General features: G+C 35.9%; 1 protein-coding gene and 1 pseudogene across 2 annotated transcripts; one reads left to right on the top strand and one right to left on the bottom strand.

The window, feature by feature from the left end:
* The first annotated feature begins 39122 nt into the window (after positions 1-39122).
* Positions 39123-56574, top strand: LOC116126656 (DExH-box ATP-dependent RNA helicase DExH10). 2 transcript variants are annotated; one of them, XM_031412328.1, is made up of 17 exons: positions 39123-39201; positions 39502-40553; positions 41542-41856; positions 41973-42077; positions 42174-42242; positions 43001-43168; positions 43251-43322; positions 43399-43515; positions 49898-50107; positions 50198-50356; positions 50977-51066; positions 51206-51298; positions 51953-52106; positions 53507-53655; positions 53742-53837; positions 55351-55443; positions 56128-56574. In XM_031412328.1, exons 2-17 carry the CDS (start codon positions 39600-39602, stop codon positions 56236-56238), a joined length of 2955 nt encoding a protein of 984 aa, XP_031268188.1. In that variant the 5' UTR covers positions 39123-39201; positions 39502-39599; the 3' UTR covers positions 56239-56574. The 2 variants fall into 2 exon arrangements, with proteins under 2 accessions (XP_031268188.1, XP_031268189.1); XM_031412329.1 differs by lacking the exon at positions 39123-39201 and having other exon boundaries at positions 39215-40553.
* A 702-nt stretch (positions 56575-57276) lies between these two features.
* On the bottom strand, positions 57277-59077 carry LOC116126657 (annotated as a pseudogene).
* Between the last annotated feature and the right edge of the window lie 13012 nt (positions 59078-72089).

The following is a 72089-nucleotide window of genomic DNA, read 5'->3' as shown; positions in this document are numbered from 1 at the left end:
CGAACTAACTTATAAGTAGAGTGCTTATAAGCAAAAAAAAAAAAAAGTACCTCACCCCCAACTTATTTTTTTTTACTTATAAGCTCAACCCCCTAAGTCCTATTTTGGGAGATAATCCCTATCATGAAAGAGATATGATTTTTTGACCTTATTGGATCAAGTTTAATAGTTTGAGTAAGATTTGGAATCTTAGTAGAAGAGGAAATAGAATGGGATTCTGACTTCTTATTTATAGACTGTTGTAGGCTAATGGGCTAAAACCCAGTTTAGCTTAACTTATAGGATAGTCCAACTCATAGAGTGGGTAGTTCACAAGGTGATTTTAAGCGTAGGCCCCATCGGGATTGGGTTGAAGCCTCGGGCCGTGACATGTTTATTTCGTTATTAATCCTCGTCAAGCCCAAGACGATTTTTGGCCCTAACAATGTTTCAATTTCTTTTTGTTTTGGATCAATCCCTTCCATTGCTTGGTTTTGAATTGGTAGGTCATTTCCATGCGGTTAACATTTGTGTTTCCATTAGTATTTGGTTGTTGGGATATGACTTTGTTTAATAGTTGATTCCAAGAACAATGATGTTTACAACCGATTATTGATTGTTGTTTAATAGATGACTTTGTTCAAACTGCAAATTGCAATTTTGCAAACAGTTTGAAGTTTGCAGCAGTTTGCAATTTTGACTCATTGAATTAATCAATTAAAAGGGGATAGAAGATCATTGGGTGAATAAAGTATGTTTTTATTTTAAATTTATGTTATGGAAGCTAATGTCGGAATTGGGGTAGATTAAGTGAATATAGGAATTTGTGGTATGTTTTTATTTTAATTCGCTTGTTGGATTGTTTGCTCTCACCCACTGGAAAACTTCTCACTTTATGAACAATCAATCTCAAAATTTCATTTTTTTTTTGTTTTTTTTGTTTTTTTTGTTTTTTTGGTTTCAGCTATTGAGTGTTGACTTGGGCATCCTCTGATTGATTGGAATTTTATTTGATTGCAATTTTTGAGGTGGGTTTATGGTTAAGTTGTTATATGTTATTATGTTTCGTGTTTTAATATGGCTAAGTTTATGATTGATTGTTTTTTATTGCTGTAATTATAATGTTTCATGTTTTAATATGGTTAAGTTTATGATTGATTGTTTTTTTATTTCTGTAAAAGATTTTGTGGAGACTGGAGAGTGAAATGGGAGTTGATGCAATGAGAATTAGGGTTCAGAACTTCGAATCAGGAAAGTTATGGCTGATTGGGGTTCAAATCATACACTTTCTGCATCTCTTGTTTTGGACTTTTGGTTTGGTTGATTTTATGCTTTGATTAAAAAACGATCTATTTCTTCGTGAATTTTGATATTGAATTTGTAATCAGTTGTAAACTTTGATGTTGTGATTGTTATTGAAGGCTTGAAGCTTCCTATTGAATTTTTACAATATTGGGATTTTTTGTTGTCATGTTGATATTATCATGCTCGGGTCAGGTTTTAGAACATTAACCACACTACCACATGGGTATCAATCATATGTGAACATGTGCCAAATTTAATTTAAATCAGATTAAATATAAAACTAAGGACTAAATAAAAATACAACATAAAATTAAGGATTAAATTAAAATCAATTGTATTACTCAACTAAAATAAAACAAAAAAGACGGTGGCCAACCTTTTGGGATTGTTTTTCTGTTAAAAGCCAAAGAAATTTTGAAGGGGGGAAAGTAGGCTGGAAATTTTTATTGACAACCGAAGAGAATTAAACTAAGACCTTTTGAATAATACACTTAAAATCCTCAATCGTCTCAACAAACCACTCAAGAGTGGTTGTGATAGTGTATGTTTTCTCTTTTCTTTATGGCTCAACTTGACTTCCACCTACTATTCCTATCAATTTAAGATATTTAGGGTAAATTACTATCAAGAGTTGACTGACCTGTCTTTTGTTTATATTATTATAGAGCAATATGTAAACTTCTTCGCTTATTTTGTTAGCCAATAACGTTATATTTATTACTTTATCTTATAGATAGCAAAAGAGTAATATTAGCCTTACAAAGAGACATACAAAGAAGTATACAAAGAGACAATTCAAACCCTTAAAAGAAGGGAAAAAGAAAGAGAGAGAGAGAGGCAGTTATGAATTTTAAAGGCTAGATTTGTCTCTTTGTATGCCTCTTTGTAAGGCTAGTATTTCTCATATCAAAAATATAATTTTACACATAAGACTATTTTCTAGACATTGTTACTATATTGGCCTTAGCATTTGTTCGGTATTGTACTCGGCTATTGCTATAGCAGTCCTCCCTCTAAAATAATCTTGAGAAAGGTAATATAATCATTTGGTATATTTATTTTGCAGATATTGTATATTTGAAAAGATAGTATATAATTTTTTAATATACAAATATAAAGTTCAAAACTTTAGTAACAAAATGCAATAAAGTGAATTTATAGATGAATAGAGATAAAAGTACTTGAAAGGAGATTTTTGAAAACAGATTCAATTCAAAATATGAACTTAATAATCTTATTAATTTGCATATTCATTAGGGCTGTTCAAAATCCAATCAGATACAATTAATCCAGTCCAAACCGATCCAATTTTGATCAGTTTTGATGATTTAATTGGATTGGATAAATTTTTTGAAAATCTAATTGGATTGGATCTGTTGTTGGATTTGCTAAGTAAATCCAATCCAATTTTATAACTTTATAAATAAATTAATATAAAATAAAAAAGCCTAAGGTCAACTAAGTAAATATCTAAATTTAAATTAAAATATTTGACCTAAAAATATCAAGGTTGTATGCTAATCTTTGCCAAAGTAATTAAACCTTGAACTTGGAGGTAAGCATGATTAGTTTCCATTACGAGTTGCATCGTACCAAGAATTGAATCCTATTCTTTTACTTTCTTTAATCTAAGGTAAGTCTTTGAGGGTGTTTGTCTGAGCTTATGAAAATTAGCTTATAAGCAACAATTGCTTATAAGTTAATTTTAGCTTATAAGCATTTGAAATTTTAAGCAATTACGTGTTTGGTTAAAATACTTATAAGTAACTGATAAGTAGTTGACGTGTTTGGTAAAATATGGCTTATAAGTATATTTTATTATAAAATGACTAAAAAATGTGTTACATTAAATAAGGGTATACTAAGGAATTTTAAAATTAAACGAGAATAATGTGGTAATATGCTTGGTCAAACTAGCTTATAAGCAGAGTGCTTATAAACCCAAAAAAGAAAAGTACCTCTCCCCCAACTTATTTTTTTATTTTTTATTTTTTTTTTTTGGCTTATAAGTTCAACTTATAAGCTCAAAAAAGTTATAAACAAACAGGTCAGCTTAATTTTAGAGCTTATAAGCTAGTTTGACCAACTTATAAGCTTAGACAAACACCCCCTTTGTCTTGTCTTATATTTCCATGGCTTACAAAATAGATTTTTCTTTTCTTTACAATTATTTGGTTATTATATACTAGCGAGTTTGGGTTTTACAATTTTAATATTATATAGTTTTTTCAAGATAGCTTTTATCCTGGAAAGGTGCATGGTTAATTATTTTCACTGAAATTTTAGATTAAAATTACTTTAAACTATTTGACTATCGTTATAATCAACAATATTTCATTTTAATTTAGTCATGAAGGTGCATGAATGATGATTATTTTTGTTAAAAATTTCATATTAAAGCTTAAAAAATTATGAGATTAATTTTATACATTTTTTATTTTGTTCTATGAACTAACATTACATGTTTTAACTTGCAAAATAGATGAGCACTCCAAATCAAAACGGAACAAATACAGCTTCAGCAGATGTAAGGGAGCCGCTTGCAATTGAAGGTACTTCTACTGTTCCTAACCTTACGGTAAGTGAGAGAAAACCCGCTACACCTGCTTCTGTGGTTTGAGATCACTTTATAAAAGTAAAAGATGATGTTGAAAATCCAATTGCTGGCTATTGCATATTTGTAAAGACAGTGAATAATTGGAATAGGGCAATAATGAGAACTGATAATTTGCATGTAAGATGTTTTGCATACATTTTAAATCTCATTGATACAGATGGTTTAAAAGATTATCATGAATAAATAAGCAAAATCAGTAAAGTTATTAGATATGTTAAATCTTCTCCATTTAGGTTACAAAAGTTTAACGCATGTGTTGAACCAAAAAAGATTTCTTCAAGTAAATTTTTATGTTTAGATGTTTCAACTAAATGAAATTCCACTTATTTAATGTTAAAGGCAACCGGAAAGTTTTCAAAAAGTGTTTAATTGCTTAAAGGATGAAGATGCTCAATATGTCCGTGAGTTCTGTTTGAGAGAGAATAGGCGCTCCAAAATCTTGTCATAAATACTAGGGGAGCTATAAAAAATTCTATCCTTGTTTGTTTGTTTATGTGTTACTTGATACATGCCATAACGAGCGTCTATTGGTATTTGTTTTGCCTTGTTATGTGGTGAAAATAATGCAAGTGAGTTATCAAACAAAGTTAGAAGTACTTTGAATGACTTGTATTTTCTTAATACAAGTTTCTTTATTCTGATAGAGTAGAGATTCAAGATGAGATGGAAAATTTAATTCATATGGAGGTTGAATGTAGTGAAATTGATGCAGATATGTTGTTTAATTTTGGTTACAAGAGGCTTTTTGAAAGAAACAAAAGGTATTGAGTGTAAGACAGAGGTGGATCATTATTTAATAGAATCATCTGAGAATCCAAGAGATGATAGTTTTGATATCTTACTTTGGTGGAAGGTCAATTTTTCAAAGTATAAGATTTTTTCTTACATTGCACGAGATGTTTTAGCTGTACTTGTGAGCGATTTTGGATACCCTACATTTTTTTGGGGAATCAGAATTGGAACCGAACAGTGTAGGTTCCCAAAAAAAGGAACCAGAACCAGAACTTGTCAGTTTCAATTCTTAAATTTAGGAACCGAAATTTGAAATGCAGGTTTTGGTTCCTTACCCGGATACCCTGTAAAAAATTAGTACCCCCTATTAGTTTAAAAAATGACAAAAATATCTTAAAAGTTTACAAATACACCCCTACCAAATTAAGAAAACCTATATTTAATAGTTTTCAACTTTTGATTATTCATTCATGTGTGTCCAATGTGACTCATAAATCCTCTAATCTCTAGGCAACACTTTAGTTCAATCAATTCATCACAATTCACATAAAATTTCTCAATCACAACCAAAACACAAACTGGTTCCAAGCAGGTTCCAAGCCAAGTACCTGTTTTAGGTTCTTTTCCTAAGTTCCGATTCAAGTTCAGAAACCTGTAGGAACCGAAACCGTACAGTGTCGGTTCCAATAAAATGGAACCGGAACCTACCCACACAGTGTCAATTCTGGGTAGGTTCCAGTTCCGGTTCTATCTGCTACCCAAGCTCACCCCTAGTTTCTACTGTAGCTTATGAATCAATATTTAGTACTAGCATTTGCCATTTTGGAGTTCATCATCTCCAAGGACTATAAAGACACTTACTTGCACACATAATTAGTTACGTTCATCAATGAAAGATTTTTGTGAAATAACGATGAGATTAAAGCAATTAAGTCAATTAAATTAGTTTTCTACGAATGAAGTGGATTGGATTAGATTATAATTTCTAAAATCCAAGTTGGATTGGATTTAGCAAAACTGATTGATTTCATCCAATGAATGTAAGTAAATCAATGAACCATGGCAGCGGAAAAAAAAGAATTTTCATTGATTACTTTAATTCCCATGACCAGTGTCTAATGAATATATGTTTTACATATTTATAATCAAAATCAATAAAAAATCCATACAAGGATTTATAATATAATACCAACGTTTGGAAGCTCCTTCAAAGATTTTGATTTCACTATCGATTCAAGAATGAAATTGCATGAACATTGATCCATATGAAGATAATCCGAAGAACCAAAAAGGAGATTTGCTAGATCCACTTGATGGCTTTAAGAATCAAAAGGCAGAATTTTGGTTCACCAAAACTGATGAACAAGTTTAAGGGGTGGTTAGGGTTTTGCTTGATTGTTAATTTTAATATTATATATTATTAGTTTTAAGTTAGGTTGCACTTATATAGTGCAACTAATTAAAACCCTAATCCATATAGGAATAGCCATGAATTCTATTATTAATCCATTCTTGTAACCAAACAACCCATATTGGTATTTTAATTAATTAATTATTATTAAAATCCATTAATATATTAAAATATATTAGCATTAAATAATAATAATAATAATCCATTTAAATATATGCACACATATATTTAAATATAATCTCACTAATTTCAATTTCAACATTAAAATTGAAAAATTGAATACAGGCAACAACCTCAACAAATTTAATTGCACTGTGAGATTACTGAAATACTTTTTTTGTCTTAAAAGACGAAAATATCTCTTTCACATATTGATTCTTAAATTATCTTCTAAGTGTGTGACCTGTAGGCTCTTTATCAATTCGGCAGTGAGTAGTACTGCGATTAACACCAATTAATCATCTTATTGCACACAGACCAAGATTGGCCTCTAGTAAGACATCGGCATCATGGTCATCCGATAGATTCGAATTCAGCGAAATAGCTACCTATCAATGATATGGTTATCATTCAATCAAATTCCTTCATCATCCATTATCTCATCAAGGCTGAGGTATAGAAGTAGTGTTAACCTCATATATCCTTGATCCCTTTGTATTCAGTTATTGGGCCAACAACTAGAATAGATTGGATTGAGCAACAACTCAATCCCACTGTGGCCACAGGTTTAGTGTCGTTGCCATTTACCGAATTGATCAATGAGATAATTTCTCCCGTACCCAAGAGTGATGAATCCTTTATCAATCCACCATAATCTTGATACACTTCTCAATGTAGCCAATCACTACCGTTATGATAACTCTGAATAAATGGTAACCCCAATGTCTATGGAATAAATCCTCTAACAGATGGTGGTGCATGTGATCCTTAGACTTGAGATCACTAGAGTGCCTTATGCACCAATTGATGTTTGACACTAGTCCAACGTAATTCCATTAAGAACTATCAAAATGGTAATGATTGACTACATCGAGAAATGTATCAAGACTATGGTGGATTGACAAATGATTCATCGCTCCCGAGTAGGGGAGAAATTATCTCACTGATCAATTCGGCAAATGCCAACGTCACTAAACCCATGGCCAAAGTGGGATTGAGTTGTTGCTCAATCCAATCTATTCTTGTAGTTGGCCCAGTAATCGAATACAAAGAGATCAAGGATATCTGAGGTTGACACTACTTCCATACCTCAGCCTTAATGAGATAATGGATGATGAAGGGATTTGATTGCATGATAAACATATCATTGATAAGTAGCTATTTCGCTGAATCTGAATCTATCGAGTGACCATGATGTTAGTAACTGACCGATTCGTGCAGCGAAAAAACGTAATATTTAAAACGAATCGATTAATTACATGAACCAAAATTTGAGTACAGATTATAACGTTTTCATGCATAAATTGAAAACGTCAAATAAAACTGTATTAAAAACAAATCCATATAAGGATTTAGTTCATACCGACGTTTGGAGGCTCCTTCGAATATCTCTGACTTCAGACACAAACACTGTCCACCAGCTACTGCTCACATGTTACTGTTTACTGGGTACTGTTCACAAGCTACTGTTCACCAGCTACTATTCACCAGCTACTATTCACCAGCTACTGTTCACTAGATACTGTTCACCAACACTGTTTACGTGATTCTTCACTAATCGATCCAATGTAGGATCGCACTCACGGAAGTCTACACGAAGATAATCCGCAAAACCCTTGATTATTTTGCTAGAACAATTAAGGGCTTCAAGAATCAAGAAAGAAGAACAAGAAAAATTTTCTTCTTCACACAAGAGTGTAACGTGAGAGAGAGAGAGGGAGATAGGGTGGCTAGGGTTTTTGATGGAATGAATATCTCACTTGTTTTAATTTTAAGTTGCACTTATATAGTGCAACAATTAAAACCCTATTCCACTTAGGAATAGTCATAGGCTCCGACCCTAGTTCACCCTTGCAGCCAAACACACCATTTATGGTATTTTAACTAATTAATTATATTATAATTAAAATCAATTGATATATAATAATATATTAACATTTAATTAATAATAATAATTCATTTAAATATATATATACATAGATATATTTAAATATAATCTCACTAATTTAATTTTAATATTAAAATTAAATATAGACAACAATCTCAGCAAATTTGATTGTACTGTGAGATTACCTCTAACAAGGCATCATGGCCACCTAACATATAAGAATTCAACAAATAACTGTTACCTATCAACGGTATGTTTACCGTGCAATCCAAGCATTTCATCACATGTTATCTCATTAAGGTCGAGGTACAAAAATAGTGTCATTATCAAACAAATGATTGAACAAAAATTGGACTTGATGACAACTCAATTCCACTATGCCCACAAATTTGAGGTCATTGTTAATTAGTCAACTACACGGTGAGATAACTTCTCCCGTAATCAGGAGTGGTGAATCATTTATCAATCCACCATATCCATAGCATTAGGGGTGGCCGGGTCTGAGTACCCGCCCAAAATCAAAGAAACCAAAACCGGAGCCAATCGGTTCCTTTGATTTGGAATCGAAACCGGAACCAGAACCGTTGGTTCCGGTTCCTAAAAACTTGGAACAGGAACCTGTGTTATAGGTTCTAGTTCCGGGTACCCTAAAAATATCAATTACCTCCCTATTTTCTAAAAATGACAAATAAACCCTTATAAAATTACAATTACACCCCTAACAATTAAGTGCAAAACATTAAATAATATATTTGTTTATATTTACTTGATGCTTAATGCTTGATTATAAGTATTTAATAGTTTGTTTTCACCGATAATAAATATTTAAAAGCTATTATTTAACGTAAATGTTTTAATATATATTAATTTTTTAATCAAGTAATAAGTGAAACTTAAATATTAATAAGAATATTTTGAAAAACTGATCTTTTAATGAAAATTAATAAGATTTTTTATACTAAGATAAAAAAAAACCAAAATTTTCTTATATATTTATATGATATGTAAAATATCAAAAAAACCCCATATGCAAAATATCAAAAAACCCTTATTCTTTAATATTATATCAATTTAGTCCTAGAGCTACATAATATCGGTTCCAATTTTTTTGAACCAGAACCTATCCTGTTACGGCCAGTTTCGGGTAAGAATCGGAATCGACACCCAGGTAGCCGTCGGTTCCCGTTCTACTCTAAAATTTTGCACACCCCTACATAGCATACTTCATAATATAGCCAATCACTATCGTATTTATAATCCTAAAAATGACTACGTTAGACTAGTGTCAAACTACATCAATAGGTATATACGACGTTTTAGTAATCTCAAGTCTAAAGATCACATGCACCACCGTCCATAAGAGAATTTGTTCCATAGACATTAGGTTACCATTTGCATGGAATCCTCTAGTGGTACAGTCTAGTGAACTTGCAATCAACTAGCACCCATGCGTTGTACCAAGCCGTCACCAAATAACCTTAACATGTGAGATCTGCCACTACCTTTCAATAGGATCGTTCAACGCTATAATAGTCATACTATATTATCTGTGTCATAGGTCAGAATAATACTTAGGCTACGAACGATTCTAGAATGGCCACCATAAGTGCTCATAGGGTTCTCACAGTCAAGATTTAAAACACTTGATTTTCTCATCACGGTTCTACCATTATAAGGACATATATTATTACATATAAATTAAATATGAATTACATTGTATAATAAGAATTGCCTTTATTAATAAATGAACATGATACAAAAAGTCAATTACAATACATCAATTGGCATAAGGCACCTACTCTTACACTAATTCTTATTGACCAACAGTACTAGTAGAATGGATGACTGCCACTTTCTTACCCTTTCTAACTACTTTAGAGGTTTGCATTTCTCATTTTTGAGTTGGCAACAGTTGCTGTTGAGCTTGTTTTACCTTTTTTGAGTGTGACCCGTAGGCACTTTGTCATGTTGGCAGTGAATAGAATCGTGATTAATCCACAATTAATCATCTCTCTATTCATAGACCAAGATTCACCTCTATCAAGGCATCATGACCACCTAAATGATAGAGAGTCAATGGAAGACTTTTACATGTTAATGATATGATTACTGTGCATTCAAATCTTTTATATAAATATTGTTAACTTCAAATGTTTCCTTGATATGTTAGTATTCGGTTATTGGACCAACCAAACTAAAATTGGATTGAGCATCAACTCAATCCCACGATGGTCACAAATTTGTAATCTACCATTTAATCGAACTATGGGTGAGATAACCTTTCCTATACCCATGAGTGATGAATCCTTTGTTGGTCACCATAGCCATAGTGTACTTCTCAATGCAGTCAATAACCACCGTACTGATAGTCCTAAAAAAGGACTATAATAGGCTAGTGTCAAACTACACCAATAGGTGCACACGACACTTTGATGATCTCAAATCTAAAGAACACATGCACTACTATTCGTTAGAATATTTGTTCCATAGACACTAGGATTATCATCCATATGGAATCCTCTAGTTGATCAATCTAGTGAACTTGCATACAACAAGCACCCATGCATTGCACTAAGTTATCACTAAACAACTTTGACATGTGAGATATGTCACTATCTTTCGGTAGGATCGTTCAACGCTATGATGGCCTTACCGCATTATTTATGCCCTTAATAAGAATAATACCGGGGCCACAGAGTTTCTAGAATGGATATCATATGTACTCCTAGGGTTCTCACAATCAAGATTGAAAACATTTGATTCCCTTGTCACGGTTCTACCATTCTAATGACATATATCATAACATATTTCAAGATATGCAAACTGGATATAGAAAATGCCTTTTTTTATTAATAATAACATGGTTTTATATAAAGTCAATTACAAACTCGATTGGCTTTAGGATACCTACTCTGACATGAGAGAGGTACGTTATTTTCTTGATCATGTAGGATTCTATCGAAGATTTATTAAGGATTTCTATAAGATCACAAGGCCCCTATGTCGGTTGTTACAAAAACAAGCAGCATTCGAGTTCAATGATGAGTGCATGAAGATGTTTGAGAAGCTAAAAGAACTCCTAACCACTACCCCAATTATTTAACCACCCAATTGGAGTCTTCCATTTGAGTTGATGTACGATGCAAGCGAATATACCGTTGGAGCTGTTTTGGGACAACGAGTTGGGACGTTGCCACATGCCATCTATTATGCATCTAGGATGTTGAACGATGCTTAATTAAATTACTCTATAACCGAGAAAAAGCTATTGGTAGTAATTTTTACTTTAAAAAAGTTTAGATCTTATTTAATTAGCACTAAAATTATTGTATTTTTTATAAACGAACACCCATAAGCAAAGTTTATAAATTGAAAGGCAAGAATAGGAATAGGCGTTAAAAAGCAGTGAGTGTGGAGAGTGTGAGTGAGTTTGTTATAAGAATATACACATGGCTAATATTTAGAGGAGTGATTTGATGTCAATTAATATAGAATAATTAGTATTTAGTAAAGAAAGAGAGAAGGAGGTGATTATCAAGTAAATTCTTCATAAGTCATTAAGGGAGGCTCNCGTTTGAGAAGCTAAAAGAACTCCTAACCACTACCCCAATTATTCAACCACCCAATTGGAGTCTTCTATTTGAGTTGATGTATGATGCAAGCGAATCTATCATTGGAGCTGTTTTGGGACAACGAGTTGGGACGTTGCCACATGCCATCTATTATGCATCTAGGACATTGAACGATGCTCAGTTAAATTACTCTATAACCGAGAAAAAGCTATTGGCAGTAATTTTTACTTTAAAAAAGTTTAGATCTTATTTAATTAGCACTAAAGTTATTGTATTTTTGATAAACGATCACCCATAAGCAAGGTTTATAAATTGAAAGGCAAGAATAGGAATAGGCGTTAAAAAGCAGTGAGTGTGGAGAGTGTGAGTGAGTTTGTTATAAGAATATACACATGGCTAATATTTAGAGGAGTGATTTGATGTCAATTAATATAGAATAATTAGTATTTAGTAAAGAAAGAGAGAAGGAGGTGATTATCAAGTAAATTCTTCATAAGTCATTAAGGGAGGCTCCCCAACTCCTTGAATTGTTAGGAATCTATCTGTTGAGTGAATTGCTTATTCAAGTGTTATTTTAATCCTTTATTAATACTATTTCAGTTCTTATCAGAGTGTGTATTTTGTTTGCTACTGTTCTTGTGTATTGCGGTTGATGTTTGGAGTTGTTTTACAGGAGGTTCCATCAATTTTCTGACCATGCAACCCTTAGGTACTTGCTTTCTAAATAGGATGCTAAACCAAGGTTAATAAGGTGGATTTTGTTGTTACAAGAATTCGTCGTTACAATCAAAGACAAGAAAGGAAGCAAGAATGTGGTTGCGAATCATCTTAGTTGATTAATAAGTTAAGAGGAAATCCTTCCATTGAAAGAAGATTTTCTGGATGAGCAATTACTCGTGATAGCATTTTCGGGACCTTGGTATGGTGTGGACATTTCCTCAATAATTCAATTGCACCTTTTCCATGCCTCATACAAGGACTCACTAGCACTTTGTACAAAGAATGTTATATCAGTATGCAGATATCGTGAACTACTTGGTTACTAAGAAAATATGGCAAGACATGTCTTGTGCTAGCAAAGATAAATTGAGGAATATTGTCAAGCAATATGTGTGGGACGGTCCGTATCTTCGGAAACATTTCCCTAACCAGATAATAAGAAAATACATACCCAAAACTAAATTTATTTCAATTCTAAGATTTTGCCATTCTTATGCATGTAAGGGACATTTCGAAGCAAAAAGGACAACTATCAAAGTTCTTGAGAGTGATTTTTATTGGCCTATGCAATTCAAAGATGCTTATCTCTTTTGTAAAGCATGTGATAGATGTCAATGCTCAAGTAATTTAGGCCCTAGGAATCAAATACCCCAAAATCCAATTTTATTTGTTGAAACCTTTATGTGTTTGGGGTATTGATTTCATGGGACCCTTTCCTTCAAAATCCAATTTTATTTATTAAAACCTTTATATGTTTGGGGTATTGATTTCATGGGACCCTTTCCTTCTTCTTATGACTACTTTTACATCTTACTAGTCGTAGATTATGTTTTGAAATAGGTGGAAGCAAAGGCAGTCCGAACTAATGACTCTAAAGTGGTTGTAGATTTTGTAAAATCTAATATCTTTATAGGATTTGGAACACCAAGAGCCATTATTAGTGATGGGGGAACTCATTTCTGCAACCGTTCATTTTGGGCGCTCTTGAAGAAATACAATATCACACATAATATCTCTACTCCATATCATTCGCAAATCAGTGGACAAGCCCAAGTCTCCAATCAAGAAATCAAGTCAATCTTAGAGAAGACTATCAGTCTAAATCGGAAAGATTGGAGTTAGTGACTTGATGATGTTTTATGAGCGTATAGAACAACCTACAAGACACCAATTGGAATGTCTCCATTTCCAATGGTCTATGGAAAACCATGTCATCTCCTCTTTGAATTAGAACATAAGACTTTTGGGCAATTAAACAACGCAATATGGAGCTAGACGTAGCGAGAGAACAACGAAAATTACAATTGAATGAGATTGAGGAGATACGAAATGAAGCTTATGAGAGTTCACGGATCTACAAGGATAAAACGAAGGCTTTCCATAACAAGATGATCCAAAGAAAGCATTTTGTGGTTGGACAAAAAGTCATTTTGTTCCATTCATGGCTAAAATTATTTCTAGGTACGTTACATTCTTGTTGGGTTGGTCTTTTGTGGTTACTAACGTTTTTCCTAATGGTGCAGTGGAAATCAAGAGTATGAAGACCGGAAAGGAGTTTAAGGTTAACGGTCACCGCTTAAAGCCATACTATGAACCATTTGTGGAACAAGTGGATGAAATTCCTCTTCGTGAGCCAGTAGACATAAACGGTAAGGGTAGGTGGGTTTGAGTACCTGCTCGAAATCAAAAGAATCGAAACTAGAACCGGTCGGTTCCTTTGATTTGGAACCAGAATCAGAATCACCGGTTCTAGTTCCTAGAAACTTGGAACCAAAACCTAAAGCACAGGTTTCGAATCTGAGTACTCAGAAAAATAATAATTACCCCCTATGTTTTAAAAAATGCAAATAAACCCTAATAAAATTACACTTACACCATTAATAGATTTCAAAAATGACAAATACACCCCACAATCTTTACAGAAATTACAACTATTCCAACATCCAAGTACTGTTAAATAACATAACAACATAACATAATAACATGTCAAATTTCATCCTTCCAAAATTAAAATTACATAACATTTTAAATAACACAAGTACAACAACATAAATAACATATCAAGTTTCATTCTCTAAATTTGCAGTGGTACTAGTTCGTTCATCAATTGCATTCAGTACTACCAAAAAGAAAAAAAAAAGGGAAGTCAATTACTCAATTATTATGTTAAAAACATTGAATAAAACTACATTAATTAAATGAAAATATAAGACATTGATATTAATAAGTTACCTACCACTTACATTAAGTAATTTATTATGCACACAAACACAATTATTAAGCACAATTATTGAAAATATCTACCACTTACATTCAATAATATGTGAAAAGCATAATCAATTTTATTTATATGTGAGAAGCACTCATATGTATGTACTATGTAGCTCTATTGGGTTCAGTATGAATAGACTTATTTGAGTAAATAGATTATCTAGGAAAAGCCTAAAGAAGAGGTTTATTAAAGGAAGTTGCTGATGTATTAAAGAAGAGTTCCATTTAGGAATTTGCTTTTGTACTATACCAATTAGAAGAGGTCACAAAAGATTTAGTTTTAATTTTTAACACTTAATAATACAGCAGTAGCAAATAAACAGTAAACTTTAGTTTGCTTATGAGAAATTGAAGCATAATCAAATTAATTTATTGACCCTAAACAACAAGCATACAGTACCTAACCTTCTTGACACACAATCTAACAAAATATCTACCACTTACATTCAATCTCCACCATCCATTCCAAACCTTATCATCCCACATTTAACTCATTACTCTTTCAAAGTAATTTACTTGCTCTATTTAAAATACACCAACCTCATCCTCCGATACATAAACTTAATCTCCAGTTTTATGTCTTCTGGAGACTTCTTTGGCTTACCCTTTTTGACTGGGAGAGAAACAGAGAGAAAAAATAAAAGAAAAATTATGTATTTGGTCATTATTCAGCATGCTAAGCTCTGTTTTGGTACTAACCCAACAAAAAACCAGAATCGTAAAAACTAAAAGTCATCCTTGAAACAAATTTTCCCTCATGCAGAACCAAAAATGAGAATCCAAGCGGAAGTGCATAACCCATTCCTAAAAACCCTCTCTTGAGCAAGAATCCAAAGAAAAAAACACAAATTTACAGCTACAAACACAAACAGATAAAAAAGAGTCGACAAAGAGTCCTACCTGGTACTCAACAACCAACAAGACCAAAGCTTGACGTCAAAGGGAAAATGCAGCACCACCCAGAAGCTGAAAACCGAAGAAGAGGTTAGCAATGCGATTCATCAACACTAAACAATAAAAATCCACCAAAACTTTAACCCAAAAAACTAAAATACTTAAAAATAAACAAAACCCAGTGATAACACAAACCCAAAATTGCACAACATACCTTCGCCGGGGGGGAGTTTATTAAAAGGCCATCTGAAGTTTGAATTTAATTAAAAGGCTATCAAGTTTTAAAGTGTTAACAAAATAGCCATATTATTGATTAAGGGTAATTAAACTTGATTAGTGCTTAATTAGGATTAATGAAGTATTATGTAATCTTTTAAAAATTATACTATATTCCCAAAAACCCGAAATTCTTGCAAACAAACCCAAACACCTTCTTCTTCCTCCCGCCATTAACGCATCTCTACCTTGGTTAATGTTTCTTCTTAGCTTCGTCTACATCTTCTTCTTCCTCTGCATCTTCTTCTTCTTCCTCCTTCTTCTACATCTTCTTCTTTGCCATTCCTCTATATCTTCTTGTTCCTCTGCCATTAACACTTTTTTCTTCCTCCACCATTAACATCTTCTCCGCCAAAGATCCCTCTCCTCCTCCTCCTGACATTTCATCTAAGTATGTATATCTCCTTTTTACATTTTATATTTAGATTTACAAAGATTTAATAATGGATGGAGTTTGGGTTATGATTTTGATTTAGTTGTTTAGGTTGTTGGGTTGTGTTTAATGTAATGCAAGTTGAGAGGAGTGAAATTTGTTGAAAATTTGTTCTGGGTATGATAGATCGATTGTAGGTGGAGATGACTGAAAATGTGTTCTGAGTATGATGGATCGCTTAAGTGACCTGGTAAAAGTCTGGTGTATAGGAGCAGATCGCTTAAACGATCAATAAATGGCATAAGATCGCTTAAGCGATACAGCAGACCATATAAGCGACTGTGCAGATTCTTTTTAAAATATTTGAACCCTTAGTACAACATTTAAGAATATTTTTTTTCTTGCATTACGGGTAGTTGGCTATTATTGCACATGAGACAAGTTGTTTTGGGTGTTGAATATTTTGGTGAGTGGGTGGAGGAAAAAAGTAGCTGGAAGTGGATTGGGAAGAGCAAAGAAGTTATACCGATTGCTGTGAGCATAGAGGTTAGTTTTGATGAGTTGATTGATGAAATAATTAGAAGAGGTAATTAAGCAGAGTTCCTGAACATTATAAGGTACCTCCTGCTATATTAAAGTCGGATGAAAGTGTGAAGTTATATATGATTGATGTGGTCGATGATGGTTCGAGGCCAATTTTAAGGGTTTCTTTTGTAGAAAAATCATTGGAAGTTGGTTCGAAGGAAGGGGATAATGAGGAAGTAGGCGGAGATTTGCCTGGTTTTAATTTGAACTACGAGGCCATTGATTTGTTAGTTGAAAAATCAAGAGTAGACGGTGAATTGGGTGGTGAGGAGCACACTGTAGAAGAGGTTGGTGATGGGGGGCAGAATGAAAATGTTGAGGAGGAGGACCCCATAGATGTTCTTACATATGTAGAGATTCCTTCAAATACAAATTATGCAGAAGGCGTAGATTGTGAGGAAGAGAACACTATGGTCGTTTATGCAGGTTCAGAGGGGGCAATTGGAGGTAGTAGTGAATCAGCTTATGTTTTTACGGATGGATCAGAGTTGCACATAGGGTATTTATTTGACAACAAAGAGGAAGTGTGAGGAAGCTAAAACTTGTTGCCATGAGAGGTAATTTTGAGTTCATCACCAAAAAGTCAAATTCATTGGCTGTGACAGTTGCATGTCGTGACCAAAAGTGCAAGTGGCAGGTTTATTGTAGAAGGTTGGTGGAGTCAAAAAAATTTTCATAGCACATATACCCGTGAACACACTTGTGGTTTGGGACATATTTCAGGTGAGCATTGACAAGCGTCCGCTGATGTTATTGGACAATTTGTCAAAAGTTGGTTCGTTGAAGGGAAAGGTCCATCTCCTAAAGACATTCAGAGACTTGTGCACACAGAGTTGGGATGTGCTGTTAGTTACTGGAAATGCTGGAAAGGGAGACAACATGCATAAGATTTTGTGAAGGGCACGTCGGAGCACGAGTACGCAGTATTAGAAGCGTACCGTTATATGCTTGAGTTGACAAACCAAGGTAGCAAGACGGCTTTGAAGTGGGACAGGAATATGATGTTTAAATATTTTTTTGTTGCTTTACGATTCTGCTATAAGGGGTTTTGTTAAACATGAGAGAAAGGTGTTGGGTTGTTGAGTTTGCTTTTTTGACGAGGAAACGTAAGAGGACAATGGTTGGTGGTCACTGCATAGGATGGCGAGAACCACATGATCCTATTGCCTGTTGTCGGTTGAAGCTCGAAATGACAAGATCGGGACTTTGTTTTTTCGAACAATGATACGTACATACGTGGTCTGACAGTGACAAAGTTGTGCATAACTATCCATAGGCAGCCAACTCAACTTAAAGAGGGGCATGCCCACTATTTAACCCATTAAAAAAAACCACATATCAGCGATTGTATGAGGTCACCTTGTGTGACATAAAACAAAAGTTAAGTGCGGGCCATTCAGACATACTACGTGGCAGCAAAAGCTTATTGGGTTGATAGTTGGGAGGCATTTCTAGGCAAATCGAATCAAGGATGATAATTGCTAAGTATCTTGAGCATGGATGTTGGTTTCGAGTGATGAAGTAGAGCTTACTTCGGAAGAAGGTTTGATGTCATGACCATGAATTAGCGGAGTCCAAAATTCAAAGTTGTTAATAGAAAGAGAGTTCCATAGTTGCACTTTTTGATGCATCCAGAGGACATTGTCATGGTGGTTCCATAGGGCGTCATTATGGGTCAGATAATTACTACAACCCGTTCTCACTAAAAAATTATTGCTAGAAACGATGGAATTGTCACAGCACTGTTGCCTATCCTCTTAATGCTCAGAGTTCACTGTGTGCGGCTATGATCTGGTGCCCTAGTTAACCTCGTAGTAAACTTGCAACTGTAAAGTGCTTGACATTCAACGTTTTACCTGTCCTCAGTACTAGCACACTAAAACACCAACGGAAACCGGATTTGGTTCAAGCAATTTACATGGAACTTGTCTCCCCTCTTCTTGGTAGATCCATACGTAGCTTATTCAGAAAACAATATATCAAGTGCCTCCAGAAGAGCAGTTGATATGCGCCAGAGTTGACGACATTATCATCCATCGCCATTAAGAAGACAGTAAAGGGGAGAAAAAAGTTAAGCGTATTCCATCAGCCTCTGAGGCCCCGGAAGATGCAAGTGCTCAATTGCAAGCAACTGGCCACAAGAGAAGCAGTTGCCAGAAGGTACACATGTAGATCCAAAATTAGGTTCGAAGAAGGATGAAATTCAGGGAGTTGCGAAGGCCAAACCGTGATGAGTTTAGTTGTTTCAATTATGATGTATAAATTTTTTGGTTACCTCTTATAAATCTTCTTTATATTTCTTGTTACATGGCCTAAATATTTGTTGGTGATTTTAGTTTGGAATTAGGTTATCAAATTGAGAGAAGTATGGAATTTACGTGTGGTATTTTAGTTGTCAAAATTCAGGAGAAAAGTGGAAAAGTGATATGCTCATGATCGCTTAAGCGACTAATATATCACTTAAACGACAAAGTGGTGTTCAAACATGATCGTTAAGAGATACACAGATCGCTTAAGCGATCGTGCACTGGGCATATGATTTTGTCCAGTGCATGATCGTTTAAGCGACCCACGATCGCTCTATGACCAATACAAACAAACAAGAATCGCTTACGCGATATCTGGATCGCTTAAGCGATCATGCCCTGGCAAATTTGATTCTGCCATCACATGATCGCTAATTAACCAAGTGAAAAAAGAAAAATCGCTTAAGCGATATCTACGATCGCTAGGACCATGTGTAAACGAAGTTCCTTTAGTATGAGCTCTTAATCGACCACGAAAAAATTTAAAATTTAACAATACACCCCACCACCCAACTTCCCAGATTCCAGCCACCACCGCTGGAATCCTCCGAAAGGGTGTTACGACCATAGCGGTCGGATCAGCTAATAGGGCATTGATATGAACTTTTCCGCCAGATCGACCACGGATGTGAACGGAAAAAGGGCCATATCTACGCCGACAACGAAAAAGTCGACATCCTGTCGTCTGAGACGACAAAATATATGGCGTCAATGTGGCCATTTCTTTGAAAGTCGATAACGGCAGATGTGGCCTTTTCCGACCAGATCCACAGGGATCTGGTAGGAAAATGTCCACATCTATGAATAAGCCGACCATTTCGATCGTTTTAGCCGTCGGTGGTAGCCAAAATCTGGAAAGTTGGGTGGTAGGGGTGTTTTTTGTACTTTTAAACTTTTCAGGCGGTATTAATGAAATTATTCAGTTAATAGGTCTAAAAATTATTAAAAAAAAAAAATATTCCTAATATTAAACAAAGAAATATTGGGAATAGAATTTGTAATATTATAGGATATTCCACCAACGCACCCTTTATATTCAACAAAGAAAAAGAACATATGTTCACTAGATTCCATGGTTACCTTGAAATAATATATGGTCTGGTCCCACTGAGACAATCGTAAACCCCATATCTAGCATAGACGTGAACACACTTCTACACTTTGTTTCATACTGACATAGAACTATATGTTTAATATAAATATAATAACGGTCATAGTCCACTGAAGCATCTTAACCCTATATGTTAGCATAGACGTAAACATTCGACACTTTTATGTTTCATACTGACATAAAAGAACTATATGTTTAATATAAATATAATAACGGTCATACTCCACTAAACGAACTGTAAACCCCATATGGTTAGTTATAGAGTTTATGTTCATACTGACTAAAAGAACTATAGTTTTAATAAATAAATAACAGTCTAGTCTACTTAACGAATCGTAAACCCCATTGTTTAGCATAGACATAAACATTCTACACCTTTATGTTTCATACTAACTAAAAGAACTATATGTTTAATTAATATAATAACGGTCAGTCCTAAACGAATCGTAACCCCATATGCACTAAAGAATCTAGGCTTCTTACAACAAAATAATTGTCACTATAAATATCAAAATTGACCTTTCGCTAATGTGAGGAAGTGTATGTCACCAGGTTTTGTCACATTAAGCTCGTACTTTAAGTGTATGGTGACGAAAAAAATGCTTAGTTACCATAGCCTAATTATATTATGACAATAGTATTTGTCACTTTAATCTTAGTTAAAATCGCTTTAAGCGATCTTGCATGAGGCAGTAAAAGATCTCTTAAGCGATCCAAGATCGCTTAAGCGACTATAGTGTTTTGGTTTAGTTTACTGACATTTTATTATCGATTGTGCAATTGTGCGGACCGTAAACTGTAGAGAGTACGAATTGAGCCTATAAGTGAGAAGGTACCCACTTCCCTCGCAAGGGTGACGGTGAGTTGAGCTGGGAGGTTTTTGACAGATAAGGCCATTTTAGCTGAACAAGGCATGGTGAAAGAGATTTTGGTGCACTTGTTTCGGTCAGTTTTTAGAATCGGAAACAAGTGGAAAAAGTCATTTTGGGGGCAGGGAGTGCATTACAGTTGATGCACTCAGTAAAAGCAACAAAAAAAATGAAATGTGTTCGTGTGGGGAAAGCCACTACATGTGGTATGGATGGAGTATGTGTTGGTGACGGGCTTAGGATCGGGAAGTGCCAACTAAGCGGAGCAGACGCAATAAGGACGAGTGAGGGAGCCATAATTTTGTGATAAGGTTTTGAAAGGGGCAAAGTCTAACAGGAAAGTTTTAGAGAAGAGCTATACAGTTCGGTTTAGTGATGCAGAAAGATAAAAGTGTGCTTGATATTGTTTTTACATTCTATCTTATTGGCTGGTGACTCAACAAAAGCGTGTGAGAAAGATTGTTGTGTTTTGTAAGCGACTTGAAGTTCTTTAATTCTTATCCGTGGACGGATATCTGAGCACACCATCAAGAGCCTAAAAAAACCAGACATGGGCATTAAAGCATGTCGAATGGGGCGGGAAGGCTAAACCAAGCATATATTGTTTGGCTTCTCATGGGCAATGCAGTAAATAAATAGTTCTCTGTTATATTTTTATAATGTGTGTTTGAATAATGACATGGACTATTTTTTTACAATGTAGGCTTGGATGTACGAGGCCATCCTGTCTCGCTAAGGCGGGGTGGGGTGGAGAGCAACAATTGGATGTGCAACAGCAATTTCCTAGGAGTGTTACGGTGGCATTCGGAGTTGTAACCATTGGGATATGGCCAATTAGAGATGAGATTCAGCAGCGAGCGGTAGATTGAAGGATTAAGCTTTTGAAATGCAGTTGCCTTTTATTTTGCTTCAATCTGATTGATTTTTTATTTTTATTGCAAGGAGCTCTCCGTCCCTTTCTGACGCTATTGGGGATGAACGGAAGAGGACTATGCACATCTTTCATAGCAATGAGGATGAAAAGGATGAACAGAGAGATCGCCTGATGCGGGACCTAAAAGGGGTTCACGCATGTGATGGCAGGCAGGGCCATTGCTTGACAATGTCATTGATGCTGAGGATAATGAACCGGGGGGCCGAGGATGAGGAGGAGAAGAGGGAGGAAGAGTCGTTAGTTCCTCAGCAAACTGTATACAACAAGTACCGCTTTGCCGAGACATCGGTGGGAGAATGAGGTTTTGACCTCATAACGACCTTTTGAGAGTTTTACAACAGCCATTTAGCAAGCTTTGACAGATGGAAGAAACAATGAACAAGGTGGAGGAGAAAGTGGATAAGCGGGAGAGAAAGTAGGTACAATGGAGGCGAAGTTGGACATAGGAGTAAGTTGGTGGAGAATTAAAGCGGTTGAAGTGCAACTATCTTAAAAGAGAGAGCCGAAAGAGCGAAGTTTTGTGAAATCGCCTTACTGGTAGTGACACAGGTACGAAGAAGAAAAATGAGGAAACAAATAGGAAAACCGAAATGGAGGAGTTGAGAGGTTGTTGGAGTGGCGGTGATAAGGAGAGGGGGAGGTGAGGCGAAGGAAGCGAGAAATGTAAAAATGGAGGAAGGGGGAGGAAGTGGGGAAGGGAAATTAGACTCAAATGTCGATTTGTTAGGCCAATAGAGGAAAAGAAAAAACTCTTTTATGCCTATTACAATGGATCAGGAAGTGATGGCCATATAAGTGTAAGACAGGGATTATCCCCGGGAATGGTTTCAGAAGTTTTGACGGGATGGACGTGGCTTGAGGACTCGTGAGTTTTTCACTTAATTTTCCTTATTTTTCCTGTGTTTTCATACTTATCTTGTTGTTTTATTGATGCAGCACATCGATGAGATATTGCACTGATGAGGCTACGACAGACAGTGATGGTGATCTGTTTTCCCACTGTGCTATCACCGATGTGCGTTTGGGCAAACGCTTGTTCAGCAATATCGGCATTTAATTAAAAATGCGTTGCTAGTGGGTGTACAAAGGACGAAGCGAAAACGATGGCCGCACACAGTCGGACTGCATCCTGATGATTTCGGTTTGATGATAGGATATGCAGTACGTAAGGGGGATCGGAACGCCCAATAGGCCCGGTGGGCCTTGTTAAAAAGTGTACTGCATCATCCTCGTCAAACAGATGCACTGATACGTCATTGCGCATCTAGAGAGGGGTGTCTGAAGATCCTGACTGCAACCCACCATTTGTCGAGACAGGCAGTTGGAGGTCAGTTGGAGCCACTGTCCAGGTTGTTCTCGCGTTGTTCATGATAGCGGGATGTTTGGCACTTAGGTGATCAGGTACTACTCAAGTGGCCAATTCAGCACTCTACCTGCCCAATAATGAGTCAAGGTAAATTTTGTTTAAAACTAACTTACATAATACATTGTTCTATAAGTTTATAATGCTAATGTCTTTTCCCTATTGTAGCACTGATGTAGGCATATGCCTGAAATTTATCAGTTCGACATGAGCAACACCCGATGGACAGCTTGAATGACGAAACAATGAGAGACTGTGGGAGCGCTGGGCTGTCGACTGCTTCCATGGGTAGATGATCCGTTTTGAGTGACCAGAACCCATCAAAGGGTATGAAAGTTGGACGCTAATTTGTAGTTTATGTGATTTGATGTTCATTACTTGGGTTTTTTTGAGTTTATTTATGTGATCCTATTATAATTATCATAGGGTGTATATACATGTTCATTTTCAATGGTGTTTTGATGTGTACTTTGTGTCAGAACAGCTTATTTAATTTGTTCTCATGGGCTTGGCTATTCTATCAGTCTTCTCATATTATGGTTTTTCACACTGGTCACTAAAGATGGATGGTCAATCTCCACAGAAAGTCAACCGAGGCACCATATTAGCCGCCCTTGTAGATATCATCTTGAATTTGTTGGATGCTAGTGCAGACCAGAAAGCATCGGGAGAATGAGTGTCGTGGCATCTTTTAAGCATGGACTGCCCTGATACCATTCACTGTGGATTCTAAACTCTTGGCTCAAAACTAAATTAAGAGTGTAAGGACATTTATATTTCCTATGTATGGTGATCATTGTAAAGTGGAACTGATATTGGGATATATTTTTTGTCCTAAAATATTCTAACAGTTTAATTACTGTTGTTGTCCTATAAAGATATTTTTGTTTTGTCCACTATCTCTCTAAACAACCAAGACTTTTCCAAAACGTGCTTAAAGCGATCTTCAATCATTAAGCGACCAAGGTACTGGACAATGTCATTTTAGAAAGAATCGCTTAAAGCTACTAAGGTCGCTTATGATCATAGTCTGGGCATGTCCATTCTGCCTCAAAAAAAAAGATGCTTAAGCGATCATAATCCTTAAGCGCCTGTTTTTAGGCAAATCGCTTAAGTATAAATGTCGCTTAAGCGATCATAGCTTCAGATGTCATTCTGCCTCGAAAAGATGCTAAGCGATCATAAATCGCTTAAGCGACCATGTTCTTTAGGAGAATCGCTTAAGCGATATAAATGGTCAGTAAGCGATCATAGTCTGGGCAGATGTCATTCTGCCACGAAAGATCGTTAAGCAATCAAATCCGCTTGAATCGACCTTGCTCTTTTAGGAAAAATCGCTTAAGCGATTAAATGGGTCGCTTAAGTGATCTAGTCTGGGCAGTGTCATTCTGCCTCGAAAAGATCGTTAGCGATCATAAATACTTACGATCATATGCTTAAGCGACCATGTGTCTTTTAAGAAGAATCGCTTAAGGTAAATGGTCGCTAAGGATCATAGTCTGGGCATTGTCATTCTGCCTCGGAAAGAATGCTTAGCGTTCATTTGGACTTGTTCGTTTTACATTTATATAAAACTATAGTTTTCTTACACGTCAGTATGAACCTATGGTTACGATTCGTCAGAGCACTGTTCCGTTATCATTTATAAACAATATAAGTTCTTTTACAGTCAGTATAAACCTATAGGGTTTCCGATTCGTTCAGAGCCTGTTCCGTATTACATTTATATAAACAATAGTCTTTACACTCAGTATGAAACTTATAGGGTTTACGATCGTTCAGCAACTTTCCGTTATTACATTATAAAACATATAGTTCTTTTACACGTCAGTATAAACCTATAGGGTTTCGATTCGTTCAGAGCACCTTTCCATTATTACATTTAAAACATATAGTCTTTTACACGTCAGTATGAAACTATAGGGTTTACGATTCGTTCAGAGCACCTGTTCCGTTATTACATTTAATAAAACATATATTCTTTACACGTCAGTATGAAACCTATAGGTTTACGATTCGTTCAGACACCTGTTCGTTATTACATTTAAAAATATGTTTCTTTACACGCAGTATGAAACCTATAGGGTTTACGATTCGTTCAGAGCACTTTCTTATTACATTTATATAAAACATATAGTTCTTTACACGTCAGTATGAACCTATAGGGTTTCGAGTTCGGCAGCACTGTTCGTTATTACATTTATATAAACATATAGTTCTTTACACGTCAGTATGAAACCTAGGGTTACGATTCGTTCAGAGCACCTGTTCGTTATATACATTTATATAAAACAATATAGTTCTTTACACGTCAGTATGAAACCTATAGGGTTTACGATTCGTTCAGACACACTGTTCGTTATTACATTATATAAAACATATAGTTCCTTTCACGTCAGTATGAAACCTATAGGTTACGATTCGTTCAGAGCACCTTTTGTTATTACATTTATATAAAACATATAGTTCTTTACACGTCAGTATGAAACCTAGGGTTTACGATTCGTTCAGAACCTGTTCGTATACATTTATATAAAACATATAGTTCTTTACACGTCAGTATGAAACCTATAGGTTTACGATCTTAGGCACCTGTTTTCGTTCTATAAACATATGGGTTTATATTCGTTCAGTATATTTTTATATTTGTTGCTTAATTATTTAGGAAATATTAGTATATTTTAATTAATTTCGACCCTTAAGTGAATTAATTTCATTAATACCGAGAAAAGTTTAAAAATTAACAAAAACACCCCACCCACCCACTTCCCAGATTCTGGCTACCGTACGACAACGAACGACTGGAAAATGGCCGGTAATGGCCAGTTTGACCTTTTCCGGCTAGATCCCGTGGATGTGGCCGAAAAAGGCCACACTTGCCGTCATGGACTTTCAATGAAATGTCCGACTTACGGTCAACGACGGCCAAATGTTCCATCGTTGACCGAAACACGACGCCATTATTTGGCTTCACAGACGGCAAGCTCTGGACTTTCGTTCGTCACGGCAGTTCTGCGCGATGTCTGGCCTTTTCCGGCCACATCATGAGCGATCTGGCCGAAAAGGCCATATAGAGCCTATCGGCCAGATCCGACACTGTGCATCGTAACGCCCTTTCCCGAGATTCCTCCGGTGGCAGAATCTGGCACTGGGTAGGTAGGGGTTGATCTTAATTTAAAACCATTTGCACAAGAATCGCTAAGCGATACAATGGATCGCTTAAGCGACTGTGATTGGCAGAAGCAATCTGCCCAGTGCATGTACGCTTAAGCGATCCGTGATATCGTTAGCAATCTTGCTTTTTCCCATGTCGATTAAGCGATCGTGATCCTTAAGCGATCATGCACCTGGGCAGAACAATCGTCCAGTGCAGATCGCTTAAGCGATCCTTACGCTTAAGCGATCTTATGAAAACACTTTGTCGCTTAACGGATACACTTAGTCGCTTAAGCGATCGTGGGCAATATATACATTTGCACCTTTTTCCTGAATTTGACAAACTAAAATTACCAACACTATTAATTCCACTTTTCCTCAAGTTGACAGCCTAATTCCAAACTAAAATCACAACAAAATTTAGACCATGTAATAAGAATACACAATAAAGGATATTATAAAGGTAACAATAAAAATTAAAACATCATAATTTCATCCTTCTTCGAATCGAACCTAATTACTTCTGGCAACTGCTTCTCTGTGACCAGGTTGCTGCAAATTGAGCACTTATTCATCTTCGGGAACCTAAAGGGTGATGGAATACGCTTAACCCTTTTTTCTCCCTTTGGTGTCTTCTGAATGGCGGCTGGAGGATAATGTCAGCCACTCTGGCGGCACTACCCACTGCTCTTCTGGAGCACCGATATATCGTTTCTGAATATGCTAGCATGTAGTGATCTGTCATATAGAAAGGGGAGCAAAGTTCCATGTAAATTCTTGAACCAAAATCCGGCTTCGTTGGTGTTTTAGTGCTGCTAGTGCATGAGGACAAGGTAAAGTTGAATGTCAAGCACTTAAGCTGCAAGTTTTTGTAACAAGGTTAACTAGGGCATCCGACCATAGCCGCGCACAGTAAACTCTGAGCATTAGAGGATAGGTAAACAGTGCATTTGACATTCCATATGTTCTCGCAATATTTTTCAGCTGACGAGAACAAGGGTTGTAGTAAAATTTCTGACTCGTACGACGCTCATGGAACCACCGGACATTCCTTTGGATTGCATCAAAAAGTGAAACTATTGGAAACTCTCTTTCTATTAACAACTTCGAATTTATGACTCAGCTATGTTCGTGGTCATGACATCAAACCTTCTTCCAGGAAAGTAAGCTCTACTCCATCTCTCAAAACCAACATCATGCTCAAGATACTTAGAACTCTAACACCTTGATGGTTTTGCTGGAAGTGCTCCTCGAACTCACAACCCGATAAGCTTTTGCTGCCATGTAGTATGTCTGAAGGAGGCCAGCACACTTAAACTTTGTTTTATGTTCTCACCAAGGTGTGCCTCATACAGAATCCGTGATGTGCTTGACGTAAATAGTGGCAATCCCCTTCTTTATAGAGTTGTGCCTATGTATTATGCACACTCGTCACTGTCAGGCACTATCGTACGTAACTCTGAAAAAACCAAGTCCACGACTCGTCATTCTCAAGTACAACCACACACCATGCACAGAGATATGTGTGATTCTCGCTGTCTGTGCAGTGGCCACCACAATGTACCTTCATACTTTCCGTCAGAAAGCAACCATCAACAGCCAACACCTTTCTCATGTTTACAAAACCCTTATAGCGCACATAAGCAACAAAAAAATATTTAAACATCATATTCCTGTCCCACTTCAGCCGTCTTGCTACCTTGGTTTGTCAACTCAAGCATATAACGGTACGCTTCTAATACTGCGTACCCGTGCTCCTGTGCCCCTCACAAAATCTTGTGCATGTTGTCCACTTTCCAGCATTTCCGTAACTAACAGCACATCCAACTCTGTGGCACAAGTCTCTGAATGTCTTTAGGTGGACCTTTCCCTTCGACGAACCGACTTTGACAATTGTCCATAACATCAGCGGACGCTTGTCGATGCTCACCTGAAATATGCCCAAACCACATGTGTGCTCAGGGTTATGTGCTAAGAATAAACTTTTCCAACTCCCCAACCTTCATAATACCCGCCACTTGCACTGGTCACGACATGCAACCTCCCAGCCAATGAATTTGACTTTTTGGTATGAACTCAAATTACCTTTCACAGCAACAAGTTTTAGCTTCCTCACCACTTCTCTTTGTTGTCAAATAAATACCTATGCAAACTCCGATCCATCCGTAAAGACAGAGACTATCCTACTACCTCCAATGCCCCCTTTGAACCTACATAAACGACCATAGTGTTCTTTCTCACAATCTATGCTCTGCAAATCTGTATTTAAAGGAATCTCTACATCTGTGGGAACACTATAGGGTCCTCCTCCTCAACATTTTCATTCTCCCCCATCACCAACCTCTCTATAGTTCCTCCTCACCACCCAATTCACCTCTACTCTTGATTTTTCAGCTAACAAATCAATGGCCTCGTTCAAATTAAAACCAGGCAAATCTCCGCCTACATCCTCGTTACCCTTCCTTGGAACCAACTTCCAACGGTTTTCTACATAAGAAACCCTTAAATCGGCCTCGAACCACTATCGGCCATATCAATCATATAATTCACACTTTCATCCGACTTAATAAGCGGAGGTACCTTATAATTTTCAGGAGCTCTGCTTAAAACAACTTCACAACTATATCACTACCGAACAACTCAATTACCTCTCTAAATTCATCAATCAACTCACAAAACTAACCTCTTGCTCATAGCAATTGGTATAACTCTTTGCCTCCAATCCACTTCCACCTACTTCTTCCTCCACCCACTACCAAAATATCAACACCCAAAACAACTTTCCCAGTATAATAATAGCCAACTACCTGTATGCAGAAAAACAATATTCTTAAATGCTGTACTAAGGGTTCAAATATAAAAAGAATCGCACATCGATATTTGGTCTGATGTATCGCTTAGCGATCAGTTATTTATACTGGATCGCTTAAGCGATTACAGCAGTCCAGTTAAATAACATGATCGCTTAAGGATCTTATGCCATTTACTGACTCTTAAGCGATCTGCTCCCATACAACAACTTTAACCAGATCGCTTAAGCGATCTTAGCCACATACCTGATCGCTTAAGCGATCTATCTGTGCATCAGACCTACCAGATCCTAAGTCCATCGTAGCGATCCTATCCCGACACATTTTCAGTCATCTCCACCTACAATCGATCCATATACCCAGAATAAATACCAGAACAAATTTTCAACAAATTTCACCCTTTCAACTTGCATACCAACACAACCCAACAACCTAAACAACTAAATCAAAATCATAACCCAAACCCCATCCATTATTAAATCTTTGTATACTAAATATAAAATGTAAAAAGGAGATACATACTTAGACGAAATGTCAGGAGGAGGAGGGGAGATCTTTGCCGGAGAGATGTTAATGGTGGAGGAAGAGAAGTGTTATGGCGGAGGAACAGAAGATTAAGAGGGAGAGAAGAAGATGTACAGGAAGGAGGAGAAGAAGAAGATGCAGAGGAAGAAGAAGATGTAGACGAAGCCAGAGAAGAGAAGAGATGCAGAGGTAGAGATGCGTTAATGGCGGAGGAAGAAGAAGGTGTTTGGGTTTGTTTGCAACAATTTCGGGTTTGTGGAAATAATTAATTTTGAAAAGATTACATAATACTTCATTAATCCTAATTCATTATATTACCCTTAATCAATAATATGGCTATTTAGTTAACATTTAAAACTGATAGCCTTTTAATTAAATGTAACTTCAAATGTCTTTTTAATAAACTCCCCCGGAAAATTGCGAGGGTTGTAGCGGAAAAAAGAAAGGTTAAAGGGAAATGGGAAGGTTCCTCAACAAAACCCTTCTTCTCTTCCTCGCTCTCCAATGTCTGATTCGGAGGTTTTTTTTTTTTTTTTTCTTTTTCCTGTTTTTGAGGGTTTTTAATTAGATTAGTTATGAGGTATTCAATCTATTCCTTCTCATTTTTTTTTTTTTATATACTTTTTGAGTAGGCTAAAAAAACCTTACAAAACTAATGTAGATATTTTTGAGAAGTTTTAAATACCTCAATTGGGTATTTTGATTGGTTTTAAAATTTATTCCACAAATACCTTATCACCTAAAAAATTATCCAATTATATGAAAAAAAATTAATATATTATAAGCTCTCCAAATATATAATATAAAATAATTTTAAGTAATAAAAAAAAATTAAATCTCATATCTAATGCTTTCTTGAAGAGTAGAGCTACAATTTTTCAATCATTTATATGCTGCAAAATGTCGAAGAAGTAAGGAGACTTTATCATATTTGAAGTTATAATAATACTAATAAGTAAAACAAATAAGAACTCATAGCTTGTAATTGAAAAACAAACTTTATTGTCAATATTTAGATGTTTCATTAACACAATGTATGTGGCTGCTAGAGATAAATATCGAATTCTTTTATGTTTTGATCAGGCCCTAAAGGCCACCATCAACTTTAATTGCCAATTTAGAAGACTTGTAATGGCCCAAATAACATTACTAAAAGATCATTGTTTGGAGATGAGTACTTCTAAATGCAATCCTTGACTCGATAATACAAATGATATATTTTTTTTTTTTTTTTTTTGTAATGATAAATATTCTTTTTGATAAATTAGTTTGTTATAAACATGTATTACTTATAGTGACTAAAGTTTTTGATGACAATATACTTGTCACGATAAACAATTTATTTCACGCTTAAATTTTGACTCAAACATTTTGTCATTAAACCTCTATTTAACATATATTATGACAATTTTTTTTAATAATAATAAATATTTTTGTGACAAAATAATTTGTAGTTATAGCTTGTATAACTAAATATAGTGACTAAATGTTTTATGATAAAATATGTTTGTCAAATAAACATTTTACCTAGGTGCCAAATTTTGAGCCAAAAATTTGTGACGAATATTATATAAAGTGTTTTCTTCACTACATTTTAGTTATGGTTTCTATATTGTGATAAATATTATGACAATATTTTTTTAGTCACTATATATCTCTTTGTCATACTTATGTTTGTTTCTTTATTTTGTCATAATAACTATATTACTCGTGACAAAAATAATGTTTGTCACAGATAATATATTTCTTGCAGTGTTTAGCATAGAGGTTATATGTTTCATACTGACGTAAAGAACTATATGTTTAATATAAATTAATACGGTCATAGTCTACTGAACGAATCGTACCCCTATATGTTTAGCATAGACATAAATAGTTTACACCTTACATGTTTCATACTGACGTAAAAGAAATATATGTTTAATTAATATAATAATGGTCAGTCCACTAAACGAATCGAAACCCTATATGTTTAGCATAGACGTAAACCATCTACACCTTACATGTTTCATACTGACGTAAAGAACTATATGTTTGAATATAAATATAATATGGTCATAGTCCACTGAACGAATCGTAACCCTAAATGTTTACATAGACGTAACAGTCTACCACCTTACATGTTTCATCCTGACGAAAAGAACTATATGTTTAATTATAAATATAATAACGGCCATAGTCCATAAACGAATCGTAAACCCATATGTTTAGCATAGCGTTAATCGGTTAACCGATGTTCTGAAATACATTAAATAATATCCAATACATAGGATCACTTAAGCGATCCTTGTATACACAGTCGATTAAGAGATCCGTTTGTATCGCTTAAGCAATTCTTTGCTTTTACTTTGGTCGATTAGACGATCCGTCGGTATCACTTAAGCGATTTCTTTGCTTTTACTCTTGGTCCTTAAGCGACTAGCCCCGCGGTAGATGCCCAGATCGAAAATCGCTTAAGCTATCCTTTGTATTGCTTTAAGTGATTTTTTCGTAAAAGACTCTTGATCGCAAGCAGATTTGAGATCGCTTAAGCGATCTTGGCCAAGGCAGAATATCATGCCCATATGATCCCTTAAGCGATCCATTTGTATAGACTCTGGTCCTTAAGCGATGCTTCGTAATAGACTCTTGGTCGTTAAGCGATCATATCTGGAAAAGTCTTGGTCGCGTTTAAGAGATATATGTGGTCTCATATACGTAATTGTTTGGTACCATGTCATTCTTTAATTTAATTAATTTCGAATGCCTGTGATTGGGAAACATTTGTACATCACTCATTATATCAATCTAATTCATCACAAATCAAATATAAGAAGAAAATCAATGTAACCTGTTTATTGGACACACAAAAAAAAAATAGGCATGGGATGTCGCAAATATCAAAATATATGGACAAGCTAACCATAGCCCCAACTATGGTGAATCAAATATCACACCAGTACATCACACATTGTACTGATACACAAAATGAACCAAAACGCTAAAAAACCATTATCCAACTTGGGTGAAGCAAATGATCACACCATACTAGTAAATTCAAACTGCTAATGAATATCTTATATGGACAAAAAAAATACTCATAAACAGATCCAATTCTTTACAATGATTCTGCAGGCACAAGGCTTTGGCCGCCGCAAGAAGAGCCACCCACAAGAATTTCCTAACACTGCCTTTAATTACTTTGAGGCCAAAGAGTTTAAGGTCACTAACACCTTTTCACAATCCTTTATTGCAAATGCCTCCTCCTGCCAACCAGCCTTTGAGAAGTTTTCGAATTCTGTTTGCCAGTAACCCTTTGAGATCATTGTTTGGTACTATGCCTTCTTAGCAGCCTTTATTGCAGGCCTCCTCTTGCCACACCAGCATTTGAGAAGTTTTCCTCTCATTGTTTGCCAGAACCTGCAAATTTATCCGGCACACACCTGCAGACACATCAACTTTTGTAAATAAAAAAAAACACATAAAAAAGTTAAAGAGTGGGTAGGTGAGAAGTTCCCTTAATCCGTGTCTTTCGTAAAGCTCCATAAAGCATGACCCCTACAGCATCCCACCACAACCCAAGTATCAACATCAAATCACATGAACACAAATCAAAGTCCAACTTTCATACCTTTTATGGTTTCTGCTCACTCAAAACAGATCCATCTGCCCATGGAAGCAGTCGACAGCCCAACCCTCTCGACAATCTCTCATTGTTTCGTCTTCAACCCGTCCATCGTGTGTTGGTCATGTCGAACTCAATAAATTTCAAGGCATATGCCCCACATTCAACACATAATAGGAAAAAGACATTAGCATTAGATAAAACTTATAGAACAATTGATTATGTAAGTTAGTTTTATACAAAATTTACCTTGCCTCATTTATTGGGCTGGTAGACGCTTAATTGGCCACTTTCCGTTTGTACTTGATCACCCAAGTGCCTAAATACCCGTTGTCATGCAATAGGCCCAAGAACAACCTAGACAGTAGCTCCAACTCATCTCCAACTGCTTGTCTCAGACAATAGTGGGGTTGCAGTCAAGGATCTTCGCAACCCCTCATCTAGATGCGCACAACTGCTATCCAGTGCATCTGTTTGACGAGGATTGCAGTACACTCTTTTACCAAAGGCCCAACCGTGGCCATATTGTGCGATCCCCCGATATACTACATAATTTTGCCATCAAACTGAAAATCCAGGATAAGTCCAACTGTATGGGGCCAATCTTTTTTTGCTTTGGTCCTTTTGCTGCAACCACTAGCGACGACATTTTTAATTAAAGTGCGATATGCCGAAACAAGCATTTGGCCAATGCCACATCGGTGATGGCACATGTTGATACAACAGATCACCATCAGTAGTTGTCTTGCCTCATCAGGGCCATATCTCATCGATGTGCTACATCAATAAAACCAACAGATAAGTTGTGAAAACATAAGCAAAATAAGAAAATTAAGCGAAAATAACTCACCCGGTCCTTAAGCCACGTGCCCATCGTCAACAACTTCTCAAACTATTCCCTGGGATAATCCCCTATCTTATACTTTATATGGCCATACTTCCTGTCCATTGTATAGGCATAGAAGAGTTTTTTCTCTCCTCTATTGGCCATACAATCGACATTTGAGTCTAATTTCCCTTGCCCATTTCCTCCCCTTCCCATTTTTACATCTCCGCTCTTTCGCCTCCCACCCGCCCCCCTCCATTATCACCCGCCCCACTTCCTCCACCAACCTCCTCAATTTCTGGTTTATCCTCCTTGTTTCTTATTCTTCTTCTTTACCTGTGTCACACCAGTTAAGCGTATTTCACAACTTGCTCTTCGGCTCTCTCTTTCAGCCAGTTTGCACTTCAAACCCGCCTTTAATTCCCACCAACTTCCCCTCCACTGTACCAACTTCTCCCCAGCTTATCCACTTTCTCCTCCACCCTTTTCATGCATTTTCCATCTGTCAAACCGCATGAACGGCTGTTGTAAAACTCTCGACAGCTGTTTATGAGGTCAACACCCCTTCTCTCGACGTCGATGTCTCGGTAAAGAGTACTTGTCGTACCGGTTTGCTGAGGCATACGAACCTTTTCCTCCCTCTTCTCTCCTCATCCTCGGGCCTCCGGCCCTTGGAGCTTCACAATCCTCGGTATCAATGACATTGTCAAGCAAGGCCCTACACCTGCCGTCACATGCGTGACCCCTTTTAGGTCCCGCATCAGGTGGTCTATCCGTTCATCCGTCATCCCCCATGCTTTGAAAGATGTGACTAGTCCTCTTCACTTCATCCCTAGTAGCGGTGAGAAAGGGATAGACGACTCCCTGTAATAAGAAACAAAATCAATCAGATTGAAGCAAATAAAAAAGCAACTGCATTTCAAAAGCTTAATCCTTCAATCTTACCCTAGCACTTGAATCTCAACTCTAATTGGCCATAATCCCAATGGTTACAACTCTCGACATGCCACTGCAACATTCTAGGAAATTGCTGTTGCACACACATTGTTGCTCCTCCCCCCCCCCCCCCCCCCCGCCGCTTAGCGAAGACATGGATACCTCGTACATTCAAGCCTACATTGTAAAAAAAACACTCCATATCATAATTAAAACACATATATTATAAAAAATATAACAGCAGCTATTAATATTTACCTGCATTGCCCATGGAAGCCAAACAATTATACATGTTTTGGTTTAGCCTTCCCGCCCCATTAGGCATGCTTAAACGCCATTTCTGGTTTTTTAGGCTGTTGATGGTTCGTTCAAATGATATCTGTCCCCACAACTAAGAATAAAGAACTCTAAGTCGCTTGCAACACAACCACATTTTTCTCAATAGCTTTTGTTGAGTCATCAACCAATAAGATAGAATGTAAAAACAATAGCAAGCACACTTATATCTCTCTCATCATTAAATTGAACTGTTTTCTAGCCTCTCCTCCAAAACCTGTCATGTAATAGACTTTGCCCCCTGCAAACCTTCTTCCGAAACCTTAGGCTCCCGGACTCGTCCTTATTGCGTCTGCCTCCGCCTTATTTGGCACTCCCCGCATCCTAAGCCCGTCACCAAGCGCATACCCATCATCCCAAACTGTAGTGGCTTTCCGTTCACTACGAACCACATTTCTTTTTTTTTTTTTTTTTTGTTGCATTTTTAAAGTGCAGCAACATGTCATGCACTCCCTGCCCCCAAATGCCTCTTTCTTTCATTTTGTTCTGATTCTTAAAAACTGACCGAAACAAGTGCGACGGAAATGTCTTTCACCATGCCTCATTCCAGCTAAAAGTCCCTTATTTTGTCAAAAACATCCCACTCTACCTCACCATCACCCTTGCAGGGAAGTAGGGTACCTTCTCACTTATAGGCTCCAACTCATAGTCTTTACAGTTTATGGTCCGCACAATCTGTACAATCGATAAACAAAATGTCGCAACAAAATAAATCAAAACACTAATAACAAAATATCAGCAACAAAAAATTACCACTGTAGTCGCTTAACGATTTCGATCACTATAGATCTTGACTCTACCTCGTGCAAGATCGCTTAAGTGATCTGAAATCGCTTAAGCGACCAAGGGCAAACTGAAAGAATCTCTTAGCGATCAAAAGATCGCTTATTATATCTTGATTCTGCCTCGACAAGATTGCTTAACGATCTGAAATCGCTTAAGCGACCAAGAGTAACGGAACATCGCTAAGCGATACAAAGATCGCTTAAGCGATCTTAGATCTGGGCAGATACCGTTCTTTGTATCGCTTAAGCGATCATGAGTGTCATGAGTAACAGATTATCGCTTAAGCGATACAATGATCGCTTAGCGCCAGTACAAGCAATATTCCCAAACAACGTACCCTTTCTCGCTGGCCTCCTCCGTCACCTGAATCCTCAGACGACTCCTCCTGGCCTGAATTCTCGCCGGACTCCTCCTCTTGGCCTGAATTCTCGCCTCGTTCCTTGCTCTTTAGAACCGTTTGCCATTCTTCCCTCTGTTCTTGTGCCGCCGATGTCTCCTCTGCGTGTGGACCACCTTCACTGATCGGATGATCCACCGAAGCAGCCATTGAACTACTTGCGCCACCAAATCTAGGATCTCGAATTGGCTGTTGGTTTTCCTCCTCATTATGATGTCAGCATGGTTTTGGATTGAATTTGTGTGTCAAGTTTGCAGTTTCGATTGGAAATGTGGACTGTATCGCCGAAATCGCACAGATTCCATTTAGGTTAAGGAAATCGATTTTAGGATTCAACAAATCGATCGAAAATCGCGACTATATCGCCGGAAATGGCGACTATTGATATCCGGATTATACTATTTTTATTAGACCATTTAGTTAGATTTCAGATACTTCTTAGTTCATTTTGACCTGAATTGCTACTTAATTCTTATATATTTTGTTGTTCCAGCTAAAATGATATTTATTACAATAAGCGATTTAGAGTTTTTGGACTCAGAAGTGAGCGGATCTAGAAGTTGGAAAGTTCTAAAGCAGTGGAGCATTATGAGCTTGTTTCCATAGGAGAGCGTCGAAGATCGAAGATTCACGCAAGAAGCAATTGGAGGGCAATTCTATAAATTCAAATTTCACATGAAGCTTCGCCACGGCGAAGAGAGTGCGCACGAGGGTTTATTTCACTTCCGCCGCGGCAAGAATCCTTCTTCGCCGCGGCGAAGTCTGCGAATTCCAAAATGCACAGTTTCATTTTAGACATTTTCCTAGGTTTTTGGGCTAGTTATAAAAGGAAAACTTAGTCATTTTTTTTGAAAGGGTCGTTCGTTTTTAACAAAAAGCAGCTATTTTCATTTTCTTAGGTAAATTTGGGCAAACTTTGATTGAAAGGGTGAAGATTCGAGATTAACCATGTTCGTCATTGTGGAGATCTCTTATCTTCTCTATTCTTATTTGTTAACATTGGTTTTTTTCGTTTTTTGTTTGTGTTGTTGATTTAGCTATGAACTAACCCATTTTAGGTTAGGTTTTGATGTATTCGGAATCCGTAGTTAAGTAATTGATGTTATTATTTTCATAATTTTGCTTTGATTGTGTGATTATTCTGAAATATTGTTTTTATTTGATGAACATGATGAGATTGAGAATAATTCATGTTAGCTTCTGGGTAATCACCATTGTAGTATTAATGTTAGAGATAGATTTAGAATCAATAAAATCAATCTTGGATTCTTTGTGCTTAATGAACTTTGAACTATTAGTCTCTTTTTGTTGGGTCGGAAGTTTAATAGGGAAGAGTAAGGAATATAGCCTGAGAAGGTATATTTTATACTTTAGAAAGTTCGATTTACAATCAATGCATTTGAATGGAATTAGTATAATCCTTAGGTTTAACTCGAGAGTCTAATGAAGTCCTCTACAAGTTAATTCTATTATGCATTGGGAGGAGAGAGAGTTTGTCCACCCTAAGCTTTGTCAATATGTTTAGGTTATATTTTAAATACCCCCCTTAAATTTAACAAACGTTTTATTAATCAATTAGTTTAGATGATTTTTGTTGCTTACAGACTATATCTCCTCATTTTAATACTTCTTAGTTTAAAAGTCTAGAGCTCCGTTGGTTGCCAATTGGGAATACTACTTTTATATCCAAAAAGTTAAACATAAAATACCCAAAATCACAATATTATTCAACGTATTCAACATTTTTTAAACCCCTAAATTTGTTAATTCAATTAAATACCCCTAATATTTTTAATGTTTTGTTACAGCAACTCCGGCCACCCTCCGGCGTATGGCCGACGGTCCGTATTTGACATTGGGTTGGGGGTGTTTTTGTTAACTTTTAAGATTTTATTATAGGGGTGTTTGTAAAGAAACAAATATAGGGGGTATTTTATTAATTTATAAATCCTACATCGTAATACCCGCCCAATTCAACTTTTTTTTTTACTTTTTTTCAAAAAACTTTTCCAAAACACCCCATTGTGAACCAACGGAGCCTAGATTTTGTCCCCAAAATGACTATTTCTTCTTAACATTTGTTACAATGGAGGAGTATTTTAAACTGCAAGATTTGGACCTAAACCCCAGGGGTAAAATAATAAACTCGCATTTGGAGTATTGTAGATCACATGCGGTGTTAAAAATTTGCTAAATTTTCAAGTGTGATTCCATTATTATAATGCAATTTTCAGTTATTATGATTAAGGGTAGATATGTAATTAACTAAAATTATTATTATTATTATAATGATCTTAAGTCCTACTACTGTCGAAACTAAGGGCGGTACTTCCGGCTTGGTAAAAAACAGAAGATTGGAGGCCCAATTGAAACAGGGCTTTTGTTTTCGAAACTTTTAACTCTTTAGATGTCTAGTCATTTTGCAGAGAAGAAAACCTCTCTTTCGTCCGCCAAACAAAGGTATGCCTACGCTAAAACCCTAATTGCCCATTTCTGTTTGGTTGCCTAGAAAATATAAGAAAACATAACCGTAACTAATAGCGATGAGGAATTGCAATGTTGCATAAATTGCCAGTTCGCCTTCATTTTCTTGCGTAACAGGGGTGAAAAGGGAAGACTTGAAGTGTCTATTGGTTGCGCGTGTTGTTTAAATAGCTGTTTTTGCTGAATTAGATTTTGGCCATGCAGAGTTGCTGCCAATTTTCTTAACTTTTTTATTTTTATTTTTTAATTTTTGTGTGTGTTGGTGTGCTTGAGCAGAAACAAAGGTGGTACAGAGTAATACTTTGGAGGTTTGTGTTAAACTGAACTCAAAAAACGTATTGGGTTGATAATTTAGATAGGTCTTTACATTTAAAATGGAAGAATCACCTACGCTTGGGAAAAGGAAAACACATGAAGAAGATTCAGGTGTCACTGAAACCCCTAAGCGGCGAAATTTGATACGCTCATGTGTACATGAGGTGGCTGTCCCGAGTGGGTATGCTTCAAGTAAAGATGAATCAATTTATGGGACACTCTCCAATCCAGCGTTCAATGGTGACATGGCAAAAACTTACAAGTTTGAGCTTGATCCTTTTCAGCGAGTGTCTGTCGCGTGCTTGGAAAGAAATGAGTCTGTTCTTGTCTCAGCACATACGTCTGCTGGTAAAACTGCAGTTGCTGAGTACGCAATAGCAATGGCATTTAGAGATAAGCAGAGGGTTATATATACTTCGCCCTTGAAAGCTTTGAGTAACCAGAAGTATAGGGAGTTACATCAGGAGTTTACAGATGTTGGGTTGATGACAGGTGATGTTACCCTCTCGCCTAATGCCAGTTGTTTGGTCATGACTACAGAAATCCTTAGGGGAATGCTTTATAGGGGTTCTGAGGTTCTGAAAGAAGTTGCTTGGGTAATTTTTGATGAAATTCATTACATGAGAGATCGGGAAAGAGGAGTTGTTTGGGAAGAGAGTATAATATTTTTGCCACCAGCTATCAAGATGGTTTTTCTTTCAGCAACAATGTCCAATGCCACGGAGTTTGCAGAGTGGATTTGTCATCTGCACAAACAGCCTTGTCATGTGGTTTACACAGATTTCCGACCGACTCCTTTACAGCATTATGTTTTTCCAATAGGTGGTAGTGGGTTGTATCTTGTGGTGGATGAGAACGAGCAATTTAGGGAGGATAATTTCGTGAAGCTTCACGATACTTTCTCAAAGCAGAAAGTGGGTGATGGAAACAGGAGTGGAAGTGGAAAAGCAAGTGGGAGAATGGCAAAAGGTGGGAGTGGTTCTGGAGGTTCTGACATATACAAAATTGTGAAGGTGCAGCTTGTATTTCTAATTGGTATACCATGTTTTTAGATACTCTGTTTTTATATCACATAATGTTAACCATGACGGGTTCTCCTTTTACTTCATTGTCAGATGAATTTTTTTCATTAGCAATCTAACTGATAACAGTTTTTAGTGCCACAAATTAAATCCCAGCCTTATTCTTTATGATATATGCAGTCAGAAAGAAACAATTTTTTTTGTAGGACTTGAAAATTTATAGGCATTGGAATATTCATTCTTAAGACGTGGCTTCTGATTTTTAGTTCTTTGGTTTACAATTTTGATTCTTTGAAAGATTGCTATTGCTTTTGAAGCAAAAAGTTATGCCAACAAATTTTAATCACCATGATGTTTCGTTCTTTTTTATGAGATTTTTGTGTGTTAACAGATTTTTGTTTTTCTCTTCTTCTAAGGTTTATAACACTTCTCCCAAATTCTAATTTTTATTTTGTCGGTCATTCTTTGTCACCGACTCACGCCTACCTTCCAGTTTATTAGAATATTCTTTGTATGAGGTTCATCACATTGAATTTGCTTGATAGCCTATTTGAACTTTGAACCATGTGAAGGGTAATTGTCTCCAGAGAAGAGTCTGACCTTTGCATGATTCTGTTAATGTTGTTGTCATTTGTATTTATGTACATTTATGTGCACTGTCAAAATCTAGGTGCTTGGCCGTACTCAAACAGAAGCAATAAATATGCCATTTTGTGTTTTCCAGTATTTATGATTTGTTTGGTCTCGATAGTGACTTTTTATCACATGGTATGGTCCTGCTTGATCTGTTTATGCATATCCTGCTATGATTTTTAAGTATTTATATTATTGGATTTTAGTACTCTATTCAAGTTCCATTATTTGTATGTTTGGTGCATTCCACTTATTTATTACTTTTTACTCCCCATTTTATCTATCGTTGCAGTGTATCCTGCATATCATGTATTTGGGCTTGACTTAGATCTTTTTCTAATTTCAGATGATTATGGAACGGAAATTTCAGCCAGTTATTGTTTTCAGCTTCAGTAGAAGAGAATGTGAACAACATGCAATGTCTATGTCTAAACTTGATTTTAATACACCTGAAGAGAAGGATGATGTTGAACAAGTTTTTCAAAATGCATTGCTCTGCTTGAATGAGGAGGACAGAAATTTACCAGCTATTGAGTTGATGTTGCCTCTACTTAAGCGAGGCATTGCTGTTCACCATTCTGGCCTACTTCCAGTAATCAAAGAATTGGTTGAACTTTTCTTCCAGGAAGGCCTTGTAAAGGCCCTGTTTGCCACTGAGACAGTAAGATTTGATTGTGTCACCCCTTTTTCTTTCATAATATAAGCTTTATAATTGCGCCTCATTTGAGTTATAGCTTGATTACATATATCAAAATAGCCTGCTGCTCTTTTTGACAGTTTGCCATGGGTTTAAACATGCCTGCCAAAACTGTTGTGTTCACAGCTGTTAGGAAGTGGGATGGTGATAGTCATCGTTTCATCAGCTCAGGTGAGTATATACAGGTGAGTGAAGAAATCCTTCTTTTCTCTATATAAATTTCGAACTATATCTCAAATTTTTCTTTTTAATGCTTAGTTACCATTATGTGAATGATGCAGATGAGTGGAAGGGCTGGGCGCCGTGGCAAAGATGATCGTGGAATTTGTATCATAATGATTGATGAGCAGGTAATGGGTCGCTTCCCTTGATATGCAGTCAAAATTTATAATACATTCTTTTCATCAGCAACTAGGACATCTTTTCAATATGGAAGTTATTCTACTTTAACTCAATAGTGAGGGTACATTAAATCTAAACAGGTATTATAAAAAGTTTCTTTTTTTAATAATAATTATTTATATTATATTATTCTCTCTTTAAATTAAGAGTAATGCTACAGTCACCGGGAGTAGTGCACCGAATGACGTGGCACAATCTTGACTGTCGGTTAATTATAACTTCATATTAATCGACGGTCAGGATTGTGCCACGTCATTCGGTGCACAGATTTGGTGCACTACTCCCGGTGTCTCTATTATTTTCCTTAAATTAATAAGTAATAGTTATATCTGAAAATATTGTTTATAGTATTCCAATTTTTCATATAATTATATAATAAATAATTTTTTTCATTTAATAAGACAATCAAACTTAAGTCTAGTAAATGGTAAAATGAATAGTTTGTATTCAAATCAGGAATTTAAAAAGGATTCCTGGTCCTTGGATAAGGAATGCTGGAAGTGCTCATTCCTTATCAAATCTGTAAATCAACAAGGTAATGAGGATTCCTTTTTCTGTTCCCTCACCCATTCTAATGAATCAAAGATTACCTTAGGTTTGGTCTTATCAGTTAGGAGGAAAACGTAATTTCTATTAGTTTGAAATAGGTGAGGAAGTAATTTTTTATATCTCATTAAAATAATGTCAATGTCATTGCTTCTTGCAGATGGAGATGAATACGCTGAGGGACATGGTTTTGGGTAAACCAGCTCCTTTAGTTAGTACTTTCAGATTGAGCTACTATTCAATTTTAAATTTAATGAGTCGTGCTGAAGGCCAGTTCACTGCTGAACATGTGATAAAAAATTCATTTCATCAGTTCCAGTATGAGAAGGTTCTTTTGATCTCTTCTTCTGATTTTCATCAGCCTTTAAGTGTATGCTAATTAGTTATGTATGATTCTATCTTCGTTGCAGGCTTTGCCTGATATGGGCAATAAAGTTTCAAAGCTGGAAGAAGAAGCTGCATTTCTTGAAACTTCTGGAGAGGTAATATTTGTCCCTTGGTTCTTCAATACATTCATATACATTCTGTATAAACTTTTTTTTTTTTCCCCTCTTACAGGTTGAAGTTGCTGAGTTTCATAAGCTGAAACTTGAGATAGCCCAACATGAGAAGAAGCTGATGTCAGAGATAACTAGGCCTGAAAGAGTTCTTTATTATCTTGGTTCTGGTCGGCTGGTATGTGCTAAGGATGTTCATTCTAGTATCTCTCATTTTAATACTTTCTTAGTTTTAAAAGTCTAGATTTTGTCCAAAATGACTATTTCTTCTTAACATTTGTTACAATGGAGGAGTATTTTAAACTGCAAGATTGGACCTAAACCCCACGGGTTAATAATTAACTCCATTTGGAGTATTGTAGATCACATGCGTGTGAGAAATTTGCTAAATTTTCAAGTGGTTTCCATTTAATTATATGCATTTTCAGTTATTATGATTAAGGGTAGATAGTATTAACTATATTATTTATTAATGATCTTTTCCTACTACTGTCGAAACTAAGGCGGGCCTTCCCTCTTGGTAAAAACAAAGATTAGGCCCAATTGAAACGGGCTTTGTTTTCGAAATTTTCTCTTAGATTAGTCATTTTGCAAGAAGAAAACCTCCTCTTTCGTCCGCCAAACAAAGGTATGCCTACGCTAAAACCCTATTGCCCTTTTCTGTTTGGTTCCTAGAAATATAAGAAAACTAACCGTAACTAATAGCGATGAGAATTGCAATGTTGCAACATTGCCAGTTCGCCTTCATTTTCTTGCGTAACAGGGGTGAAAAGGAGACTTGAAGTTTCTATTGGTTGCGCGTGTTGTTTAAAGTAGCTGTTTTTTGCTGAATTAGATTTGGCCATGCAGAGTTCTGCCATTTTTCTTAACTTTTTATTATTTTAATTTTTGTGTGTGTTGGTGTGCTTGAGCAGAAACAAGGTGGTACAGAGTAATACTTTGGAGGTTTGTGTTAAACTGAACTCAAAAAACGTATTGGTTGATAATTTAGATAGGTCTTTACATTTAAAATGGAAGAATCACCTACGCTTGGGAAAGAAACACATGAAGAAGATTCAGGTTTCACTGAACCCCTAAGCGGCGAAATTTGATACGCTCATGTGTACAGAGGTGGCTGTCCCAGGTGGGTATGCTTCAAGAAAGATGATCAATTTATGGGCACACTCCAATCCAGCGTTCAATGGTGACATGGCAAAAACTTACAAGTTTGAGCTTGATCCTTTTCAGCGATGTCTGTCGCGTGCTTGGAAAGAAATGATCTGTTTCTTGTCCCGCACATACGTCTGCTGGTAAAACTGCAGTTGCTGAGTACGCAATAGCAATGGCTTTAAGATAGCGAGGGTTTATTATACTTCGCCCTTGAAAGCTTTGAGTAACCAGAAGTATAGGGAGTTACTCTCAGGAGTTTACAGATGTTGGTTTGATGACAGGTGATGTTCCCCTCTCGCCTAATGCAGTTGTTTGGTCAGGACTACAGAAATCCTTAGGGGAATGCTTTATAGGGGTTCTGAGTTCTGAAAGAAGTTGCTTGGGTATTTTTGATGAAATTCATTACATGAGAGATCGGGAAAGAGGAGTTGTTTGGGAAGAGATATAATATTTTTGCCACCACTTCAAGATGGTTTTTCTTTCAGCAACATGTCCATGCCACGGAGTTTGCAGAGGGATTTGTCATCTGCACAAACAGCCTGTCATGTGTTTACACAGTTCCGACCGACTCCTTTACAGCATTATGTTTTTCCAATAGTGGTAGTGGTTTGTATCTTGTGGTGGATGAGAACGAGCAATTTAGGGAGGATATTTCGTGAAGCTTCACGATACTTTCTCAAAGCAGAAAGTGGGTATGGAAACAGGAGTGGAGTGGAAAAGCAAGTGGGAATGGCAAAAGGTGGGAGTGGTTCTGGAGGTTCTGACATATCACAAATTGTGAAGGTGCAGCTTGTATTTCTAATTGGTATACATGTTTTTAAAACTCTGTTTTATATCACATAATGTTACCATGACGGGTTCTCCTTTTACTTCTTTGTCAGATGAATTTTTTTCATTAGCAATCTCACTGATAACAGTTTTTAGTGCCACAAATTAAATCCCAGCCTTATTCTTTAGTATATGCAGTCAGAAAGAAACAATTTTTTTTGTAGGACTTGAAAATTTATAGGCATTGGAATATTCATTCTTAAGATGGACTTCTGATTTTAGTTCTTTGGTTTACAATTTTGATTCTTTGAAAGATTGCTATTGCTTTTAAGCAAAATTTATGCCAACAAATTTTAATCACCATGAGTTTCGTTCTTTTTATGAGATTTTTTGGTGTTAACAGTTTTTGTTTTTTCTCTTCTTCTAAGGTTTATAACACTTCTCCCCAATTCTAATTTTTATTTTTGTCGTCAGTTCTTTGTCACCGACTCACCGCGTGGGGGTGTTTTTGTCATTTTATATATTAGGGTGTTTAATTAAATTAGCAAACCTAGGGGCTTTTTCATAAATTTTTAAATTTTATCTCGTAATACTCTCATATCCAACTACCCAATATTATTCCCAAAATCCTATCCAAAATAATAAACCAAACGCACCATAAAAGTCATCCTTGAAACAAATTTTCCCTCATGCAGAACCAAAAATGAGAATCCAAGCAGAAGTGCATAACCCAGTTCTAAAAACCCTCTTTTGAGCAAGAATCCAAAGAAAAAAAAACACAAATTTACAGCTACAAACACAAACAGATAAAAAAGAGTCCACAAAGAGTCCTACCTGGTACTCAACAACCAACAAGGCCAAAGCTTGACGTCAAAGGGAAAATGCAGCACCACCCAGAAGCTGAAAACAGAAGAAGAGGTTAGCAATGCGATTCATCAACACTAAACAATAAAGATCCACCAAAACTTTGACCCAAAAAACTAAAATACTTGAAAATAAACAAAACCCAATGATAACACAAACCCAAAACTGCACAACATACCTTCGTCGGAGACAATTGATCGACGACCTTTGCGAATGGAAGAGAACGGAAGAGAATCAAATTCAGCCAAAGATTCAAAGTGAGACAATTTTTCAGTTTTCTTTAGCCTGAGAACCCTAAATCGATTCTATCGAAATTTCCTTCTTTTATTTGAAGCTTAACTTAAATAGTCCTCATATTTTAACGTAATTTCTTTAAGTCCCAGTTCCAATTTCGATTCCGATTCCGGTTCTCCGTTCTTGTAGGGGTGGAATCGGAACAAACCCCTTTTGTAGCCGATTTCGGGTAGGAACCGGATTTGGAAGCTAGGCCTGTCAATTCCGGTTCTATCGTATTTTTTTGCCCATCCCTAACAAACGGATAAGCAAAGGACAACATTCGGCTAAGAACGTTAAACCAAGCACTACATGGGAGTCTATTCCTTTGTATTTTTGTTAGAATTAATAGAGCAATGGAGACATTGCCCAATTTAGGTTGGGGGTGGATGGTTCATTGAAATATTGTGGGTTTATTTTTAAGTTTGTGTGTGTTTGCATGAAGGCATGAGAATTAACTCATGAAAAAGGAAGAAAAAAGAAATTTCAGCTCATGTCGGGGCGAGCTCCTCTCGAGTTAAAATGGCATATTGGCATAAAAAAATTGGCAGTGCGACATGGAGCCCTCTGGACAAATTCATAAAAAAACTTGAATTCGGCGCCGCGACCGCACGCCACTGTTTTTTTAAATTCTTCTATTTAAGGTTTTCAAACAATGAGTAATAAGTTGATTACCTGAAAGTCTATACTTTCAAAAGCTATAAGAGGATGAATGATTTTTTCTCTATAAAAAAACTTGCTACATAATTTAGAAGTCCTGTACAAGTTAATTCTATTATGCATTTGGAGGAGAGAGAGTTTATCCACCCTGAGGTTTTGGTCAACTATGGTTTAGGTTACCCCCCTTCAATTTAACAAACGTTTATATTAATCAATTAGTTTAGATGATTTTTGTTGCTTACAGTTACAGACTATAAGNTATATATATATATATATATATATATTTAAATATAATCTCACTAACTTAATTTTAATATTAAAATTAAATATAGGCAACAACCTCAACAAATTTGATTGTACTATGAAATTACCTCTAACAAGGCATCATGGCCACCCAACATATAAGAATTCAACAAATAACTGTTACCTATCAACGGTATGTTTACCGTGCAATCCAATCATTTTATCACATGTTATCTCATTAAGGTCGAGGTACAAAAATAGTGTCATTATCATATTACTTCCTTAATATTTAGGTGTTTGACTATCAAACAAATGATTGAACAAAAATTGGACTTGATGACAACTCAATTCCACTATGACCACAAATTTAAGGTCATTGTTAATTAGTCAACTACACGGTGAGATAACTTCTCTTGTAATCAGGAGTGGTGAATCATTTATCAATCCACCATAGCCATAGCATTAGGGGTGGCCGGGTCCGAGTACCCGCCCAAAATCAAAGAAACCAAAATCGGAACCAGTTGGTTCCTTTGATTTGGAACCGGAACTGATAGGAACCTGTGTTACAGGTTCTGGTTACGGGTACCCTAAAAATATCAATTACCTCCCTACTTTCTAAAAATGACAAATAAACCCTTATAAAATTACAATTACACCCTTAACAAATAAGTGTAAAACATTAAATAATATATTCGTTTATATTTACTTGATGCTTGATGCTTGATTATAAGTATTTAATTGTTTGTTTTCACCGATAATAAATATTTAAAAGCTATTATTTAACGTAAATGTTTTAATATATTTTAATTTTTTAATCAAGTAATAAGTGAAATTTAAATATTAATAAGAATATTTTGAAAAACTGATCTTTTAATGAAAATTAATAAGATTTTTTATACTAAGATAAAAAAAACCAAAATTTTCTTATATATTTATATGATATGTAAAATATCAAAAAACCCCATATGCAAAATATCAAAAAACCCCTATTCTTTAATATTATTTCAATTTAGTCCTAGAACTGCACAATATCAGTTCCAATTTTTTGGAACCGAAACCTACCCTGTTACAGCCAGTTCCGGGTAAGAATCGGAACCGACACCCAGGTACCCGTCGGTTCCCGTTCTACCCTAAAATTTTTCCCACCCCTACATAGCATACTTCATAATATAGCCAATCACTATCGTATTTATAATCCTAAAAATGACTACGTTAGGCTAGTGTCAAACTACATCAATAGGTATAAACGACGCTTTAGTAATCTCAAATCTAAAGATCACATGCACCATCGTCCATAAGAGAATTTGTTCCATAGACATTAGGTTACCATTTGCATGGAGTCCTCTAGTGGTACAGTCCAGTGAACTTGCAATCAACAAGCACCCATGCGTTGTACCAAGCCGTCACCAAATAACCTTAACATGTGAGATCTGCCACTACCTTTCAATAGGATCGTTCAACGCTATGATAGTCATACCATATTATCTGTGTCATAGGTCAGAATAATACTTAGGCAACGAACGATTCTAGAATGGCCACCATAAGCGCTCATAGGGTTCTCACAATCAAGATTTAAAACACTTGATTATCTCATCACGGTTCTACCATTCTAAGGACATATATTATTACATATAAATTAAATACGAATTACATGATATAATAAGAATTGCCTTTATTAATAAATGAACATGATACAAAAAGTCAATTACAATACATTGATTGGCATAAGGCACCTACTCTTACACTAATTCCTATTGACCAATGGTACTAGTAGAATGGATGACTGCCACTTTCTTACCCTTTCTAACTATTTTAGAGGTTTGCATTTCTCATTTTTGAGTTGGCAACAGTTGCTGTTGAGCTTGTTTTACCTTTTTTGAGTGTGACCCGTAGGCACTTTGTCATGTTGGCAGTGAATAGANAACTACATTATATCTTCTTAACATAAAATGAACTATATTCTAATAAGGTAAACTAATGTTTTCTTTTATGATTAAGAGTCACCATTTGTTGGTCCTCAGCTGATTAGAGAGATTGTTTGTTAGAATGCATGAGTTTATGGGGTTTATATGATTTTTTTTTTTAAAGTCTTTTAAGCATAGAGAAAAAAGGAGTATTGGGAAAAGGAAGATGTGAATGTTGAGACTCTTCTCAAATTTCTACAGAATAGGGTTGGTTCATAATTTGGACTATCACACTAAATGGTGGCCCTAAATTCAAACTGAGAATAGTCCCGACAACTTCTTAGCAAATTGCATTAGTGAAATTCAAGAATTTGTTTCTTGGAGACTGTTGTCTTCAGGGGATTTTTTCTGCAGACAAGTATCTTGTTGATTTTTGTTCACCTCTTGGGTTGAGGAATTAATTGAGGATATTATGGTAACTTTTACTTTCTGTTTATTTCTTTTAGCTTTAAGTTTGCCGTTCAATGTTTGGTTGTGTTTTTGAGTAACAGTAGTATTTAATTGGCATTGATGGTTACATGAATGAATTTTCAATGCATGTATTAGTCTGTCACGTAGATATACATATACAAACATATATACATACATACATGCATATGTATAATCTTGTTCTTGTTATTGGAATCTTACTTATTGCAGGTCAAGGTAAGAGAAGGTGGAACAGATTGGGGCTGGGGAGTTGTAGTTAATGTTGTTAAAAAGCCCTCAGCAGGCTTAGGTACATTGCCTCCGCGTGGTGGTGGCTATATAGTGGATACTCTCCTTCATTGCTCAACTGGTTCAAATGAGAATGGTTCACGACCGAAACCTTGCCCACCTCATCCTGGAGAAAAGGGTGAAATGCATGTGGTGAGTTGATGCTTATAAAGCAGCAAACCTCCTTTGAGGATCTGAATAAATGTCGTAGAGATTCTGATATTCATTTTCATGTTCTTTTAGGTCCCGGTTCAGTTGCCCTTGATTTCTGCTCTAAGCAAAATCAGAATATCTGTTCCTCCTGATCTACGGCCATTGGAGGCAAGGCAAAGCATACTTCTTGCTGTTCAGGAACTGCAGTCTCGGTTCCCTCAAGGCCTTCCAAAGCTTAATCCTGTAAAGGTAGCTATCCACTTAATCAAATTTTTTGAGTTCTCTTATATCTGAACCAACAAAAGATGTATGAATCTCTTGGAGCATCTACTTTGGTTATTAGGGATCTTGTTCATTTATGATTTTATTTTTCTAGGACAGGTCCTCATAGTTAAACCTGTAATGAGATGGGATTTTGTTAACTTTGAAAAAGGAAATTCAGAATGGTTTAATCGGCAATCCTAAGCAGAAAATGGAGTATGGGCTTGAGTTTACCATATAATGCCTGGATACTCAAATGCACCATAGCTGTCAATTATCTATATTCAAACTATTACTACTCAGAACACATGCACCGTCTCTCGAAACCTAATCATGTTAATTTTTGTGATGATGTACCTTCTTGTCCCATAATCCATGTTGATACAATTTTTTCATTGTAGATTCAGTCATTATCTGTTTCAGATGCTTCTCATTTTTTTATTTCCCAATTGATTTAGCATGAACATTATGCCTCAGGCAGCTTGGTGGTTATAATCTTCCAAACATGTTTCTATCGATACAATAATTATGAGAATGAACTATTAATAATGTTTTGAATAGGTTACTTAAGATTCTGTTCTTTATTAAAACTTCAAATTGACTTTCAGGACATGAAGATTGAAGATACTGAAATTGTTGAATTGGTCAACCAAATTGAGGAACTTGAACACAAGTTGTTTGTTCATCCACTAAACAAGGTTTGGAATATTAATCAGAATTAGCTGTATGCTTATAAGTTGATCAAGACTTTAACGACAGTGCAATGTTGTATCACTGTCTGCGAATAAAGTTTGTAATTGTTGTGTTATTTGCTGACTCTATTTTGGTTCACTGTAGTCTCAGGATGTGAATCAAATTAGATGTTTCCAAAGGAAAGCGGAAGTGAATCATGAGATTCAGCAACTTAAGTCAAAAATGCGTGATTCCCAGGTATTTGCCACTGCCAGATGCTCCTTCAGTAGATCTGATATGAGTGCATAATGGAGGCTGGATAACTGTACCCTTGCAAAGGATACAACCCAGTATCATTCTGCATTTTGCATCAATGTTGCATGTCATATGTGGGAGCAAGAATGAAAGTTGATACAATTTACTGCATGATTCACTTATCTTCTGAGGCATATCTTTTTCACCAGTGTTCAGGATCTGACCATTTGTTTGATTTGGGTGAAACTACTTCTTGAACTTACATTTAGTGCTGGGAAACCACCCAAAGAAGATGAATTCATATGTCAAAATAGACATCTTCTCTGGAGCTTCTGGTTGAGAGGCTATAACCAGCTCATCAAATTTCATAGTGTTTTTCAGCACATGCCCAAAAAATTATCTAAGTTTGCTTAGTATGGTCATTTTCTCTTACCTTGTTGCATGGTTCCTGTTAATTTTGTCTCCTGAAAGATGCCATAAGTCCTTGTTTCTCAAAGTGTTAAAACTAATACTGCAGACACTAAAATTGTGTATTTTTTTTTTTTTTTTTTGCTTTTGATGCTGTTAGACCTTTTGATGCTGTTAGACCCACTTAAAACTGCATACTGCTGTTTTATATGTATAATGCTTTTATTTAATTAATAATGTTTTTTGCAGATTCAAAAATTCCGCGATGAACTTAAAAACCGTTCACGGGTCTTGAAAAAGCTTGGCCATATTGATGCAGATGGAGTTGTCCAGTTGAAGGGACGAGCAGCTTGCTTGATAGACACAGGAGATGAACTCCTTGTCACTGAACTGATGTTCAATGGTTAATCATTGACCGCCTTTTCCTCACTTTTGTTTTGATTATTGCAAAACTTATTTTGGTTTAGGCTTGGGATTATTGCAGAATTTATTTTGTTTCAGGCTTGGGTATTGTCTGTCTAGGTTAGACTGAGGGTATTGTCTATCTAGGTTAGACTGAGTGATAGAGGAGTAGGAGAATTAGTTAAAGTAATAGAGAGAATAAGAGAAAGACTGGGGAGAACAGCAAGAAAGAGGAGAAAATCTAGAAGACATAGAACCAATGATGAAAGAAGCCTTTATTTATAGGCTCATGAAACCAAATCCTAATTAGCATCCAGTTCTAATAATTGTAGTCCTAAAAAAATAATGAAATATGAGGTATTCTATTCTCAATTAAACAGAGAAACAAAGAAACAAAACACTAAAACAACTTATAAATGAAATAAAACTCTAAAAATACATATACTAAAATCTATTTAAATTCTCCTACATCACTGAGGCTGGGCCAACACCATACAATTTGAAACGTGACATAAGATCAATGCTACTTTTCTGGTTTTAAATACATATACAGGATTATGGATTAACAGCCTCTGGTTTTTCACATGACTTATGACTATTTTAGACCATCAAGTTTAGTTACTTTCAATAGCTGCAATTAAAATCTGATATGCCAAGTTAATGCATATCTGAGATCAGCACTTGTTATATATAATTCCCATCATTTAAAGGGTATACTAATATGTTCTACAAGTTGTGTCGTAACTTTTATAAAATGAAGAGGCTGTTGATCCTAACTCTTGCATATAATGGTTTAGCTCTAAAAAAATTGAAAAAAAAAAAAAAAAACAAAAAAACTTTACATATAACAACTCCTCAAAGACTTTGAAATCCTTTGAATCTAAAATTTCAGAATTTGTATCTGTATAAGTATTCTATTTCAGGGTTACAGCTGAAGGGATGGTAACTCTAATCTTTCTTCCTAACATAATAGCCTTCCTAGCAATCACATCTCAGCTTGCTGGGGTCTTTGCTTCTCTCCTAAATTCTGTCTTCTGTATCTAAGGAAATGTCCCTGTTGGTTCTTCTGAGAAACTTCTTCTGGGGTTTAGACACTCTCACTTGTTTCTATGCAGTGATTCTTGCACACGATTTAATCTGCCCTTGTCAATTGTAGTGGATGCAGAACCTTATATCTCATACTTATCCTTTTAGGTCCAACCTCTTTTCAGTTCCCCAAGTTTTGGTCATCAATATCTCTCATCTGATCTACTGCCCCCTCCCTTTCTGCCAAGCTCCTTTAAACACAAGTATGGTTTAGTATTTGAAAATTTATACAATTAGTGTGGCTGGTACATGTAGCGCATTATTTTTTTGATCTCTATCCTTTGCCTATCTGAAGTTTGACAAAATTTTAATCAGGTACATTCAATGATCTTGATCATCACCAAGTTGCTGCCTTGGCTAGTTGTTTCATTCCGGTTGACAAATCAAGTGAGCAAATAAATTTGAGAACGGAGCTTGCCAAACCATTACAGCAACTTCAAGAGAGTGCGAGAAAAATTGCGGAGGTGTATTGGCTTTGTTAGTTATCATGTTCATGTTTTTGATTTAATGATTTACAGGAAGACTTAATCCTTTTTTAACATGGTCACAGATACAACATGAATGCAAATTGGAAGTAAATGTTGATGAGTACGTGGAGTCAACTGTGAGGCCATTTTTGATGGATGTGATTTACTGTTGGTCAAAGGTTAGCGCTCTATATGTTTGGGCGTTATCAATAAGGATTGTTGGTTCCATATAATGTATAGAGAGGAAATGGGGCTATCTAATTTGCGTAAACAACAGCATTCCCATAGCCCTCATGCATATCGCAGGGCAAGCTTAGGCTAATGTTTGGAATGTTGTGAGCATTACGTAGGAGGGATGCTCGCTAATGCTATTATTTGCAATATTAAGGAGGCATGTAAATAGAAGATTGCTATTATTTGCAATACTGAATGGAGGCATGTAAATAGAAGAGCCTTAGTTTTTCATTTAACATAAAGTGAAATGTGAACCAAGTGACTGGTGCACCTTTGGTTTCACTGGTTTCTCTGATCTCTAGGGATAAATAACATCATAGAAATCCTTAGTTCTTTATTCATATTTTGAGACTGTAGTTTTCTTAACTTTATAGTTTTGGTTATGAAACTCCAAATGTTTTTTCATACCACCGTTGACTAGACAGTTAAAGTGAGCAAGTTGTTAGAACTAAATAATAGGACCTGTTATGCTTGTAATACCAACTGTAATTGTTAATGCAAAATATCTCCTTGTTTGATATATATATTCGTTTTTGGGATCAACAAATCCACTCTCATATGCCACTATTATGTTTCTCTTTGCCATTGTTAGCAACTTAAGAAATGATGATTTTTTTTTTTCTTTTGTTTTTTTTTTCGTTGACCAACTTCATAAGTTTGATAATTTCTGTTGGTTGGATCTTTGATTGGAGACTTATGGGTTGAGAGGTGTTTTGGAGCTATGTGCTTGATCAGTTTGTCTAGGTTCAGTGATTGATGTATGGTTAATTCAGCAGGATCCTGCATGGTCTTGTTTCCTATCCTTTTCTTTCCCCAGTTTTGAACCATTCTGTTTGTATACTTTTCCTCAGCGTGCAAGCTTTGCTGAGGTTACCCCTCTTGTTTTCCGTGATTTTCTCTTTTCCCTCACCCCCTCCTCCTCCTCTTCCAAAGCTCTTCCTTGTTCACACTGGCATAATCTGAATAGTGAATTCATAATGGATTTATGAATTGAGTTGTGTTAATCCTGTAGTTTACTTGTGCTTTTAATGGTTGCTAGGTTTTGCTCTTCTGTGTTAGTCATTACTTGTTATGCATGTAATACCAACATGTAATTGTTAATGCAAATATCCCCTGTTTGATATTATATATTCGTTTTTGGGTCAACAAATTCCACTCTCATAGTACCACTATTGTGTTTCTCTTTGCCATTGTTAGCAACTTAAGACATGATGATTTTTTTTTTCTTTTGTTTTTTTTTGTTGACCAACTTCATAAGTTTGAAATAATTTCTGTTGGTTGGTTGGATCTTTGATTGAGACTTATGGGTTGAGAGGTGTTTGAGAGCTATGTGCTTGATCATTTTGTCTAGGTTCAGTGATTGATGTATGGTTATTCAGCAGGATCCTGCATGGTCTTAGTTTCCTATCCTTTTCTTTCCCCAGTTTGAACCATTCTGTTTGTATTACTTTTCCTCAGGGTGCAAGCTTTGCTGAGGTTATACAAATGACTGATATATTTGAGGGCGTATCATTAGGATTGCTAGGAGGCTCGATGAGTTTTCTGAACCAGGTAAAACAATAACTCCTGAAATCCCAAATCCCTTTCATATATATTCAGAGGGAATGCCAATTAAAGTATAGTTTCGTGGCTATATTTCCGAAGAAAAAGTCTCATGTTTATCATTCCTGGGACCAGAAAAAAAAATGTGCAAGTTTTATTGTTTTGTAAATCATAATAGAAGAATCTTGAAAAGTAATTATAACTCACTTCACCACAAAACAATTATGTGATGTGTGTGTAACATTGAAAACTCTTCATCACTGGTTCTGTTTACTATATTTTAGTGCCTGTGATTTATTGGGATTTGATACGGTTGATAGTAAATATAGAAATGTTTTAAAATAAAGGCTTATTTATTTCTTACTAAAGTGCTGTCCAGACTGAAGTGCTTTTAGTGTAGCTTTACTGTTTGGTTCATATATACCCTTTTCCCTTATGTTGGTTTTCCCCAATAACATATATTTTGGATTTTTGGAAAAAAAAAAAAAGGAGAGAAATGTTCTCCTTGTCAGGTTTCTCCCGAACAGACAAGCCAGATGCAGGCCTGGCTGTTCTTTAGCAGCCAATGGTTTTCCTAAAATTGTAATTGAACTGTAAATAGATTGAATAAAATAAATAAAAAAACGCACATAACAAAATCTTTACATTTTAATAGTTTCTAATTAGCTTTTTATTTCCCCTAAAAACTTCCAGTTGCGTGCTGCTGCTCAGGCAGTGGGAGAAGTCACTTTGGAGAACAAATTTGCAGCAGCTAGTGGAAGCCTTAGGAGAGGCATTATGTTTGCAAATTCCCTTTATTTGTGAATATATTTTTGCGGGCTGTTATACACATGGAGTTCTATCAATCATGCACTTAAAAGTTTTCTTTCACATTCAAAGTCCTGATGGCCATTGGTACATGTTAGATGGCCCATTATCTGATATATAGGTTTCTATTTTCTTTTCCCTTTTTTCAGTCTTGTTTTTAACAAAAAGAAATATCTTGTTTGTATATTTTCCCTGCTTACAGTATTACTGCTGTAGAGTTTTGAATTAATATGTATTATTTAGGTCCAAAGTGAAAATTGAGAAAGAAAATAACTTGGCCACTTACAGATTCACATTCACCATTTTAATTTGTACAATTAATGAAGATTTATTTCGCCCTTGTTTATTACTTGAATAACCTTTTAAATTTCTGTCAGTGGATTAGAGTTACTAGGTATTTTTGCTTAAAGCAACTTTGCTGAAGATACTTGATGAGTTGATGATTTTGACTTGGCAGAATTTGACTTTAAAACATCTCGTCACCTGTTTGATTTGGAAAATGCTTTCACCAAAGCGCATCTATAAGTGTTCTTGTATGATGTTCAAGTGTTGAAGCTTCTAAACCCATGTTCAAAGCATTTTTTATGTTAAAATTTCTCCAGAATCTCCCTTTGTATGATTTTGTTTCTTCCCTTTAGTAGATTTAATTTACTGCAAGTTATGTATTATATATATATATTATATATATTATATATATAATATTATATATATATATATACATAAGTAGAAATGCAACTGATGACAGATTTCTGTGGAACTTCATGAGGCATGTGAATGTTATATAAAATCTTCTTTACCAAGCAAATTTGTAGGATTATTGTTGAAATTATTTGGGTGAGTTAAGTGACAGTCATCAAAGCATTGTATTGTCTTAAACAACAAAAAGAAAGATAGATGCATGCATGTATCTTGGGGGACAGCTCTGGTATGTTAATCTTTTCTTCTCCAACTCTTATTTTATTCAATAGCTTTTGATGAACCATAAACATGAAAAAATATCGTAAAGTACAAATTCTAAAATATATATGTCATATAGAGCTAACGTTTTTTTGCATCTGAAGTCATGCCTTGATTGGATTGAAGACCACGGTTGAATGGTTTGCAATGTGTAAGCTGAACTGTCCTCCTTTCTCACTCACATCAATCTTCTCCATCTCTGGTGGAGTTTTCATCTCAAAATTGGATACCAATTTTGCGATCACAATCCCAGAATTGGTAATGCCAGTATGATTCCCGGGCAGCTACGCCTACCCACCCACAAGGGTAAGAATCTGTAATCCACTTTCCCACAGCAACAGCATCCGTTGCAGATTCTTCTCCAAGAATCTTTCTGGGCGAAATTCCTCAGATTTTTCCACCATTTGGGGTTGTTGGCTAGCCACCATGCATTGACTACAACTTTAGATTCCTTAGAATGGTGAAACCTCCCAGTTTTGCTTCTTCAAGGTTCATATGGGGAACCAGCAGGGGAATTGGGGTGTGCAACCTTAGTGTCTCTTTTACAGTAGTTGTAATATGGTAGTTGATGCAGATTGATTCCGTGACTGGATTTCCATTGAGGACCGTCGAGAGTTCATTTCTGATCTTGTGTTAACTTCAGGATGGTTGACAAGCTCAGCTATTGCCCACTCCATGGACCATAGAGTCGTCTCTATCGCTGCAACATTAATGTTCCAACAATGTAAAGTACATTCTCTTCACTTATTTCTCCCTTCTTCTCAGCATCAATTATGTATCAATAGCACATGTTATCTTGTGTTTTTCCCTGTGCCGCCATCACTTCCCTGCAACAGGTACGAATAATTATATTTTTAGATACATATATTAGGATTGCAGTTGAAAATTGAATTTGAAAATTTGTGTGTTTATGGGGTTGCCTTAAACAGGTGCTTACCTTCTTTTCTGAACATAGTAGTTGTTAAGAAAGCCAATCTCCTTTGCTGCAAGTCCCTGCACTTGTTCAAATACCTCTTAAGAAGGGTCTAAGCAAAGGAATGAAATCTCCATAGTTATACTCAAAACTTTGAGCCAAACGGCTTCTCTCAGAATTGAACTTGGTTGCTTCAAGAACAAAGGTCTTCTTGTGACCAAACTTTGCATCAAACATCTCCTATACATGATATTGTATAGCATGTTGCAAACGCCTCCTCACAAGAATTCCTTTGCTTCTCACTTTCTCATCTCTTTCAAGTCTCCACAACAAGGTCCATCTCTTGTTCCCATATACTATAATGGTGCACCACTTTGTTAGTGAAAAATGGCAGTGTCATGATCCTGCCATTTTGCGCCAATGCTCTCCATAAACTGTGAACACCATGTCTTGTCCATTGCCTGTAAAATATCAGAAAACACGTTTCGAGGGCGCGATCCATCCACACCTTGTGTTGGTAGAACTTGGGTAGCAAGCCAGCGTCTGAAACCCCACCAAATTTTTGGAACCAAGTTTGAGGAGGAATACGGAGCCATAGGTTTGCGCGAGGGAAGCAAGAAAGCGATGGTTGAGGTCATTGCCGACCTGGAGCCAGTTGCCAAAGATTGGAATGGAGAAGGGAGAAGGGGGGAGTTTAATGGAAGATTTGAAAATGGAGTGAAAGAAGTAAAGAAGAAGAGGAAGCAAAGGGAGGGAATAGAAAGATTTGGTGAATGAAGCAAGTAATATTGCAAGAAGAGTAGTAAAGATTGAGATACTAACAAGATTAGCCATAGTTTTGATTATGTTGAGATAAGATGAGAGTGAAGGAGGGAAATGAATTATGTATATAAAGGAGTAATGGGGGTAGGAGGGTTGGTGCCCAATGGTTTTGGGTGAATCTATGTGCTTTTTGTCTAAATCAGGGTAGGAGGATCACTTAACGTTTTTCTATGGTCAATTGTTAGGTAGAATACCTTATACTCATTCAACTTGGTTTCTGGGTGTATTTTTTGGTAAGTTTGATCTATTCATGGTTTATTTTAATTGAAAAATTGGTTCCACTATTAGTTTGATTCAAGAAATCAAAGCTAGAATAAGTGAGAACATATATTGTTGAGTAATAGATAAAAAATAATTGCGGTCAAAATAAAACTACAATATAATATAGGGATTGTTATTTAAACCCATGAGGTTTGCCGAAAACCGATAAAACCCCTCACTCCTAGTAATATTTGGTAGATGAGCCTGGGGAGGTTTAAAATAATAATTGCATTAAGTAATCTTACGTTTACATAATTTTTTTACATCATGGTGTGGTATATGTCACAATTACATAAATTTTTAATTATTTAAAATTTTTAATATTATAATAGAATTTATGTGGTTGTGGTATATGTTATATTATGATGTAATAAAAATAGTGTAAAAAAATGGTATAAATATAGCATTACTTTAATAGCGTATAATAACCCCTTTGGCCAAATTAAATCATCTTTAATGGCAGATAATAGTTTTAATTTATTCGACCTTTTTACATCGGATGAATTATGGGAGCAGCCGCCAAATTAGCTTATGTACAAAAATGCACGTTTTCATAGCTTCAGTCGGGGTAGGTAGGACGCCTTCCCCCCTTGACCTTGAGAGATCACCTAGGATTTTTCGGAAAGTCCTACACTTGAAAAAGTCAATCACAAAGAGGGCATTTTAGTCATTTAGTCACAAGAAATATCTAATATCCTAAATAAAGGACATTATAGTCTTCTTAGAAAATTAAAATTCTTCCCTTCTTTCTCTTGTAAAAAATGGTGGGTTTATGGAGCTGATTGAGTGGGGTTGGATTTGGTGTTTATTTTGTTATGTAGTTAATAAGCCACTTTTCTGATTAAGCAATAAATTTGTTGTGAGTGAAGCCGATTGCTTCTTCACACAAGTGGGAGAGGAAAGTATTTCGTAAATATTTCTTCGCCAACTCTGAGAATTACTCTGAGCTCATATTTGGTTTGTGGATTAGAAATTGATGGAATGAAAATCAATGGAATAAAAGTACATTACAAATTAATAGAATGATATTACTGTGTCTAGTTGTAATACTAATATGGAATGGAAAACAATTTGTTGCTTTTGAACTAAAATGCCCTTAATCTATTTTATTTAATAATTTTTTTTAATTTTTCTTTAAATATAAAATCTCAAAATTCAAAAAATTTTAAAAAAATGTTAAAATGTCAACACGGTCAAACGCGCTGTCCAGCGAATTTTCTCCACGCTTTCAGCATCATCTCTTGCATATGCAAAATCAACACCTGATGATTTGTCGATATGGCCAGATCTCGGTGGTTGAAATCGAAATCATGACGTCACGAGTGATGGCCTTTATCATGGCCACCATGCATGACGTCATGAAGATGGTTTTTGGTGGTCGAAATTTGTCTAGATTGGTGGATCATCAATTGGTAATTGCTCATATGTCTGTGATGGCAACCGGGTGACAAAATTCACCATCTACCGAATTTGACCGGCATTGACCGGTTTGAAGATTTTTGAATTTTTAAAAATTTGAAAGTTTTAAATTTCTTAAAAATTTTTAATCATTAATATTTTAATAAAATAATTAGTGAATTATAAAATAAAATAAATTGATTTAGAGGTAAAATGGAAAATCATAATTTAAAGAAGGGGTAAATTAAGTATTTTAGTAATGGATGGCATTCCTCCCAAATTTCTTTATTTAGGAAATAAGATTTCTATTCCCTTGTCCATTCATCCTAACCAAACATGAATGTAGTGGGTATACTTTAAATAAGCATCAGATTTCCAATCTATTATCTATACAACATCACATTCAATTAATTACCTTTTTGTGGTATAATGATAATCTACATCAAACTGTTAATACAATATTTCATCATTATTTCATAATGCACTCAAAACATTTTTTCTTTTAAGTTTTCGTTGCTTTAGTTGTGATGGTCTTTTCTGGGTTAGGACTTAGGAGGCAGTGTTGAGTTGGTGATTCCAATAATTTAACAGGGATGGAGTAGATGGGAAGAGTTTCAATATATATATATATATATATATATATATATATATATATATATATATATAATATATATATATAATAGGCAAAAAATGATTGGATGCATGTTTATTTTTAATTTAAAATTATCATTAAATTAAAATTCTAACTCAATTATCTTCATTATAACATTTATGTTATTCCCCGTATTCATATGATTATGTTTACAAATAAAATAATTTTATTAAGCTCAATATAATTAAAGAAAAAGAAAATGTTCTTAAAAGTGATATACAGTGTTAGTTCTCTGTTTTCTTGCGGACACTATGATCACATCCCCCTTCAAATTCTAAAATTACTTGTCTCATTGTATCCCCTCAAAAAATGATCCCCTTATTTTTTTCTTTATTTTAGCTTTTGAAATATGATTTATTCTTAATTTTTAATTAGCACTTTATACAATATATAAATATTTTTTTATTTCGTTTTTAAATTATTATCAAATTTTTTTTTTTTTTTTGAAAAAAGGTTTAAACATATTGTTTACATAACACTTTACTTACAATTAATTATTTACATCTCAGTGGTTATTATAACAAAACAAGTTGGATGAATTCAAAATTTTTAGTATAAAATTTAAAATAATAGGATTGTTATATTATATAAAACATTTTTCAAATATATTGATTTTTTTTTTTTTAATGACCGGGAGTGTCTAAGCCAGCTTACACACACCTCAACTAATCCACTAGGACCCTAGAACTACTGGTTGGGTAAGAGCTCCGGTGGCTACCTCTATTAGCAACCAAGGAGGGATTCGAACTCAGAGTCTCTTTAGTAATATACTCAAGAGTTTCTAGCAAACCACTCAAGCACCTAAAGGTAGTTCAAATATATTGATATTCTTAAAACATCCCCTCTCACATAGATTGTTGATATTTCATGTTTTCGGTATGATATTGGATGTCATCGAATCCCTTATAATTCAAAGAGTATAGAGTATATTTTAACATCTGCACCAACAGGGTAGCTAAGCTAATTTTACTTCTATGCTAATCACCATGTAATATCTCACTAGACAAGTATTCACTGGGTATCTTTTAGAGAGAATCTAGAGAATTGTTAGCTTAAAAAAAAAGTGTTCGTCTAAAATGTTTATCCTTAATTAAGTTATAACATCATGCTCTTACACAATGACTATTTCTCACATATATCAATCCACATTGTAATCCTCTCGCTAGCTTGACGTCTCCCAACCACCACAATCTAATACTTGCAAAATAAAGAAAGCAAACGGGGTGAGCTATAAATGCTCAGTAAGTAAACCAAATCTAACTATGCTCTTACTCCGCTGTCCCCGTTTTCGTTGTACTTTTCTAAATTTATGCTTGCTCTTCTCTCTTTAATGTCAGGCGTACTACTTAGCAGTCTTTTATTTTCCTCAAATCTTTCTAAATCCTTCTAATACTGTGCTATTCTTTATCATTTTATTTGTCTTCTCTACTAGATTATAACTTTCTGTTTCTTTCTCTACTCAACAAATCGCTAAGTTTCCTTGCTATTTGTCATGTTTTTAATTTCTGTTCTTTTCTAGCATGTATCTAATTTCTGTCATTTTCTTGTATATCTCTAATTTCTTTTCTATTCTCGTAGGCTTCTATTTTCTTTTCTTCTCTATTTTCATGGGCTTCTTTTTTCATGGGATTCTATTTTCTTTTCTTCTCTATTCTTATGGGCTTTTATTTTATTTTCTTCTTTATTCTTATGGGTTTCTATTTTCTTTTCTTGACTAGTCAGACACGCAATAATCCAATAAACTGTTTAATCTATGCATAAATGCATAAGATGCAATGCACATAAAATGTTTGATGCATATGCAAATGATCATGTTTGTATTTTTTTGAAAATTCTTTTCTAATTCTTTTCATTTCTTTCGGATATTCTTTCTGTTTTCTATTTCTTATTCTATTTTTCTTTCTTTCTGAAATTATTTATGTATTCTATTTCTTATTCTATTTTCTTTCTGTATTTTGTTCTGGTTTGCCGATCGGACTAGGTTGAGGCATAGATTTGGAGCTCTGGCCGTGTGAGCGTATTCTAAAATTCTTTCTGGGTACAGTCCTCATCCACATGCACTTCTAGCGGACTGTACAATTCTGTTTTCTATTCTAAGATAGCTCACTAATGGTGGCGTGCATGCAGGAAACTTCTGCATCTCTGTCGCCACTAGCTAACGCAACGAATCCTCACAGGTTCCCAATCACAACAGCCATCTGAAAACATGCTCTGTAAATCTGCAAAATAACTAGCTAGACATTTCCAATAATTATAAAATTTCTAAAATATATGCTATGCTATGTCATGCATTTATATGCTGTCTATGCATGATCCCAAAATACGTGTCTGACTCTGGCAAGTATTCTATTAATTCTAAGACTTTTATTTCTATACTTTTCTGGAAAGCCCAAAGTTCTATTCTACTAACATGCTTAAATTAAACATTTTCTATTTTATTTTTTATTTCTGAATTCTATGCATCGTGTGTACGTACGCGATTATATAATTTCTATATAATTCTATAATTCTTCAATTCTATCATGCTATGTAAAATGTACACGTACACAAGTACATTAACTCTCACAAATTTCACTCTCTAATATTTTCTAATGTAACAAACATGCCTTGTACAACTTTCTAAATACAAATCTTAATGTCATAAATTTTCATTCTCTTAACATGACCATCAACATTGTTATACATGCCCTTCTTTCTTCTTTTCTTTTGGCTACAGTCTATACATTAATCTATATTGTCATATTAATCATTGTAAATCCAATCTAACATATGGCACAACATATATACTTTGGCTAAATTCTAATTTCTTTCTAACATTCTTAACTAAACTTTTGGCCAATACAACATATTCTCAAGATCTTTTAGCACAATTCTATAGCTTGTAATATATAATAAGGCATGAAAACTATACTCATACCAATCAATTTCTAAAATGGTCATGTATTTAATATATAAACTAAACTTCTATTTCTTTGATATTTATACTTGGGAAAGCTTTTCTATTCTTTGTACAATAAAATCACTTATTACATATTATTTATAGCTAATCTCAAAACAAAAAACAACAATATGGTCATTTGGCCAAGCCATTCTTTGAATAATCTTTCTAATTTCAAGCATACAAGCTTGACAATTTATGGTGGCATATTGTAGTATTATAATATAATCACCCATCTTTTACTATCATCAAATACTACACTATTGCAACAATTTAATATGCAATTCTTGCCATCATTTTTCTAAAGTCATAAGTTTCAAAACTCATAATTCAATGACTAAATACAATATGCCATTCAAACTGATGCTAAAAGTTCAAGCAACTTGAACCATGCACCAAAAGTCATTCCTTTCATTGAACTAACATAACCAAGCGTTATTCTAAATTTTGGCATAACCAAATGCACTCTTGAATACTAAAACTTACACTTAGTTAAGCCTAACATAACCTTTCAACTCCAATTTTTTCCTTTCTCAAACAATTTCTTCAACAAGGTTTAACAAACTCATGCATGCATTTCTCTTTGAATTTTCATCAAACAATTCACATGCACATGCAAATACTTGGTTGGCCACACTTCCACATCTCTCCAAATCCACCAAAATTGGAGCAAAAACTCACCAAACTTAACTTCAATTCTGGCCGGATTCAACACTTCCAAATTCCAACATCAACATTTCAAAATTTCATCCAAAGTTCAACCAAAACATCACATCTACATAACTACTCATCTTGGCTGAACTTCTACACATTATTCTCCATCAAACAAGCATCTAAATAGCCAATACTTCTTATCATACATCATACACAAACACTCAAGAATCAACTTATAGATATACTACTGAAATTAAAGCTTAGATTGAGTTTACTTACCTTGAATTTACACAACACTAATGATTCAACCTTCCTTTACTAAAATTCTTTTCCTCTTGGACCTTTGGATGCTTTAGGATTGAAAATCTACAAAAAATTAAGCTAAAACCTATGAATTCTCTTTGAAATTTGATGAAGAAGCTTGAGAGAAAATGGATGAGAGGTGGCGTGCCCAAGGGTGAGAATGGCAAGGGTTTTTTCAATTGAAGCCTTATAACTAATAATAATTAAATATATATATATGTACATTCCCATTTTGCCCTTGCACTTTCTAAGAAATTTCATCTGTCTTTTCGTCATTTACCTAATTACCCTCATTTGTATCATCTTCTTCACATTATTTTGCTTCCTTACATTCACCAATTTTTCATCTAGTTGTGAGTAAAAAGACCATTTTACCCTTATTCTTTAATTTCTTTCTATTACTTTACAAACACGTATTTATCTCGGCATCACATCACGTGTATTGTCCATAACCTTTCTACCACTCTATTCTCATGGCTAGCACACTTAATACATTATATTTATCAACTCACCTTTCACTTGAACACGTGATTCTATGTGAGATGACCATTTTGCCCCTATCGAAACTTTTATGGAATTCCACTATAAAACTAGTTAAATATATTCACTATGACTATAGAATAATTGCTACCATATTTCTGAATGTGGGTATTACACACCAAGCTTTTACCCTTTTCTTTCACCTCCATTTAGTCTTCCATCCATGCCCTGCCAATTAAATTTAAAACCAAAATCAGTCAATTTATCTTCAAAATTAAAATTTATATATTAATTAATTAATTAATTAATTAATAAAGAGTTGTTTTTTATTTGTAAAACATTTATTTAAAAAAAAAAAAAAGATACAAGATTGTATCAATAAACAAATACATTTATCAATTGATTGACAATATTCTATAAATAAGAGACTTTTTTAAAGAGTTATAAAAAGTGTTCGATTGTTTATACAAATGAAGCTTATATCATTTTTATGGTTTTTAAAATAAATATCCTATCTCTGGGTGACCGAGTGGTTCGATAGGGACTCTTCGGTGTATCACTCAAGAGGTCATGAGTTCGAGTTCCTCCTCAATTGCTAATAGGGGTAGCCACAAAAGCTCTTACCCGGTTGATAGTTCCAAGGTCTCGGAAGATTAGTTGATATGCACGTAAATTGGTTCAGACACCCTCGATCATTAAAAAAAAAAAAAAAAAAAAAAAAAAAGAAATTCCTACAAATGATAATAATATTGATTGATATATAAATAAAAACTAGAATTTGTAGCCATCTTCTTCCTATAAAAGATCATACATTGGAATTGTTCTTGGAACTTTTGTATTCATATTGTAAAGATGGAGGGTTACTTAAACGGTCCTAAAAGTTAAAAAACATAATCAAAAGTGCTGTCACGAAAATTCGCAACAACTAGTGAGATTCAATCGACCTCGATAGGATCGAGTCAAATGGGTGCGTGGTTGTGACCAACCAGCAAATGAAAATAAACAAGTCGTAAGTAAGAAATAAACGGGCTAAAAATAACAATGAACAACGTAGAATTTTTAAAGAGGTTCGGTAGGTTAGTCCCGAAGCCTATTGTTGCGTGTAATTTTTTCATTGAGCTTGGAGAGGTCAGAGTTCTGTGAGGTTATAGTTCGACCTAGAATCAGTTCGACTTAACACTTGTCCAACCCAACATAAGCTCATCGAGATATAACTTGACCTAGCATAAGCTAGTCGTGACCAATCTCGACAGTGGTTTAAGCAAATCACAAATAAGCTTAGATCCCATATATTTTGGAAGAGATCAGATCAACAACAATAATGGCCTGATCTTAGCGCTCAATCGCGAGAATATCAGAGTTGCATTTCAATCTCAATTGTAATTCCTTTAATTTCGCTGTTTTCTTTGTAAAAAAAACTTGTACATAAACCCTTTCCAACGATGGAAAGGGGGTTAGCAAATTATTCTAGGAATTATACTACTTTCTTGTAAGCTCTCTAAGCAAATAATAAAAATAGTGGACATAGGCTCAAGATTCAAACTTATCGAACCACTTTAAGAACCTTTTGTGTCTTTTACATTACTGTTTTTACATTCATTACATTGCTGGTAATCTTTAATCATGCACGCATCAGTTATAGTTCCACCAAGGTCAATCGGCTCACTCTAGTTGGTATAATACTTGCATCAACATTTTGGCACTAGAAGGAGGATCTCCACCTACTTTCAAAAGTTTCGGCAATCAATTTCAGTGACCCAATCACTTGAAAATTCAAATGGCCTGTACTAGATCAAAAACCACCACCGGAAACCACAACAACGTGGAAACCACCAATCAGGAGGTGCATCAGACTGCTCCTCCAGGTTGACCACTAATGTTATCGGTGCAACAGGTCACAAATCAACACTGGGCAAGGACTATGAATCCCGAAAATGGCCAGCTAGTGGAGATGATAAGAACAATGGTTGCACAGGTGGTGCAATAGAACATGGTTAAATTAAGGAATCAGCAACCGGCCCACCAGGACCTTGATCAGCCACACTCTAACGGGCCGCAATGGTTTAGCCAGCGACCAATGTGGCTTGTCGACACTAAGGAGCGACCGTCACCCTGACACCATAGAATGCATTTCACTCACGAGCATGAATCCCACAGGCAAGTTAACCCTGGGAGGCGACCAGACAAATAACCTATGAGGGAAAACGAACCAGTCAACAAAGGCATGCTCGCCCTAATCGGCGAAACAATCAATGCCAGCGTGCCGGTTTTAACCCATGCCAAAGACAAGCTCAAACCTCGCAAGCTCATAAGTTGAGCTGCGCGTACTAATCTGGCAATGACGACGTTCCGGTTTAAACCAACGTCGCGAGCAATGCACAAATGAGCATGATAGCATCTATCAACCCAACCATCATGACTCCACCTTGAGCACCAATACGCACGATAGAACAGGCTCACAAGCAACTGACCTCCGAACTCACTTGCTTGAGGTAAAGCTAAACAAGGTTCGCAACCAGAATACTCCTCATGATGAGGACTTATATCAAGTGTAGAGAATGCTCAATGATCTATGAGCCCAACAAAATAATTCGGCGAAAAAGATAGTGAGTTCTCCATTCACGGAGGAAATTTGTCAAACCCATCTTTCCTAGGGATTCAAGGCACCAGAGAGCAAGTTCAATGAAAAAGAGGATCCCAAAGACCACCTTGACTCTTTCAATGACTTGATGGAGCTGTATCAGGTCTCCGACTTGGCAAAGTGTCATTGTTTCGCGGTCACTCTAGTAGGGGATGGTAAGAGGTGGTACAAGAGGCTCAAGGCAAACTCAATACAGTCTTTGCAATAGTTCTCCTTACTGTACTTACAACAATTACAAGCGAGGAGACAGTTCACAATATTGCTCAGCTATTTGAGTAATATTCATTAGGAAAAAGATGAAACTCTAACTTTATATTTAACGAGGTTCTAGAATGAACAAGCAAAGGACGTGGATGCACCTGAGGAATCAATTTGAACTTTACTATAGCAAGAATAAGGTCGTAGATAGAGCTGTGGAAAGAGCTTCAAAGTGAAGGCCATGTAAGCTTGGCCAAGTTCTATCAAATGACCGCCAAACACTAGCGAGTAGAAAGCTCGTTGGCATCCTTAGCCAGAAGTCACCTAGAAGAGCCCTTAATAGGTGACAAGATCACCCAATATACAAACAGAGGGGCTAAGATCGCAATGATAGGCACTAAAATAGGTTCCAAATAAAGATAGAAAATAGAAAACTGTGGGGAAAGACAACCTTTTCCATGATATGCAGAGTACACCCCCTTGACTCAAGATGTAGCTCAGATCTATGAAGTCTCTTGCGAGGCTAGGAAACTACCCACTCTAGAAAGAATGAGGGGGGCACCAGGCAGAAAAGATCGCCAAACATATTGCTGGTACCATCGAGACATTGGGCACAACACCAATGAGTGCCGGACTTTGAAGGACACCATTGAGGATTTGATAAAAAAAAACCACTTGAAAGAATTTGTACAGGAGAAGCCAACTCGCGATACTGCAAGCGAGCAGAATAATCAGATCCAACAGACCCAGCCGAACAACAATGTGTTGGTGGGTATGATCTACGAGGGACCCGACATCACAAAGAGCTCCAAGTGCTTTCACGAGCAATATGTGTAGGAGGCTAAGATAGACTCTATCCCTCGAGTAATAATTGTGAGCAAAAGCTGTCGAAGCTGCTCAAGCAAGAAAGCGAGGTGATAAGATTCACCAAGGAAGAATGTGAACAATTTCCTTGCCACAACCATGATGCGATTGTGATCACAGCAAGGATCGACAATGCCTGAGCACTTAGGGTTATGATCGACAATGGCAGTGCAACAAACATCATTTTTTTGGGAGCTTTCAAAGAAATGAGGTTCACAAAAGAGACCTCAGGGCATGTTTGTCACCGTTATATGGATTTACCGGGGATAACTTAGTCCTTAAGGGAACAATTGAGTTGCTTGTAACTCTTGAGGAAGAGCCTCAGATAAGAACGGTGATGGTAGAGTTTCTAGTGGTCGACTGCCCGACCATCTATAATGTCATTTTAGGGAGACTGATCTTAGATGACCTAAGCGCAGTCAACTCAATGTGCTGCCAAGCAATGAGATTTCCAACTCCAGGCAGGGTTGCAATAATCAAGAGTTGTAGGAAAGATTCTCGGGAGTGTTATGATTAGGCTATTCATGCTGCACAAAAATGGCCGCTCCCAAGAACCATGGTCATTGCTAAGTCCGAGCCAAAGCCTGGACCACTGGAAGACACCATAGATCCTCGCATCCATAAAGAAGAGCCCACATCAAGGCCTACAGAAAAGTTAAGAAACATACCTATCAGCGAGGAAAACCTAACTCGCGTGATGAAAATTGGGAGCAATCTAAGTGAGGAGCCGACAAACAGTCTAGTGGGGTTCCTAAAGAAAAACCTCGATGTATTTGCTTGGGTACATGTGGACATGGTGGGGATCAGCTCCGAGGTAATGTGTCATTGATTGAACGTCGACTCAGGGGCTTGACCAATAAGACAAAATAGGAGATCTATGGATGTTGAGCGATCCATAGCGCTCAAGGATGAAGTTGATAAGCTCATGAATATCAACTTCATTCGAGAAGTAAAGTACTCAGACTGGCTTGCCAACCCAGTCTTTGTGAAGAATTCAAATGGCAAGTGGCGACTTGCGTCGACTTCACTAATCTGAATAAGGCCTGTCCTAAAGATAACTTTTTGCTACCCCAGATTGATCAATTAGTAGATGCGACAGTCGGGGAACACACTACTAAGCTTCATGGATGTTTACTCAGAATTTAACCAAATCCTGATATATCAACCTGACGAAGAACATATCTCCTCTATTACTAACCAAGGTATCTATTGTTACAAAGTTATGCCATTTGGCCTAAAGAACGCTAAAGTGACCTATTAGTGTTTGGTGAATCAAATGTTCACCGAGCAAATTGGCAAAACCATGGAGGTGTACATTGATGACATGCTCGTCCAGTCAAAAGTCATCGAAAGCCACATCGAGCACTTGAGGGAAATGTTCGGTATCCTTGGAAAGTACGGAATGAGATTAAATCCTTTGAAGTGTGCTTTCAGGGTAAGCTTGAGGAAGTTTCTAGGCTTCCTTGTAAATCAACGAGGTGTTGAAGCCAACCCAGGCAAGATTCAAGCTTTCCTGAACATAAATAGCCCGACTAATATAAAGTAGGTTCAAAGTTTGACAAGGAGTGTGGCCACACTGAGCATGTTTGTTTCCCGAGCTATAGATAGGTGTCTCCCATTCTTTGAAACCCTAAAGGGAAACAATGGTTTAAAGTGGACAAAGGAGTGCGAGAAAACATTCCAGGATTTGAAGAGACACTTGGGGCAGTCTCTTTTGTTGTCAAAACCCATCATGGGCGAGTCCTTACCATTACACTTATCGGTATCTAAGTCCGCGATCAGTGGAGCTTTGGTACTCGAAGAAGGGGGAGTGTAGTGGCCAATGTATTATGTGAGCAAGCATTTCCTCGATGCCGAGACAAGATATCCAGAGATGGAGAAGCTCGCCTATGCACTCATCATAGCTGCTCGGAAGTTGCGGCCTTATTTTCAGGCACATTCCATACATGTCTTGACAAATTTTCCACTGAAAAAGATAAGGCAAAAGCTTCAGGCATCAGGTAGGTTAATTCAGTGGACTATAGAGATGAGTTAGCACGATATCAAGTATATTCCAAGAACTATGATCAAGGGACATCCTTTGGTTGATTTCATCTTATAATTCTCCTACGAGCCCCAGGGGGAATTAAGCTTGCCAGAAGCAAGCACCTTGGAAGAAAACAAACTAGCATAGCCAAAGCTCGACAATCTATGGTAGTGGACCTTGTCCATGGATGGGTCCTAGAACAAGAAGGGGGCAAGAGCTAGGTTCCTGCTCGAAAGTCTTGAAGGAAACCCAATCTGAGCTGCAATCAGATTTTGGTTCGTCGCCTCAAACAATAAGGCAGAGTATGAAGCCATGCTCATAGGGATCCACCTCACCAAAGAAATGGGGGCAAAGTCAATTAAAATATATAGTGACTCTCAGCCCATGGTCCACTGAATTTCCAGAGAGTATCAAACAAAAGAGGACACAATGACATCCTATCTCCAGAAGGCAAAATCTGAACTTGAGCAATCAAGACTTATGCAGTTCTATAGATCCCTAGGGAGAATAATTTAGTGGCCGATGCTTTAGCTCACATGACTTCAACTATGAGCAAACAAGCGATTGATTCCATTCTTATTAAATTTCTCCCAAGTCCAAACATTCTTGCATTGCAAGAATCAATTTTGGTAATAGGGCAAAGGTACAGTTTGACGAATTCAATAACTGCATACTTGAGAGATGGCATAATGCCCAACGGAAGAAACGAAGACAAAACCCTTCGAGCAAAATTAGCTCGAT

This window comes from Pistacia vera, unplaced genomic scaffold, assembly GCF_008641045.1.
Source record: "Pistacia vera cultivar Batoury unplaced genomic scaffold, PisVer_v2 Contig182, whole genome shotgun sequence".
Lineage (NCBI taxonomy): Eukaryota > Viridiplantae > Streptophyta > Magnoliopsida > Sapindales > Anacardiaceae > Pistacia > Pistacia vera.
Note: the sequence above shows the minus strand (reverse complement) of the source record. Positions and strands in the feature narration are given on the sequence as shown.

Excerpts from the sequence above, each read along its gene's own strand:
- LOC116126656 (XM_031412328.1), top strand. The coding sequence starts at position 39,600 with ATGGAAGAATCACCTACGCTTGGGAAAAGGAAAACACATGAAGAAGAT. Across the intron at positions 50,108-50,197 it reads AAAAGGGTGAAATGCATGTG|GTCCCGGTTCAGTTGCCCTT; the intron begins GTGAGTTGATGC and ends ATGTTCTTTTAG. Across the intron at positions 52,107-53,506 it reads CACTGAACTGATGTTCAATG|GTACATTCAATGATCTTGAT; the intron begins GTTAATCATTGA and ends AATTTTAATCAG.